At 44.8% G+C, this 72089-nt stretch overlaps 4 protein-coding genes across 6 annotated transcripts; 1 reads left to right on the forward strand and 3 right to left on the reverse strand.

Moving 5' to 3' along the window:
* Window positions 1-18461: 18461 nt before the first annotated feature.
* Window positions 18462-19882, reverse strand: LOC124649362 (BTB/POZ and MATH domain-containing protein 1-like). The gene has a single exon (XM_047189008.1). The coding sequence runs from the start codon at window positions 19759-19761 to the stop codon at window positions 18712-18714; it is 1050 nt and encodes a 349-aa protein (XP_047044964.1). The 5' UTR covers window positions 19762-19882; the 3' UTR covers window positions 18462-18711.
* Window positions 19883-22818: 2936 nt separating this feature from the next.
* Window positions 22819-24680, reverse strand: LOC124646438 (pentatricopeptide repeat-containing protein At1g11900-like). The gene has a single exon (XM_047186550.1). The coding sequence runs from the start codon at window positions 24678-24680 to the stop codon at window positions 23619-23621; it is 1062 nt and encodes a 353-aa protein (XP_047042506.1). The 3' UTR covers window positions 22819-23618.
* A 4646-nt stretch (window positions 24681-29326) lies between these two features.
* On the forward strand, window positions 29327-31018 carry LOC124708915. Its single transcript, XM_047240552.1, has 2 exons — window positions 29327-30491; window positions 30673-31018. The coding sequence occupies exon 1, from the start codon at window positions 29327-29329 to the stop codon at window positions 30482-30484; it is 1158 nt and encodes a 385-aa protein (XP_047096508.1). The 3' UTR covers window positions 30485-30491; window positions 30673-31018.
* A 5972-nt stretch (window positions 31019-36990) lies between these two features.
* Window positions 36991-37976, reverse strand: LOC124706169. Of its 3 annotated transcripts, none has more exons than XM_047237823.1 (2): window positions 37924-37976; window positions 36991-37664 (listed from the first exon to the last, which is right to left on the reverse strand). In XM_047237823.1, exon 2 carries the CDS (start codon window positions 37611-37613, stop codon window positions 37098-37100), a length of 516 nt encoding a protein of 171 aa, XP_047093779.1. In that variant the 5' UTR covers window positions 37614-37664; window positions 37924-37976; the 3' UTR covers window positions 36991-37097. The 3 variants fall into 3 exon arrangements, with proteins under 3 accessions (XP_047093779.1, XP_047093781.1, XP_047093778.1); XM_047237825.1 differs by lacking the exon at window positions 37924-37976 and adding an exon at window positions 37864-37920; XM_047237822.1 differs by having other exon boundaries at window positions 36991-37965.
* Between the last annotated feature and the right edge of the window lie 34113 nt (window positions 37977-72089).

Here is a 72089-nt window from a genome sequence, read left to right on the forward strand (position 1 = left end):
GTCCGGCGCCCCGAGCCCGTCCCCATCCCACAGGGGACGCTCCGGGCACGCCGGACACAACGAAAAGCGAGGCGAACCGACGCGGGCCCGACGCGTCAGCGACTCGGAAGCTCAGCCGCCGCCTACGTAGCGATGGTGCAGTTGCCGGGAAGCGGAACCGTCGCATTGGCAACCGCCGAAATGGAGTCGGGACTCCTCGGAAGAGCAACCGCTGGTCTTTTCGACTTCTGCGCCGCCGTTCATCCGCGCTCAATAAGACCCGTACGTCGGCGCTTTTGGATCTTCATCGGCCGCATCCGACACCTCCAGCGACGATGAGCTACATCTCCGAGCTCCCGTCCGACACCTCCAGCGAGTGAAAGCCTGCTGGATGGCGCCATTGGTGGGAGAAAGCTCCGACGCCCAGCAGCGACGACGATTCCCTCCCGCCACTTGACAGCGCGGAGGAATGGCTGGGCGTGGAGGAGGACGCGGAGGAAGAAGGGTCAGAGGAGGCGGCGGTGGCCCGTGCGAAGGCGGAGGTGGACGCGAAGGCCAATACCGCCAGGGCCAAGGCGCAGCCGGCGAGCACCGGCGACAACGAGGAGGACTCCGACGCGTCGGCCGACACCGCCTCTTCGGAAGAGGTGACGAGCAGGAAGCGCCACCGTGACGACGATGACGAGGCGGGGCCATCATCGAAGAAGAAGAAGAAGTAGTTAAAATAATTTATATGTAATTTAATTATGTTTTTTCGAAGTTTTATATGTATTTTGTTTATGTTGAACCGATTTGAATATTAGTAAAAAGTTGTATTCTATATATTTAAATTATTTTTAATGTTTGGGGGGGGGGGGGGACGTTTGGGGGACGCGACTGGGGAGCGACGTCCCCCAAAGGCGACACGAACAAAACACGTCCCCCAAACGCCCAATCCGGCGCGGTTTAGAGATGCTTTAGGGAACGCGGCTGGAGATGCTCTAAAGCCTTATGTTCAAAGTGGAACCAGGAAGCGATGGAAACTGAGACGTCCTATCTGAACTCCAAATGTTGGATTGAACACAGAGAAGGGAAAAAAAAAATAGAAGGCCCACACATGAGTTACCTGGCAAATTTGTGAATCGGTCGCGTGACGGCCCTATCGCGGGTGGGTTCCGCTGATATAATCTTCCGTTGATCACGTGGCATACAATTTTCTTTTCCTTTTTCCAAATCATTTGGAAAAGTACAAGGTAAGGTTTAGACTGTCACTACTACACTTCTACTCGGTGGGTAAAAAAGGTACTCCCTCCGTTCCAAATAAGATTTATATTTTATTAAAAATAAGCTAAATATATTTTGATTAAACTTTTAGAAAAAAACTAGGTAGTATTGTAATATTATGTACATATCATATAAAAATACATTTCAAACGACATTGGTTTTATATTATACATATTAATATTTTATATAAAAAACTAGTCAAACTTTACATATTATGACTTTTCAAAAATAAATTATTCGTACAAGCTGACGAAATCGAAAGAGGTGGGCCGGGTCAACTATGAGCGGCCGCTGGTCGTTGGCTTGGCACGGTGGAATTGACCAGCAAGTGGGTCGGCGCGCGGTCCGGACGTTGCTTCTACGGAGGTGCAGAATCCGATTCCGTCTCCGGTTAGACCCTGCTCCTCCTGCCTATATAGCAGCACCTCATCGGCTCCGGGTTACATATGCGATCTGCAATCGCTGGAAGATCGCGTGCCGTGGTGATTAGCTCTCGATCGATCCGCACGAGCACGGACGATCGAACCGCGGCGCGCGATGGCGGCGGTGGCGCAGCGGAAGACGAAGGGTTCATCGGCAGCGAGCGCCGGCGGTGCCAAGACGAAGAGGAGGAGGAAGACGAAGGTGCTCCCGCCGCTGCTGTCGCCGGGGACGGCCGTGGAGGTGCTCCGCAACGGGAAGTGGGTGGGCGGCGGCACGGTGACGATCCGGAACGACCGCACCTACATGGTCAGCCTCCCTGAAGGCATGACCGTGCTCATGACACGGGGGAGGGTCCGGCCTACCGCCGGATACGGCACGCTTTATTCGTAGGGATCCATCGGAGCACGGCGGCGACGCCGGAGCGGAAGGGTTTCTTTGCTTCCACACTACAGGTGGCGGAGGAGGAGGAGTGTGTGAGGGCTCTCTCTCTTCTCACTCACTTACTAGGACTAGAAACTCACTTACTAGGACTAGAACAGCCCACCTTATATACCACTCCAACTCCCTCCCAACTAGCAATGTGGGACTAAACTTCAGCTCCCACTAGTGCTGCCACTGATTATTGGAATGGGCCATGTGAGTTTCAGAATTTGATAATGGGCCATGTGCCAAAGGCCAAATGCCCAAAATTCCAGCAATTCGCGTGCACCATCGCCGTGGGTGCGGTGTTCGCGCGGGAGAAGTGGGTGTGTGCACCGTGCAACGGTGCGCGGAGCGACTTCGCGTGCGTTCCGAGCTTCCCTTCCCTGTGACGCGGTGCTCGTGCCGCGGCACGACGAGAGCGTGCGGGAGCCACCCCGCCACGGTGTACGACAGCGGCAGATGGCTCGACGTCGTGCTGACCCATTTAATATTTTAGAATTTGATTAAATCTTGAGGCCAACTTATATGGCAGATTGGCAGTCCACGTGAGTTTAGCTTATGTTGGTGGCAGCTAACAAGTGAGAAAGAGGTGGACGCATGAAAAGTTAAAAGGAAGTTGCTCCACCACTTGGTAAGAGAGTGAGAAGAGAAATGGTACGCGCACTTCTCCTCCTCCACTGCCGATCGCTTGTCTCGTCGTCTACTCTATCCCATCGGATGACACGGCAACGCCGACTAGCTAGTCGGTAACTGACAAAATGGTGTAGATGGATGAAGGCTTTGTTCCCAAGTGGTGTTTCTTACTATACTTTCTTATTTTAGGTGCATTGCCTGTAAGCTTGAACTTTCAGCATCTAAAGCCATACTAGGAATCCGTCTAGGGTTCCAAGAACCCAAGAGTAACAACCTTCTTGCTTTCACCTCCACGAATCACCGTGGAGAACTCAAACCGATGCACCAAATGCAATGGCAAGAACACCATAAAGATGCTCAAGTCCTTCTCTCTCAAATTCCAACAAAGCTACAAAAGCTATTGGGGGAATAAGAGAGGAAGAACAAATGAATTCACAAAGAACACCAAGATCAAGATCTATAGAGTTCCACTCACAAAGAGATGGATTTGATTGGTAGAAATGTAGATCTAGATCTCCTCTCTCTTTTCCCTCAAGAATATGCAAGAATCATGGGAGGAATCAAGAACTAGGGCAAGCTTTGAAGTACAACAATGGAGGGAGAGAGAGAAAGTGAACCAACCAGCCCAAGGAGGAAGAAGGGGGTCTTATATACCCCCTCCCAACGAAATATGACCGTTTGGGACCTCCCGGGCCGGAAAATCCGCCCCGGGCCGGATTATCCGCCCCCGAAATCGCCCCTGGCTCGGGCCGGATATTTGGCCGGATATTGTCCCGAGTTTTGGTCATTCGGGCCGGATTATCCGCCCCCAGAAAACTGCGAAACACCAAAACTAAAACGGGCATAACTTTAGCATCCGGACTCCGATTTTGATGATCTTGGGCTTGTTTTGAAGCTAGGAACAAGCTCTACAAGATCATGCAGGAAACCATCATAGTCCAACAAGGGAGGATAGAAACAAATGATGAAAGGTTTGACCTATCTAAAAAAGACATACCGGTAAAACCTCCAATCTCGAAAATGCAACAAGTTGCCCATGCAAAAACCATTCTCAATGAACTAGAGCTTGTCATGAGAATAATCACAAGCTCTAAAACATCACATGGATAAGATCCAAATAAAACCAAGAAAGATGATGAACCAAACTCGAAAACGCAACAAGTGATCTATGCGAAATCCGTTTTCGATGAACTAGAGCTTGTCATGAGAATAAGCACAATCTCTAAAACATCACATGGATAAGGTCCAAATAACAACCAAGAAAGATGATGCAAGGATGCAAAGGTTTGAGCTCTCTCCGAACGATACGATCGAGTTACTCACTCGAGAGCCCTCTTGATAGTACGACAACTAAACTATAAACCGGTCTCCAACTACACTATGAGACCGGTGAGAAACAAACCCTATCAAGAGCAAACCTTATACTTGCGCATTCCACTTGAGCTCGATGACGACGATCTTGACCTCAACAAGATGGAACGCCTTTCCTGCTTGTGCTTGCTTGACGGAGTCTTGTGGATTGCTCCCCCATAATCCACCATGGGAGAGCTTCTTCTTCGGCGCATCTTCACATAACCATGACCACCATGTGGATTGCTCCCCCATAATCCACCATGGGAGAGCTTCTTCTTCGGCGCATCTTCACATATCCATGATCACCATATGGATGGCAAGACTCAAGCAAAGGATCTCTTCGAGATGGCTCATCTTGAACTTGCACTTTATTTCTTCATTCTTCATCATGTTGATGTCTTGAAGTAACTTGAGGGCTCACTTCATCTTCATCTTCAAGACATACTTGACACTTGATATCCTTCATCAATTTCTTCTTATTGCAACCTTGAAGCCAACATATGGTTCAAGAATTGCCTATGTACAACTCCTACAAATATAACTCAATGCAAACATTAGTCCATAGGGATTGTCATTAATTACCAAAACCACACATGGGGGCTCCATGCACTTTCAATCTCCCCCATTTTGGTAATTGATGACAATCTCTTTGAGAGGGTTTATATAAGGAATTGAAGTAACAAATAAGTTGAATATATAGGGCAAACTCCCCCATAATATATGCATGTGTGAATGATCTTGACTTTCATTGCATATATTGGCATTCAAAGCCTAGTGGAGTTTCCTCTAAATATTCAACTATGCAAAGCAACAAGATGCAATGCAATAAAGGCACATGCTTAAGCACAAAGCAAAGACATAACCAAATTCCCTTAAACCCTCCAAACTTCTCCCCCATTGGCACCAATTTCCGAAATGGGTGAAAAATTTAGAAGGCCAATATAGTGAGATTTTCTCCATAGCGTGTGCATTTCTCATAATTTGAGTGGAATCAAATGCACATATCCAATGACGAATATTCGGAAGGAATCACACTATAGATAGGATCAAAGATTGCAAAAAGATAACAAAGTCAAGAAGCTTCAACAAATGAAGCAAGCAACCAAATGAACCACAAGGAAGATAACAAAAGAAAGATAGATATTATGATAAGATCAAGAAGATTGCTCTAAATAATATGAGGAAGCTCCCCAAGGTTTGTACACAAAACTAGACAATTTGCATTGGAGTATAAAGTGCACAAACATGGAATCATCACTCCCTTAATATCATTCAAAAACAAAAGATACCAAGTGAATCAAACTCTAATGATCACCACAAGATAGTGTTCTAAATCAAACGAGGAAGCTCCCCAAGGTACATGCATAAAATAAAATGTTGCATTTGAATACAATATGCATAACATGGAATCCTCACTCCCTCATTTAAAACACAAACATTTGTGATAGATCATAGATAGAAAAGTAAGCTAAACACTTGCAACAAACAAATAGTTGAGCAACAAGTAAGAGGCACCATAATAAAAAGGCTCAACCAAGAGGATATGTGAAAGGCATGATAAAGCATATTATAAGACTATTACAAGGATGAGCAAAAAACATCATCATAGTCTTCAATGAATTATATTGCTTAGCATGACCAATCAACACGCAATAAATAAATAAGATATCAAAAGGAGATGTATAATCTCTTATGTGTACAAGTTTCTCTAAGTGGGCAATATCACAAAGATATTTATCCACAAAGAAACATGCACACACAAAATAGATACGCAAGAAAAATAGTATGATATCCAAGACGAAGTCATGCAATATACCAATAAGAATTTTTGCTTAATAGCATGGCCAAAGGCTCAATTTTATCTCATTGTACATTCATGAACTTCAACCACAAACAACTAAAATACATCACAAATATCAACAAGGGATAGAAGATAGTTGGGATGCATTTGAGAAAGGCAACAAGTATCACAAACGGGGATACCAAAAGAAGTAACTAAATTTGCACTTTCATCTATATTGCACATGTGAGATCCTTGAGGAATTGATATGCAATAAAATTGCTAGATAGGCATCGTTGGGATGGATGAATCATGAGCATGATTTAAAATACTTCCCAACAAATGCACTCATCTCAAATTACTCACATTCACAATAAAGAGGTTTCATTAAGACTTTTGCAAGAAGCACAACATTTGCAAATCAAGAGATTCATGCCAAGATGCAACCATAAGGTTGGATACAAGAAAAGTGTGCATGAGAAGATACTTGTTACCAAGATAGCATTGGTGTGGATGTAGTAGATATGTGTTCGTTGACCATCCTAGCTTGCCTCAAGTTACCATTGAGTCACCACTTCTTTCCATATTGTGAGACAAGCATCCAATGCATATCTATTGTACCTAACACAAAGGTAAGTACAAAATGGTCCCCAAACTAATTGGGTCCGAAGTAGTTAGACACACTACAACATATAGGACAAACTCCACAATTCTATGTGCATATAGATATGAAATTGAATTTCATGCACATCTTAGCCAAATTAGGATTTGATGGAGTTTACCCTATATATTGGATCAATGAAAGTGACACATGCCATAAGATATACATATATTAAATATGCATGCACAATACTTTCAAGAACCAAAGGAAGATACAATTTGGACAAAACACAAAATAAATCAAGAGACAATGGTTGCCCAAGTTATATCAAAGAATCAATATCATCACAAGATTGACTCCAAAGACTTATCTCATTATAAGAAGCTAATTAAGCCTAAGCACAAAGGAATGAGATAACCAACTCCCAAGAGAGCAAGGTTCCAACAAATAAACCAAACCCTCAACACTTTTTATGATGGCACAAAGTACCAAAAAGAAAATTTATATCTCCCAAAACCAAATTTTTGATAAAGATCAAGAGAAGTTTATATAACAAATATAGGAGAGCTCCCCCAAGATTAGTGCATCATCTAGGATTTAGAATATGGATACAAAATGCACAGAACTAGGATCATCACACTACCTATATCTACTAAAAAATGCTAAGAAAGTTTGAATATAAAAAATTAGATCCATAAGATGCAAGGAAGACACATGGGAGTCAAAGCACAACAAATTCATGGCAATAAATAAGGCAATTTAAACACAAGAGCCAATGTAGATATGATCAATAAATATCTACCTCATAATTGATTACCAATTGTCCTAGGACAAGAGGTATTAGGAAATATTTCCCGGTGGTAGTTTGTAAGTATACATAAGATCATATTTACAACGAACAAAGCATATGGTAAAAGATAAGAGTTAACCATCATGCAAAGATAGTTTCTTGATAGCTTCATTTAGTCATACCAACATGCAAGGCAATTAATAGTATTCATACCAACATGCAAAGCAATTAATAGTATTCATACCAACATGCAAAGCAATTAATAGTATGACTTGAAGCACATGGTTTTCCAAAAATGTATTGAGGGACACGTTGTGAAAAACCATGCCAAGAAAAACTTTCACAAATAAGATCCACAAAGATATTACCAATGAAGCCATTTAAGCAAATTGGAGCTTGTTTGAGCAAACATGCCACATAGGAGAGAGATAAATTACGGTATCAATTCTATGTGACACAACCTCAAATGTTCACATTTTCTAGGCTTGTAATATGCACAAAGCTTATTACTCCCCCATAATGTGATAAGGAATTTATTTTCACAAGAGGCAAGTAAGATCCAACTAGAGATATTAATGGATATTAGAATTTGAATTTCTTATGAAGATGACATACCACATAGAGACTAGATAATCTTGCAATATCAATTCTAAGTGATATTCCTCATGTACACACATTGTTAGGATCATGAAATTCCCAAAGAAATATCACTCCCCCAAAATGGGATAGTCCATTAATCGCTCATAAGAGCCATATAAGATACAACAAGATGCAAAGTGGCTCATACACAAACACAAATACATGGTGTGCAACCCAACATGCATAGACTTGATTTCTCAAGAAAATCAAATAGGAAACACAACATATACAAACACATGTTAGGAACAAAAACTAACACATGCAAAGGGGCGAGTAACTTTCAATATAAATGAGTTGAGCACATGTTACCGCAAGGAGGAACATTGGATATATGATAGAAGCAAGATAACCAAGACTTGGCTTGAGATAATATAAATGATGAAGATCCCTTAATTCTTCATGATGTAGCCAAGTCACCAATGCCCTCCAACAAGCACCTATTGATCAAGTTTTGGATTGTTGGTCCCCAACTAAGTTGGGTCCTAAGAGGTTAGTCACAATAGGCTTGGCAACCCAAATGGTTCTTTTCTTGACACCACTTTGAGCACCAACATATTTGGCAAACACATTGCCACCCTCATCCTTACGAAGAGAATAAACATCATCAATGGAGATAGAATTGGATGAGGTACCAATAGTGCAAAAAGAGGAGATGTGGCCCTTCTCACGGCATATGTAGCAAGTTCTTTTCCTCTCCTTCTTCTCACTAGATTTCTCCACAATGGGAGCATTGGCTTGATTCTTCTTGGGAAGTGGAATTTCTTCAACTTGAGGTTGAATATGAGTTTGAGCTTGAGGCCGCTTCCCTTTTTGCTTCTTCTTCAAAGGGCAAGATCTAACATGGTGCCCTTCAATTTTGCACTTGAAGCAAACAATCTTGGCCGGGTCTTTGACTTGTAATTGGCCCTTCTTAATCTTGTTATTCTTGGACTTGTTCTTGTTGTTGGAGTTGAATCCAAGTCCACTCTTGTCATTGGGGGATTGTTGCACACTTAACATCGTGTCAAGTTTGCATTTCCCTTCTTGACTCTTTACCAAGTCGGTCTTCAAAGAAGTGACTTGGGCCTTGAGCTCTTTGATTTCCTCTACATGGTTAGTAACAACACAAGTACTAGAGGAAGTAGAACCTTCATTGTTAGAGCAACAAGGCAAGGAAGATAATTCATCACAAGATTTAGCAATACTATGAGTGGATGAATTACTAGGACTAGCACATGGCAATATAGCATTTTGGGTAGTAGTGCTAGTATCCACATGAGGCTCACAAGGTGTTTCCTTTGATATGATAGCCTCATGAGCTAACTTTAGCCTATCATGAGAAGCTAGAAGATCCTCATGGGATCTAGAAAGCTTTCCATGATTTTCTTCCAATTTCCCATAATTTCTAGTTAGCAACTCAAGTTGAGCCCTTAGCTCAACATTCTCCTTCAAGATAGATGCTTCACAAGAAGTAGAGTTAGTAGCACAAGCATCATCATAAGAAATATTAAGAAGAGAGGGTAACATAGCATGCTCTTTTAAATATGAAGCTTGTAGTTGCTCATAGGACTTGGTGAGGATAGAGTGTTCGCTCTCCAAGGCCTTGTGGGCCTTGTCTAGATCATCTAGATCCTTAACAAGTTTATCATGACCAACACCAACTTTGGACTTTTCATTTTTAAGCAATTTTAATTTAGCTTTAGCATGGTCTCTTTCTTTAGTGAGTTTAGCAAATATTTCATTTTGAGACACCTCAAGGGTTTCAAGTTGCTCCTCAAGAGAGGCTACGGTCTCTTGTTCTTCTTCAAGGTCATTCTTTAAAGATGCTACATCATCGGCATACTCTCGTTCAAGAGCACCCTTTTATCAATGGTGTTCTCATGCATCCAAATAAGTTTTTGGCTCTCAATAGCGGTAGTCAAGATTTCAAAGAAGTGAGAGCTAGCAATTTTATCTTTGTAAAGAACCTTGAATACACTCTCACCTTTATCGCGTAGAGAGACAACCCAATCCTCTTCTTCATATTCATCCTCATCCTTATCACCACGAGAAATATTAGGTTCCATGGTAGGAGGTACCGTGGAACCCTTGGCCATGAGGCATATATGAGGACCGTGAGATAAATATGAGGAGTTACTTGAGGCTCCTTTCAAGATCTTGTCTTGACCAATAGAATCTTTGGTTTCCTCTACATTGTTAGACACACAACAACTAGAGGAAATAGAAGCATTTTTATCATGGCCACAAGACAAATCAAGCATATCATCATGAGATTTATTTAAGCAACTTACACATGATATGCAAGGACTATCAACACAAGCATGTAAATCATTTCTAGTGCTAGATGTGTTTAAGTCCAAAGATGAAGCATTGCAATGAGATAGAGATGAAAAATCATCAATAGTAAGCTCAATATCAACATTGCAATTTTCATCACCACTCACCATATCATTACCTTGTGTCTTACCACACTTTGGTGAAGTGGATGAAGATGAGAACTCATCACGGCCGGAAGTGGAAGCAAAACAATCATCCTCAATGATATTGGACACATCATATTTATCTTGAAGCTTTGTCCATAATTCATGAGCGCTCCCAAAAGGCATGATTGAAGAAGTAACTACATTGCTCACAACAATGGAAAACACATGAGAAGCAAGAGCATCGAGGCAAGAGTTTTTCTCCTCCTCAAGAGATAAATTTTGAGGATCCTTAGGAGAAGAAAAACCCATGCCAAGAAATCGCTCCATGTCCGGGGACATACGCTGTAAAATATTAAGCACATAAATTTTCCATAGATCATAATTTGTGCCATCAAATATAAACAAGTTATTGTGCACTAATCCCCTAACCGACATCTTTACTCTCAAGGCGGTTAAGCCTAAGAATGAGAGACCTTGCTCGATACCAATTGAAAGGACACGAGATGTCGCCTAGAGGGGGGGTGAATAGGCGATTTAAAACTTTTACGAGATGGGCTTAACAAATGCGGAATAAAACTAGCGTTTACTTTGTCAAGCCCAAAGCCTATATACTATGGTTCACCTATGTGCACCAACAACTTATTCTAAGCAAGAGTTCACCTATGTGCACCAACAACTTATGCTAAGCAATACAAGCAAGTATGTGATAGCAAGATATATATAACTTCAAGCACGATGGCTATCACAAGGTAAAGTGCATAAGTAAAGAGCTCGGGTATAGAGATAACCGAGGCACGCGGGAGACGATGATTTATCCCGGAGTTCCCACTCTTGCGAGTGCTAATCTCCGGTGGAGAGGTGCGGTTGCTTAGTGCTCCCGAACGCCACAAGAGGCTCACCTTGAGGTGTGGTTGCTCGATGCACACCAACGCCACAAAGGCCTCACCCCAAGATGCGGTACTCACACCACACACCGAACGCCACGAAGGCGCCTCACCTAGATCTCCGGTGACCCTCGCCACAAAGGCCTAGGTCACGGTTCCACTAAGGGATTTCCTTCGAGGCGGAAACCGGGCCTTACACAAAGATTGGGGCACACATCCACAACTTAATTGGAGGCTCCCAACAAATCGCCACAAAGGTCTAGAATCCGTCTAGGGTTCCAAGAACCCAAGAGTAACAACCTTCTTGCTTTCACCTCCACGAATCACCGTGGAGAACTCAAACCGATGCACCAAATGCAATGGCAAGAACACCATAAAGATGCTCAAGTCCTTCTCTCTCAAATTCCAACAAAGCTACAAAAGCTATTGGGGGAATAAGAGAGGAAGAACAAATGAATTCACAAAGAACACCAAGATCAAGATCTATAGAGTTCCACTCACAAAGAGATGGATTTGATTGGTAGAAATGTAGATCTAGATCTCCTCTCTCTTTTCCCTCAAGAATATGCAAGAATCATGGGAGGAATCAAGAACTAGGGCAAGCTTTGAAGTACAACAATGGAGGGGAGAGAGAGAAAGTGAACCAACCAGCCCAAGGAGGAAGAAGGGGGTCTTATATACCCCTCCCAACGAAATATGACCGTTTGGGACCTCCCGAGCCGGAAAATCCGCCCCGGGCCGGATTATCCGCCCCGAAATCGCCCCTGGCTCGGGCCGGATATTTGGCCGGATATTGTCCCAGTTTTGGTCATTCGGGCCGGATTATCCGCCCCCCGAAAACTGCAGAAACACCAAAACTAAAACGGGCATAACTTTAGCATCCGGACTCCGATTTTGATGATCTTGGGCTTGTTTTGAAGCTAGGAACAAGCTCTACAAGATCATGCAGGAAACCATCATAGTCCAACAAGGGAGGATAGAAACAAATGATGAAAGGTTTGACCTATCTAAAAAAGACATACCGGTAAAACCTCCAATCTCGAAAATGCAACAAGTTGCCCATGCAAAAACCATTCTCAATGAACTAGAGCTTGTCATGAGAATAATCACAAGCTCTAAAACATCACATGGATAAGATCCAAATAAAACCAAGAAAGATGATGAACCAAACTCGAAAACGCAACAAGTGATCTATGCGAAATCCGTTTTCGATGAACTAGAGCTTGTCATGAGAATAAGCACAATCTCTAAAACATCACATGGATAAGGTCCAAATAACAACCAAGAAAGATGATGCAAGGATGCAAAGGTTTGAGCTCTCTCCGAACGATACGATCGAGTTACTCACTCGAGAGCCCTCTTGATAGTACGACAACTAAACTATAAACCGGTCTCCAACTACACTATGAGACCGGTGAGAAACAAACCCTATCAAGAGCAAACCTTATACTTGCGCATTCCACTTGAGCTCGATGACGACGATCTTGACCTCAACAAGATGGAACGCCTTTCCTGCTTGTGCTTGCTTGACGGAGTCTTGTGGATTGCTCCCCCATAATCCACCATGGGAGAGCTTCTTCTTCGGCGCATCTTCACATAACCATGACCACCATGTGGATTGCTCCCCCATAATCCACCATGGGAGAGCTTCTTCTTCGGCGCATCTTCACATATCCATGATCACCATATGGATGGCAAGACTCAAGCAAAGGATCTCTTCGAGATGGCTCATCTTGAACTTGCACTTTATTTCTTCATTCTTCATCATGTTGATGTCTTGAAGTAACTTGAGGGCTCACTTCATCTTCATCTTCAAGACATACTTGACACTTGATATCCTTCATCAATTTCTTCTTATTGCAACCTTGAAGCCAACATATGGTTCAAGAATTGCCTATGTACAACTCCTACAAATATAACTCAATGCAAACATTAGTCCATAGGGATTGTCATTAATTACCAAAACCACACATGGGGGCTCCATGCACTTTCACCTATCGCGGGTGTGTTCCGCTGATATAATCTTCCGGTGATCATGGTGGCGTACAATTTTCTTTTTCTATTTCCAAATCATTTGAAAAAAGTACAAGGTAAGATTTGGACTGTCACTACTATGTGCTCAACTCGGTGGGTAAAAAGCTATTCCATGCATTCCAAATAAGGCTTACATTTTTATTAAACATAAGGTAAATACATTTTGACTAAACTTTTAGGAAAAAGCTAGTATTAAGTATTAACAACTGTAATATTATGTACGTATCATATAAAAATACATTTCAACGACATTGATTTTATATTATACATATTAATATTTTATATAAAAAAAACTAGTCAAACTTTACATATTATGACTTTTCAAAAAAAAAATCGTACAAGCTGACGAAATTGAAAGAGGTGGGCCGGGTCAACTTTGAGCGGCCGCTGGTCGTTGGCTTGGCACGGTGGAATTGACCAGCAAGTGGGTCGGCGCGCGGTCCGGACGTTGCTTCTACGGAGGTGCAGAATCCGATTCCGTCTCCGGCTTCGATTCAGACCCTGCTCCTCCAGCCTATATAGCAGCACCTCATCGGCTCCGGGTTACATATGCGATCTGCAATCGCTGGTGATTAGCTCTCGATCGATCCTCGGTCGCCTGCACGCGCGCACGAGCACGGACGATCGAACCGCGGCGCGCGATGGCGGCGGTGGCGCAGCGGAAGACGAAGGGATCATCGGCGGCGAGCGCCGGCGGCGCCAAGACGAAGAGGAGGAGGAAGACGAAGGTGCTCCCGCCGCTGCTGTCGCCGGGGACGGCCGTGGAGGTGCTCCGCAACGGGAAGTGGGTGGGCGGCGGCACGGTGACGATCCGGAACGACCGCACCTACATGGTCAGCCTCCCCGAAGGCATGACTGTGCTCATGACACGGGGGAGGGTCCGGCCCACCGCCGGATACGGCACGCTTTATTCGTAGGGATCGCCTCAAGGCACGGCGGCGAGTCGGCGACGCCGGAGCGGAAGGGTCTGCTCGTCGGCGACTGCGGGGTTTCTTTGCTTCCACGTCTGGCCCTTAGATTCTTTTCTTCCATTTACATAGATTCTTTTCTTCCATTTACAAGAATAGAGAGAGGAAGATCTGACAGGTAGTGTCTCGGAATCAAGGATTGTTTCAGGTTCCATCTCACTGTATTTCTTTTGTGTATTTGTACTCATGTAATGTGATTACATTGGATATTACTTGGTGCAATTTGTTAAGATCTTGTGCGAACGAAAATTTGAGCGAAATCAGTCAAATTCCCAGCCTTGCATGCTGCAACATAATCTCTGCGGCAACGACCGTGATTTTGCCAGGTCTCAGTCTACTGTTTGGTCGGTGCTACATCGAAGATAATTAAAATTATATAATACCATCTATTATCATGAGAAAAGATGATGTGTGCGTTTCAAGTAGCTGCACAAATAAACCAGTCTTCAGACCAGGGGAAACAAACTCATTCCGAGATCAGTAGCAAGACGAATCTTGATTGACCTACTACCTCCGTTTCAAGGAATAAGGCGCACGCGTATTACAAGACGAACTTTGACCATAAAAATTGAGCAACAAATTCTTGATTATATTATATGTATATAGTATCATTGGATTCGTATTGAAAAACACTTTTTAATGATATTAATTTCATACAAACAATCTTTATCTATTTAGAATAATTCTTGGTCAAACAAAAAGCTCGTAAAACGAGGACGCCTTATTCCTTGAAACGGAGGTAGTAATACATAGTGTAGCTTTGCAGTAAGCATAGTATTTCAGCAGTAACTAGACCGGTGCTCAATTTACTGTTTGGTCAGTGGTACTATACACCAGGGGAAAAAACTAAACCTATATTCCAAGTACCAGCATAAGTAAACCCAGACTTCAGACGAGACGAAACAAACTCATTGCGAGATCAGTAGCAAATTGAGTCTTGATTGACCTAACACAGAGTGTAGCTTGCCAGCAAGCAGGGTTTTCCAGCATTAACCAGTAAAATGAAACAGCAGCGAAGCAACTACTTGGTTCTCTTGACCGCACGCCTTCCCTGGCCCTTCTTTGGCGGACCCTTCCCGCGACGCTTGAGCATTTCAAGCTTGGTAAGACGCCTGCACAGTGCACAGAGAATGATGTGAGTTGTTAAGACAGAGAATTTTGCACAGGACAACTTCAGCCTATGAAAACAGGACAACTTCAGGGAATTTTGCACGAAATTTGGTTAGCTCAAATATTGCCCATATAATATCATGTTTATTACAACTAAAGTTCTTAAAGTTGACTACCAATATATCCATTCTAAAGGGAGCAATAGAGAGTAAGCAAGCAACCAGTATGCCCACAGTATTTTGGTAAATACAGAAAATAAGGACTAATATATAGGGCACGGCGCAGAATTGTTGTGGTGGCCCAATGAAGAAATGCCAGACAGCGCGTGACATCAGCAACACGAAAATCTGCAGTCCGCCCCGAGATCACACGGTTGGTATCGCATCACACCGTATGTCAAGAGCTGTCACGTTTGCCCAATATTTCTCCAAAATAATGCTGGGCCTTTCAGTGGCCAAGCCAGCAATAGGAAAGGATTTGATAGATCACACATTTTTACTTGTTAGCGAGCAAGGAAATACAAAGGTGGTCATTCAAATGCCAAATGTAAAGAAATACAGGCAACCTATCAAACGAAATCAATGCATCTGGTAAGACTTGCTTTTACATGATTATAATCAGCACTCCAGTTACCTCTGACTAACTGATCACAAGAACTGGCCTGATTGAAGCAAATGTATAAAGTACGCATGGGCTAAATGTAACAGATTTACCTAACATCCTCTAGCATATGCATATGCATATGCATATCCACACAGCCAAAAAGATGCTATTACATATGTTGGTATTTTGCATAACAGTTCGTCATACACGTAAGATATATTTCCATGGTATACAGAAACCAAGAGCACTTAAAATATTAGAGCCACTGTCAATAACACTGAAGCAAGTTAGCATCTAAATCTGTCACATTATGCCATAAGTACATGACTATGACCATGAAAAAAAAGATCTAGTGCGTGTGCAGTTTAGCTTGTCAACAAGTGAAGTTCACATTAAGCTAATGTTTTATCAGTTTGTCTCTACAGTGAATTCAAATGTTTCGGCCTCCAACAATAACCATCGAGGAACAAAGAATGAACAAGATATTCATTATGTATAAGATGCAATGTGCTGATCTACTTTAGAGTATAGTTGGAACAAAGGTTACCCCAAATTACCACACTAATTATGCAGCTCAATAACTTGTTGCTAACACAATGTTGCTATTTGCTAATGTTTCTTCACAGCTGACTATGGATATGGCCGTACTAATACATTTTAGTAATATTAGAATTCCTAATAACTAGCTGAAACTAAAAGAACACACAACAAGAAAATATCTAAAGAGATCTAAGCTCCCAGTATTGGGAGCCTCTCTAAGTGTTCAGCGCCGTCATTGTCGCTGAACCTACCTGATGGGCCCATGGTGAAACTGACCGATAAATCTATACCACTATAAAACAACCTACAGGGGGCAGATCCGCAATGTTTGATCAATTAAAGCAGGTCTAAAGAAATTTAAAATTTGGCGTGATCAGCATGTGATAGTGTTAATGACCAACTACTAATTCATCAATTGGTAATTGAGCATGTAATTGCACAGTTGGATAAAAAAAGGCTCAGGGTTTACTGGAAAGTGAACCTAAATGCTTCAATTTTCATTGCCTCCACCAGAAATACTCCCTCCGATCCATAAAAAGTGTCAGAGCTTTAGTTCAAATTAACTAAACCTCTGACACTTTTTATCGATTGGAGGGAGTATCTGATATTACACAAATTGTTGTCAAGATATTTATACTGTAAAAGGTATGGTGTGCTAAAAATATGGCACAATGGCAACAACAAAATTTAACACAAATTTTATTGCTCATCAACGTACTAATACAATGTTCCCCGCAAATTTTTTTGCAGATATAATGCTGATATTTGCTTATTTGAATATTCATATTGAAAGTAGCCACCCTAGCAACCTAGCAGTAGTCACTGAATTACTGGGTAATTAGTCAGCTTTGAGAAATTAAAAGAACACATAAATGGAGAAGTTATAACAGTAAACAAACAATTTAGTCAGAAGAACAAACCATCTTAGAAAATAGTAGCAACCTAGCCCAGATTTTATACAGATGCGCCTGAGATAAAAATACATAAGTAAGATGTTACATCATCACATAGAGAGATCATCATTTGCAAGAGCCTGATCTTCTACAGTTTGACAAGTACAGGCAACCTAAGCTAGTAGCCTTCAAGTGGTGATCTAACATTCATTGTTACAAATCCGCAACATTTGATCAATTAAAGCAGGCCTAAACAAATTTTAATTTAGCTTGACCAGCATGTGAATTTAATGTTAATGACCAACTACTGGTTCATCAACTGGTATTCTGGTAATTGAGTGTTTGATTGCACAGTTGGTTAAAAATGGTTCAGGGTTTACTGCAAAGTGAATCCAAATGCTTCAAAGTTTTCATTGCCTCAAGAAGAATTATCTGATAGTATTACACAAAATGTGGACACGGTATTTATACTGTAGAAGATATGGTGTGCTAAACAAAAATAGAGTATAACTGGCAAAATGGCAACAATAGAATTTAACACAAATTTTGTTGCTCATCAACCTGATAATGCAATGTTCTCAAGAAAAAAAAAGAACTGAAGATATAATATTGATATTTTCTTATTTGACAATGCCACCCTAGCATCCTAACGCTATTCAATAAATTGGGTAATTAGTCGCTTCTTAGAGAAATTAAAAGAATAGTAGCAACCTAGCCAAGGTTTTGTTTATATATAAGATGCGGCATTACATACAAGACATAATTAAGAGGTTGCATCATCACATAAAGAGATCATTTGCAAGAGCCTGATCTTCTCAAATTAAAAGATCACTAGAAGGGAGTATCTGAGTTGACACAAATTTTTGTAAGACATTTATACTGTAGAAGATATGGTGTGCTAAAGAAAATAGAGTATGACTGGCACAATGGCAACAACAAAATTTAACACAAATTCTATTGCTCATCGCCGTGCTAATAAAATGTTGCCCGCAAAACAAGAAGAAACTGCAGACATAACGTTGATATTTGCTTATTTGACAATTCACAATGAAAGCAGCCAGTCTAGCAACCTAGCACATGATTTACTGGGACATTAGTCACTGCTTTGAGAAATTTAAAGAGCGCAAAAAACGGAAAAGTTAAAACAGTATACAACCTTTTTAGTCAGAAGAACAAACCATTTTAGAGAATAGTAGCAAGCTATCCCAGATTTTATTCAGATGCGGCATTAGATAAAATACATAATAAAGATGCTGCATCATCATCACATAGAGAGATCATCATTTGCAAGAGCCTGAGATTCTCAAACGACAAGATCACTAGAATTAATAGCTGAATGATAAAACGAATTTCATGATCTATATACAGCTAATAATAACCAAGGATGAGGATACTAGATTTTGCGAGACTTGGTTGCCCTCTCGAAGATATCTGCTACGACAGCAGGGCAAGATCTTTTGAGGCAAGCATAGCCTTCGCTTGCCACCACAGCATCCGTTCTGTCCGGAGAAGCGATAAAGTCAAGGCAAGCATCTTTGAGGCGGCTGCACTGGTGCTGGTCGGCTAGAGCTAGAGTAGTGGTGACGTTCCGGACACTAAGAGTCCTGCAAAGGATGCTCTCGCACAGCACCTTCATCCTTTCCATGGCGTACCTGTCCGCAGCCACTAGCAGGTGCTTCACCATTTCCTCAGCATCGTCTCCAACGAGATGCTCCATGGAAGGCAGCGAATCCGTGTAGATGAAGTGGAGCAGCGCGCCGAAGACAGCGGGCTGCATATCCTCTACGGGTATGGTCTTCCTTGTCCTGTCGCCCATCGGGCCGAAGAGGTCGGCTTTGAAGACCCGCGACCGCATCGCGAGCACGAGCTTGTGCGCGGGGAACACCTCCCCTCGGACCTCGAAGGTGACGTCTGTTTCCTCCCCCGTCTCCAGCAGTTCTTTGAGGTTGTCCGACAAGTCCGAGGGGGGCACTTTGATGTCGAAGGTAGTCGCGATCAGCGCGAGCTCGGGTTCTTTGATGACTGTGATGTCGCACTCGACCACAAGGCTGTCGTCGCCGTGCAGGTAGGGCAATGGCTGCAGGAAGTCCTCGCTCATGTATGTGGGCGGGTTGGAGCGGAACAGCAGGGGCTTGTACCGGGCGAGCACGACGGAGGGTGGCAGCTTGCCGGCCTGGTCGAGCAGCCTGACCTCGAAGGTGGCCCTGGCCTGGGCGTGGGCGGTGACGAGCTCGAGGGAGACGGAGGCGTAGTCCCCGTTCTTCATCTCCATCTCGGCGTCGGGGTAGTACTCGATGCGCCAGAGGTAGCCGCCGACGTCGAAGGCGGCGGAGCGCACGTACCTGCCGGCGCCGAGGCCCCTGTGGAGGCTGTAGCGGGCGATCTTGAAGGTGTGCGTGCCCCGGACCGTGCGCGGGCTGCACATCGACGCCGTCGCCTTCATTCTGGACCTCTAGGGCTCCGGCGGATGGGGAGGTACTCCGGTAAAATTGGAGCTCGCGCGGAGAAATTGGGTCTTCGGATGGAGAAAAGTGACCTCAAGCCATCAGGTTGGGCTAGAGGAGACGCCGGCGCGGCGGCGCGGCGGCGCTGCTAGGGCGGGGGGAGTGGAGATGTGGGGCGGCGGCGAGAGTGGGGAACGGAGCTAGGTCTAGCGTCTCGATTTGGGGAGTACAGTGGTTACTGTTGGAGCGGAGCACGGCCAAATTTCAAAAGTTTCCACGAGAGCTGATGAAAGTCTTCAAATTTTGCCAGGATTTTGTTTTATGGCAGAAGAGATTTCGTTCCATCAGACAGGGCTAAGGCCGGTACCAATGCATCACCCCACTATAGCCTCGCCATGTCAGTTTTTACCTCACTCTCAAAGTCTCACCCCACGGTGCCAGTGCACGGGCTATAGTGCCAGCTCTCACTTCTCTCTCCTCCCTACCGCCTCCCTACCGCCTCCCTACCGCCCCCACTAGCACCGCTATCGCCTCCCTCTCGCCCCGCTCTCGCCTCCAACGCAGGCTATAGGCGGGCAGTACCGCCCCCTACCGCCGGGCGGTGGATCCACCGCCCGCCGCTAGCGTCTCGCCCGCCTCTCGCCTCCCTCTCGCCCCGACGCGGGCGGTACCGCCCCGCCTCCAGCCCGCGTTGGCACCAGCCTAAGGGCATCTCCAACACAGCCATCTAAACATGACACATCACCTTTTGTTTCTATTTGGTCGATTTGGATGGCCGTGCGGACAAAAAAGGACATGCCGATGTCCGGCGGACCATTTGGATCGCACGTTGCATCTAACGAAGCCATCCAAATCCATCCATTTGGGTAGTGCGGCATAGATATTTTGTGCCAACGGGTGACCCGTCACGTGGCGAACTAGGTAAGCGCAGCCATGTGGTCGAAGGCGGCAACGCTGCTAGGGGAAAGTGGAGATATAGGGGCAGCGGCAAGGATGGGGAACGGAGCTAGGTCAAGTGTCTCGATTTGGGCAGTACACACAGACACAATGGTTACTATTCGAGTGGAGCACGGGCAAATTTCAAAAGTTTCGACCAGACTTGGTGAAAGTCTTCAAATTTTGCCACAATTTGTATCTTGATAGAAGAGATTTCGTTCCATCAGAAGGGGCATCAAACGGCGCGGTCATCCAAATAGGGAACCTTTTTGTCCTATTTCGTCAGTTTAGGTGGTTGTAAGGACATATAGGAGGACACATGCTAGCATCCAGCTGACCGTTTGGTCGCACGCTGCACCCAAGACGGCCACCTATTTGAGCAGCGTGGATGCATGGTCTAGGTATTTTTTGGCAATCTTGACCGACCTATCCCGTGGCGAGTAGGAGAACCGAGTTGTCGCCATGTGCAGATGTGCTCGAAGGAGGCGGGCGCATACCCGGGCGTGTACACACACGATGGCACATCTTTTGAGGCATCGGGGTGATCATGAACAACCCTGAGCTCAGCGTCGAAGCACCGTCAGCGCCCATCATGGCAATTTGCGTGAGCGCATTCCGGTTGATAATCAAGAAGGCCTGCTGCTTGACCAAGGTCGCGAGGGCATCCGCGCTAGCCTTGAACTGCAGGGCTTGTAGATGCTCTGCCTTCCTCCTTCGTGCCTCGGCGGCGGCTTCAAGCCTCCACATCACCGCGACCTTCCTCTGGTCTGCCGCTTCTTACTCTCGTTGGCCCTTTGCTCTGCCGTCAGCTTGACCTTCGGCTTCTTGATCGTCGTCGTGGTGGCGGGAGGTGTTGCGACACCTACTAGAGGGGCCTCGACGGCGGGAGGTGCTTCAGCCGCGACGATGGAAGTGGTGGGTTATGCGTCGGTCATCTAGCCCTAGGTCTCTCGGAGTTGAGTGGGGATGTGGTGGATTGGATTTGAGAGACCAACTGGCGGTATTGTTGCCTATTTGATGGTACCCCAAGGGACGGAGGGGTCGGATCCTCACGAAGGGGGAAAAAGTAAGGGCCAATGGGCGGAGAGCTACCGGGTCAGGAGTACGCGATTTACCCAGCTTCGGAACACATGCTCAAGGACAGACCTGATCATCTTTGATTTCCAAAAAAATTTCATTTTTTTAACTTTTTTTATTTTATGTTTTCAAGTATGGAGTTGTGTGGCACCCGAGAGCTAATCTGTACTTCTCGCTAATCTAGCTTGTTTAAACATCTTATATTACCAAATGGAGGGAGTAGAATAACTCCCACTAAAAAACATATTCCCCTTGTAGTGGGACACACGTGACGTCAAATCTGAAGTTTGATAATGGTAGACCCCTTCCGAACTAACCTTATTCTGAAGTACTAGTCAAACAAAAATCAACACGACTAACTTAACTTTAGGACTATTTGATTCCAGATACAGAACTTATAGGAGTTTTATTTATGAGCTATATACCATTTCTAGGTTTTTTTTTACCACACTGCGGTTCTCAAATTCGCTAAACTATTATTTTCAAAGCTAGACCAGTATCATTTACTATGTATGAAGTTGCAATTGATAACCTAACAGGGTAGGTGTTCAAGGATCAATGATTTAAACTACGAAGTTTGAATATTCCTCTAAAAAAATCTTTTAGTTGGTTTTATGGAAGTGAAGAAGAAACGGCTTACTAAAACCCTAAGCCCTAAGCCTATCATCTGCCCATGTTTTGTGTTACTGATGGTTGTAATTTATGTGATAGATATGAGGAGTAATTGTTGCCCTGACATATGTTCTGGTTAGGGATTATTCTTGAGTCTAGTTGAAAGCAATGCTTGAGAACAATAATCTCAGACTTGAGATGCAGGTATTTGTTGGGGCCAAAGGTTGGGTGGGACAAAGACATGCCCCACGCAAATTGCGGGTTAGTGGTCAATGTTGGTCCTATATCTCTGCACACATATGAACAAGCACTGATTATTTGATACAGATAGCTGATTATGGCATCTGTTGCATATGCTTAAATTGTTCAGAAGTACTAGTCGGCATCCCAACAGTGTCAAGATGATCAAGTAGCCAAGGAAATTTGGATACAATCAACTTAAACAAGTACAATTTTCATTCTTCTGTTGGTAATTTGGTTCCTGTTATACCTAGTGATTACGAGAAAAGCCTACAGAAGACCAGATCCCAAGTTTCCACTATTCTCCTGGGCATTGGAGATGAATGAAAAATGCTAAAATTGTACACCTAGACGTTCAGAGCAAAACAACACTCTTATCAATAAACAGCCATGATCCACGTGATGATCCAGCAGTGTATCACATATTTCTCAACCGGGAATCATCCCAGTGGCTGCTGACCTGGGCTTGTGCATCTTTTCAAACACACTTCAGCAACGGCCTGCAATTATGACATTTAGCACTCTGATCATTGTTGTGGCTTCACAACCATCATGCAGTTGTAATTAATCTGAGCCTTGCTGTTCTCTGTTTCTTCTTGGCTACATACTGTGAAGATGTCAACCAACACTACCGGCGTCCACTGGTAGACTGAAACTGTGTACCAGCACCTGGTGCATGTGAAGGAGTCATGGAGTCCTGGAAGATTTACCAGTGGCTGCTGAATTGAGTTCCTTCATCTCTTGGAACACGCATCAGCAATGGAGTTAAGATATTTCATTCAGTTCTATAGCACTGTGATCATTGCTGTGCCTTTGCAACCATAACGCTACTGCAATCTGAGCTTTGTGGTTGTCTGTTTCTTTCCTGGGATGCATCTTCTGAAGACGCTAACCGGTAATCCGATATCCATTGGGAGTATGGAAGTATGTACCAGCACCTGGCGCATGTGTAGGAATCATACAAACCTGGTAGATGTAACTCATCTGCTTCTCACCTGCCTTTTTTCCCCTTGAACTTCTTCTTGAAATCTTGAGGGCCTAACAGATCAGAAGCACTTGAATCCATCTCTTCAGAGAGCTTTTGTGCCAATTCAAACCGTCCAGCTTTCTTCAGGTCACTGATCAGTGCACGGTAGACATAAACCGAAGGCCGATGTGACTTCTTCATTTGCTCAAAAGCTTCGAGGGCATCGGTAATACGGCCTGCCCGCCCGAAACCATCAATGAGCGCGCTATACGTTCTCAAATCCGGACCGATGCCCCTCCCAACCATCTCTGTTGCAAAGCTTTTGCACATATCCAACCTTCCGAGCCTGCGCAGGCAGTTTATGACCGTATTATATGTCACGACGTCAGGAGAGATGCCGAGCTCCTCCATCCGCTTCACCTCTCGGAGCATCGGGTCAACCTGGCCAGCTTTCCCAAGCATGTCCAGAATGGTGTTGAACGTGACGACATCCAAGCACTCCTTATCTTTCTTCAGCTCCTCGAATATGATCAAGCTTTTATCGATGTGGCCATATTTACCTGCGGCGAAAACAATGCGGTTCACCACCGTGGGATCCCTACCCTGCGTGATCTCCAATACCTCTCTAACAAACCTGAGCATCGGTTCAGGGTCATCTAAATCCCCAATGGCCCTGGCGACATGCATGTAAGAGGTCAAGTCGGGAGCGGCTTTGGAGAGCAGAAGGTATCTGAATACCTTGGCGAAGAGCGCGAAGTCCTCTGCTTCGCACGCTCGCTTCAGCAGCAGATTGTAGGTGCCCAAGCCCAAACGGGTCTGCTCGTCGTGCAGACGCCGGAGAATCCCGGCCACCTCTGCCGGATCCGCTCGGGACAGCGTGGAACCCCAGTCGCGATCGAGGGGCTCCGACTCGCACCCCTGATCGGCTGCTGGATCCTCTGCAGGCGGCGAACCCGCCGCGAGACGGGAGGGGGGCACCGCGGGTGTCGTGGAATTCGTCGTTGCGGGTCGACCGTGTGGGTGCCGGAGTGCGCGGGCGGCTAGGCGGGAAGGAACGGCGGTGAGGCGGCGGATTTGGGGGAGCATGGGGGCGGCGGGAGAAGGTTCCGCCGGCGAGTTAGGGCGAAGAGGAGACGAGCTATGGAGACAAACCATGGGCCCGCCTGCGGGGAAGTGCTTGGGAAGCTCGGTAACACGAAATGGGTAGCTGCGGAAGGCCCAACATCGTCTACCACTTCGCGAGGCCCTTCATGGGCACGCGCTATAGACCTTTTCTTTTTACACCCTCTAGAATGGGAGCCCCTATTCTACGCTTTAAGCGATGCCATTAACCAAAATCGCTCAAGGGAAGACAACTTGGGCTGGGCCCATTTACGTCAAGGTCACACAATGTGCCCTTGTTCGTTCAATCGCTGGACTCTAACGATGTATGTTTTGTTGTTGTTTTTTATTTTGAATAAATGATCAAATCTGAAAAATTGGCAGTTGCTTCAATGCTCAAATTCGAAATTTTTTGAATCTAAAAAATGTTCGAATTTTAAAATGTTCAAATATGAAAAATGTTCAAATTTTAAAAATGTTCAAATCTAAAAAATATTCGAACAGAAAAAATTTGAAACTGAAAAATATTCGAATTCAAAAAATGTTCAAATCTAAAAATTGTTCTAAATAAAAAATGTTCAAATTTCAAAAATGTTCAAAATTCGAAAATGTTCAAAAATTGGAAAATGTTCGGATTTTAAAACTTCAAAAAGTTGTAAAATTCAAATTTGAAAAAAGTTTTAAAAACTGACAAAAATCCAAAAACCAACGAAAACCGAAGAAACACCACAGAGAAACCAGAGAAACTCACCTAAATAGAACAAAAACCGGAGGAAACGCGCTGCCTTCGCTAAATGGGCCGGCCCAGATAGAACTTTTCCTGTGCGGAGAGCCGGATCCGTCCCCCTATAAGCGGAGAATAGGATTTGCCCTCTAGAACTAGCAAGTGAGCAAGCAATCACACCTCTGTGAACTTTTCTGAACCATAAATTAAATGAAATTTCCTCAAAAAGAATCAGTTACATGAAATTGTATAAATAATAATTATAGTTGCATCGACCAAGAATATCGTTGTATTTACATGTAAAATATGCAAATTTTTTTGAACAAAGGGAGGGGTCTAGAACGAACACTGATGCAACTCCATTACAACCACACGTGGCGGGTACATTTTACATAGAAGCCCTTAGGCATCACTCGAACAAAGGACCTAAAATTTGAAAAAAAAGGGCCTCCAATCTTACAAGAAACACCCTGCCTACAAAGATAAAAACGCAATCAAGGACATGGGCATCTCCGCCACCAATCGCCGGTGACCTCCAGGCGTCGCCGCCGAGGTCTGAGGACAACTTGCTCGTTGGCCCTGCTCTGACAAAGTACCTACACCGCTGGTCACCGCCGCACCATCGGGTACGAACCACTTGAGGGCGAAGCAGTGCCGAGCTCTAGCAGCTGGCAAAAAGAGAAAGCCTCCGCCATGGAGGTTGAATTCGGGCCGCCCTTCCGGCCAAGGATCATGTCGCCGATCTTGGACGCCATGTGTTCCGCACAGGGAGAGCTTGACGAAGCATCTCCATAGCACCCCACAGGCAGAGCTCGAAGAAGAACACAGCAGGCAAGATCGCCACCGTCGTATCCGCTCTCCGTACCACCACGGTAGGCAAGAGCGAGGCGCGACGCAGCAGATCTCCTCCAGGGTCGACCTCGAGCCAGAAGAAGGGATCTCAAGAGCATATTCATGAACCAGGAGCTGTCACTTCCCTCTCCCTCGCCGCCAAGGCCGGCCAAGAGCGAAGTGAAAGCAGGACTCACCAAGACGGGCCAACGCTCCTCCTCGCCTCCATGGCCGGCCAGGAGAACTGCAACATCTTGGGCTTCATGCATCCAGCAGAGATCCACCGCCGCATTTTTATTGAAGGAGATGGTGCTGGTCAATCTCCTGATTTGCTCCGACCAGAGGAGCACCATCAGCATCATCACCAGCCCTAGAGCGCCGGAGATCTGGCGGCGCCGACCTCCAACTCCACCTTCACTACGGGAGAACCCCCAAACGGCGGCATCTAGCCGCAAAACTATCAAAGAAACGACGTAAAACGAAGCCTAGACTACTCCGGCGCCTCACCACGATCAACTCCGGCCAGCTGGCCTGGCGGAGCGGCCGGCGGCGGCCCGGTCAGAGGATGGAGACTCTCAAGACTACTGTAGCGAGCTGAGAGCGGTGGAGGGGGAAAGTGACCTATATTAATTTCCGCTTATCTCTCGTAAAATATGCAATTGAGTGACGACAACAACAACAATAACAACAACAAAAACGTGAAAGTGCAATTGCATGAAAACAACCAATTCTTCTCAACTTTTCTCATAAAACTGCAATTGCATGGAAGATTTTACATTGATTATTATTTGTAATGACTAAAATTTATTCTGGATCAAAGTTTTGGGTTCCCAAGTTACGGCATCATGCCAACCAAGCCTTCGTCCTTGTCTTTGTCATCCAGTATTGTTTGTTTAGTTAGTAAAATCTATATAGCCGTGTACATTAAAATTCATCTCCAAGTCTCTCTGCATAATTCTAAACCTAAATCTGTCACTCGGTTTCTAGATATACGATTTATGAAATCAATTGAATTGATCATTTCAATTAAATATTATTTATTTCAGTTGAATCATTAAAATTTGCGCAATATTTACTTAGCAATCATGAAATCACGACACTAGAAAAAATGAAAGTGAATCCACTATACAAACTTTATCATGTACCCACATAGAATGAAAAATATAGAAAATATACACTCGAACTATTTTATACTAGAAATAACATGTTTAGCACGAACATGCGCACAATTTTTTTTTTGTCTCAATCCTTATAATTTTGAATGTAAATGGATTGCAGCCTGACATGGGTATACCCTTCGGGTACTCATTATTAGTATACCTGGCTTGGTTCGGCCCAATATGGAGAAGGCCCAAGAAGGCAACCCGAAGAAGTAGTCGACTAAGACTCTTGTAAAACCTTAGGCTAGTTGCATATATAAAACTAGCCAGGACACCCGAGAGAGAGGGGGAAGATAGAGACAACATAGCCCCGCTACGGCGGCATCCTGTAAAGATACTTATGATCATATAGTGGATTGCTAGCAGCACGTAGGGATCCTCCACCGAGGGGACCCGAAGCTGGGTACGTCGTGTGCCTAATCTCGCTCCCGGAATCTTCATCGTCGCTCTATCCCGAAACCTAAGTCTACAATACGTAGGCATTGGCGAGGTGATCCCTCGTCACAGCCATATAGCATATATAATTTCTGAAATCTTAAGGCTCATCAACAGTGGCGACTTTGTGAACTAAGTTTTGTCTCATATTGCTAGCTAAGAGGTAGCTTGTGTGATATATATGATGAGCTCTTTTACTCTTGCAAAGTGAGTGACAAGTGAAGGAGTTTACACGCACTCTTCCTACTCCACTGCCCGCATCGACATGCATGTGCATCGCGTTAGTCGAGTTCAAAACTAGTTTCATACCTAGTTTCCAGCTTCCATAGTCTTCCTCCCCCATTTGTCGGTTCAATTGGCCAGGCACCTACATGTTTCAGGCTATATTGAGGGGAGAGAGAACATATTGGTACGCCTGACCACTTCATGTCTCTTTCTCTTTCTCTCTCGCTGTGAGTTCCTTTTACTGCACTGCCCTCTTGTCTTCCCATCCCGCCGGCTACATACATAGCCATCCCGGTGAGCAGACCGCGGAAGCCCCACCCGCTAAGATCCTGCACCTGGACATGGGTGATAAGTTTGTTGTAGAACGTCTCGGTGCGACTGCTCGCATTTGTTTTTCTGCTTCCTTGCAGGCTTACATGTGAGCATTTTTCATGACTTTTTTGAACTTAGAACACACATTCACATATACTAAAACATATATTATCATCCAAAATATGGTCCAAAATATTCTATTGCATTATATCTCATCATATCACATTGTGTTCTAAGTCATGTTTAAGTCCATAAACCATATATGCATCAAGATAGAAATACAAGTTCCAAAGTTTAAGGAGAGTGATGGGTCTGTTCGAGGCGACGGGTAGATTTCCAGACAAACGACGGGTTGGTATGGAAATCACCGTAATGCACAATGTCCTTTGGATGGAATTGTCAAATAAAACGATGCTACAATTCCATGACAGCTAGACAACATATCACTGAAGTTACCAAATGAATTCGGCGATTTGGATGTAAATTCCTGGATAGCAAACGAGTTCAATGCAAAATCCCAAGCACAAGGTTTTGGCAGAATAATCGTGGTCTCAGACTGCCTTTCGTTGATCCAGTGGGGGAACTCTTCCACCATGGATCGTAGCAGTGTTGGAGTTGTGGTGGAGGATATCAAAGTCATTTCGAAGTTTCGTCTTTCACTCATGTTTATCGTCAGTTTAATGAGTCAACACACATTTTAGCTCGTTCTGCGGAACGCTTTGTTTTTTCTATTTTCAGAAACTTTGCTTCGAATTGCATCGATTTGTTATGATTAATAAAGTGTTGTATTCCCTAAAAAAAGCAAGGCCGTAATTAAACTTGAGCGGTTATTACTACACGATTGTCACTGAAGCCGAAACTACCGCTACCGCACCGGAGTGGGGGAAATATCCCTTTCCACTTTCCCCTTCCTCGTCCAAGTGCCCCACTCCGTCTTCCGCCACATGGCTCCGCCCGCCGCCACCGTCGCCGTCCTCGGCGACGACCTCCTGCGGGAGGTCTTCATCCTCCTCCCCACCTCCACCGACCTCCTCCGCGCCGCGCTCGCCTGCAAGCCCTTCCTCCGCGCCGCCCGCAGCGCCCCCTTCCTCCGCCGCTTCCGCCGCCGCCACCCCTTCACCTGCCCGCTCCTCCTCGGCTGCCTCCTCCACGGCCCCACCGACCGCCGCCGCAGCACCGCCCCCCACCTGCTCCCGGCCCACCCCGACGCCGCCACTCGCCGCGTCATCGACGGCGCCGACTTCGCCTTCTCCTTCCTCCCCCGCCGCGGCTGGCCCGAAGCCGCCGGCAGCCCGTGGCAGCTCCTCGACTGCCGCAACGGCCGCGCCCTCCTGCTCAGCCGGGCTTCCAGGGCACTCGCCGTCGCCGATCCGCTGACCCGGCGCTCGGTCCCGCTCCCCGCGATCCGCGGCCTAGGGTACGCCCTCGTCGCCGACGACGGCGACTCTTCGCTGTTCAAGGCGGTCTGCATTTCCCGACGCGTCGGGGGCCCAGGGCTGCGCGCCTTTCTCCTCTCCTCCGCCGACCTCCGCTGGGCCGAAGTCGCTGTCGCCGGCCTCGACGATGTGCAGCCCGATCTCGCCGGCTCCCGGGCGATGCAAGCCAACGGATCTCTCTACTGGAAGCTAGTGGGCGGGGAGCGCATGGTGGCGCTTAACACGGACACCATGGAGTTCGCCGTGCTGGAGCTCCCGCCTTTCTTGAAGGAGATCAGTTTCGACATCATTGAGAAGGGGGAGGACGGCGCGGCTGGGCTCTACCTGCTCACCATGCGCGGATTCTGCATTGAGGTTTGGGTCGGTGTGAAGGACGGCGCCAACGGCGGGCTCACCTGGACGCTGGTGGAGAAGTCTGTCATGTTCCACAGGGCGATGGCCGAGATGGTTGGTTCCGAATTCTTTTACCAGAACAGGCTGGATGTCATCGGGGTGGTTGCCGGTGTTGTGTTCTTGCGCAATGGTGAATGTCTGTTCTCCATTGATCTCCAGACCATGAAGATGACGAGGGTGTCTCCCAAGGAGAATTGCCTATCCCATCTGATATATCCTTGCACCACAGCGTGGCCGCCTTCTTTCCTCAACCCTACTGAACAAGGTGCTTGATAAGATGGTAAGCTGTTACTACATGCTGAATGCCTCCTGCAAGTTTCATCAGCATGTGCTTATACAAACCCATTGCTTTTACATAGAGATAAATAACCTCATGCTAGTTTTCTACCCCAAAACTTTCTTATTATTCTCTTCTTTTGTAAATTCTTCTGATACCACTGAATACTCTGAATTTGCTGCAGGGATGTGATGTTACATTTCAGCTTAAGATGATAAGGTTGTGTGGCAGATGTGAGAGTTTATGAGGAAGACATTTGATCCATATGAATTTTGAGGGATGATTGCTGCGAACCTGCTCTAGTTGTGGTTAACTGTTTGGGCCTCGTATCGTGTAATTACTTATGTTTGTAGTCTTAGTTGGTGTTATGTACTGTTTAATTATGTTTATGGCCAGTCTTTTACCTGAGATTATAATCTGAGGGATATGGTATTTAGCATGCTTTTGCGCATTCTCTGCAGGAGCTTCATGTTGCTTATATCATTATATGGTGTCAATTTCTATGTCACTTCACCTGGCTCCTCACTTTTGGTGCTTATCTTACCGTTGCCGTGATGCATTTTTTGTTTGGGGTTTGGAGTGTGGCTCTGCTGATACTGATGCATGAATGCTGCATATTCTTACTTTGCTTCCAAAAACATGCACAATGAAGAAACTGAAACTAGAGAACTTTGCCTATTGTTACTACTGATGTTATTAAGGCAAAGTTTGATGATTTTTCTATCAGTTGGTATTAGTGCTTTATTTACTTTTAAATTTGCACATGAGTAATTTTGAAACGTGTCATGATGACTGAAGAACTCAGTTAATATGAGTTGAAGGTTTTGTAGGCAAAGATGCACTAAGAGACAGGTTATCATTGTGTTTCTATCATGTTCGCATAACTACAGTCAGAACTGGGGTTTGAAGTGTAGTTCTTCTGGTACAGCTGCATGCAAGTGTTACTGTGCATTCAAATTCCAAAGTCATGCGCAGGGAAGAAACTAAAAGATGAAGAACTAACTTGGCCTATGCCAGCGAGTTCTGATAATATCGCCAAAGTCTGATCATTTGGTCTATCAATTGGTGGCAGTTGCTTTTTATCCATTGTCTTACGATTTTTTCAGAGGCTCCCTGGATGGAGATAGTAGAATTAGGTTCTGGGGTTGTTTCTTCAGTTTCTCCGGGTTGGAGCCTTGGAGGTTCATTGGCCCATCATTCTGCACCTTATGGGCATTTTGTGTGTGCACCTTTCAATCAGCCAAGCCAGTGTTATGTTCTGTCAAATTATGTCTATGTCCAGTCTGTTACTGGAGATTATAACTTGGGGCATTTGGTATTTAGCATGCTTCTGCGAATGGTATGCAGGAGTTTCATGTTGATCTGTATATCGTGTCAATTTCTATGTCAGTTGATCTGTCTCATTACTTTTGGTTTTGGTACTTATATTACGGTTGCCGTGATACAGTGTTGGTGTTTGGACTGGCTCAGCTGATACTGATCCATGAATGCTGGATATTCTTAGTACTTTGCTTCCGGAAACATGCACACTGAAGAACTTTGCCTAATGTCATTAAGTGCTGTTATTACGGCGAAGTTCAATAATTGTATAATCAGTTGTTCTTAGTGCCTTTTTCTCATCTGTTGACTGGAGAAATTTTGAGGTGCCTCAGGTTCTGGGTCTGTTTAAAATGCACTGATATCTAAGAGATAGGTAATCCCTGTATTTCTAATGTGTTGGGATAACTACAGTTGCGATTGGAGTTTCACGTGTGGTTCCTCTTATACAATTGCATCTAAGTCTTAGTACGTGTCCAGATTCCCAAGTCATGCTGGCACAGGGATGAATCTGAACATGAAGAACTACCTTGGCCTAAGCACAGGGATGAACTGCCTTGGTTGGTGTTAGTTTTTCCTTTTTATCCCTTCTCTTGGGAAATTTTGGGGCATGCCGTGGGCTGCCTGCCTAAACCGGAACCCAGAAACTAAATCACGCCACTTAAACTCTAATTAATCGAACGGAACCGAAGCATTCATCCATCCAGCACGTTATCAGTAGGAGCATGAGGAAGCCGCCGGCTGGCGTGGAGTCCATCAGGCCGAACGCGGCAGAGGAACAAAAGGTGCGAATTCCTGTCGGATACCAGTTCATTACCTCCGAATCCAACTTCTTCTTTCTTTACATACTACTACTCCTACCTTTGTTTCCATCTTATCGTTGCAGAGCAGCAGTCCGATTCCGGAACGAAAAGGGTTGTACTCTCCGACTCGAGTTGGCTATCGCAGTCATGAAGCCTATATAAGGCGAGCTGGGCACGCACTGCATCAAGCACAAGTCGTCTCAATCAGGGAAGAACAATACGACTAGACACAATCGCTGCTTCGTGATCGGGAACAAGCTTCAGAAACTATCATCTCCTATTTGTGGATCGACCATAGAGGCGACGATGGAGTCTGTGCAGCAACCAGGCGCGTCGCCGTTGCCGGTGCTTGTGCACGATCTTGGAACCCAGACCGATGATGAACCGCTGACGCAATACAGCATCTCCAGCAAAGCTCTGAGCCCGGTAGCCTTCGACGAGCTGCGACGCTACCGCTGCTTCGTGACCCCACAGAGCTGGGTGCTCGCTCTCGACCCAGCCTCCTGCCAGACGTTCCTATGGCGGCCTCAGGACGGCGAGAGGATCCAGCTGCCACCCAAAGAGCAGGGGTTCCCGGAAAGCTGCAAGTGCTTGCTCTCCGACATGCCAGGTGCGGCTTCAGGCTCTTCTGTTGTGGTCTTTGATCTCGACGACAATGAGATGTGGGTGTGCAAGATTGGGGCAACCAACTGGGACAGCCACCGCTATGAACCCAGCATGTTCGTCAAAGGCAGGATTCCCCAGCTGACCAACATAGCCATGTGCCACGGCATTGCAGCTGTCGGTGGCAGGATTTACTTTGAGTTAACAGCCCGTGAGATGGGGGTCATTGAGTTTAATGGAAAAGAGGGACTGAAACTTGACACCATAGAGGTTGACATGGCTCTGCCGCTAAGCATCCGGATGGCTTCAATGTACTTGGTTGAGTCTAGAGGTGAGCTCTTCCTCGTCGTCATCTTCTTCGATGGCGAAAATGTGCACAAGATGGCCAATCACGCGGTCTACAAGATGGATTTCTCAGAGCCAAAATGGTGCGAGGTGGACGAGATTGGTGCCGACAGGGTCTTCCTTCTTGGTGGGGATAGTCTTGGGATCTCTTGTTTTGGGGCCTCGTGCTCGGCTGGTGATCATGGTCTGAGAGGCAACTGCATATACTTTTTGAACCACGTGCCCACCACCACCAAGAGTTTTCTCCATGTCATCGACCTCAAGACTGGGACGGAAGAAGCGCGGCGGCCTTTTATTAAGCACAATGGCTATCATATGATGCCAGTGCGGTCGCCGTTCTGGCTACTACCTACAGAATCAACCTTGCAGGCACAAGGGTCATCTATTCTCCCCTCTAGTCCGATGCCTCCTACAAGAAGAAGCCTAGTCACTCTTTTCCGTATCATCTTCTTTGTGTTTCTTTTCCTAGCTATGTACTAATCCAGGTGCCATTTATGGCCAATTTATGTGTTTTCTTATAGTTGTACTTTGATCCCCTGCATACAATGAAGTAAACGTCTTGTCGATCTCTTCTGTCGTTCTGCCCCCAAACAAATACCACTTTTTTATGCATGTTCTTGGGTAATCATGGGCCACGTTATGAACATGTTTTATTTCGAAAATGTATAGATTTGGGCTTATAGATAGTCATACATCAGTCAGTTGTGACTTGTGTGCACCACGCCGGGTAAGCCATCCCGAGGACCAAATCCTTCCGCGAGTTGGAGCTGCCGGTGAAACGGCGCTCGCTCTCCTTGTACTACCTGCATATATATATATATATATATATATATATATATATAGACATTATCTGCATCCAGCCCATGTTATTGTTCGGCTGTGTTCCTCGTGTTGATGCTCCGCACAGGCAAACTTTTTTGACAAATTTCAGCAAACACCTAAGCTGCTGTTGAAAGAGACAACTTATGTGCATTTGGTGTGTACCCCTCTCAATCAGCCTAGCTAGTGTGGCGGGTTAATTATTTGAAATGTGCCATTACTGCTTACCAACTTATTCCCAAATCTCCGAAGATGTGCTTATTGCTGTCAGATGTTGTTGATGTCGGTTATTGTTGTTGTAGTGTTGGTGTGTGTTGTGTTGCCGCGCGTATTGCTACTGATGTCTTTACCTTGCTAGGTGTTGTGTTGTGTTGTGTTGCCGTGCCTTGGCGTGTGCTGTGATTGTCTTAGCTTTGCTGGGGTAGCACGGCTTTCAAGCTCTGTTTCCCTCATAAACCGAACCAATCTTTTTTTATTGATCAATAAAATGCAGCGTCATCTACCATTGTGTTAAAGGAAATGTGGTTAACGAGCAAAATCTCCTTTTCCGACGTAAGCCTTCGAGATGCCAAATCTTCTGATATAGAGATAATTTGATTTATACGATGTCCTCCAGCGAGCTCCGCTGGGCCGACGTCGCTGGCATCGCGCTCGCACACCAGTCTGATCTCGCCGACTCCCGGCGATGCAAGCGAACCGATCGCTCTACTGGGGTCTCAAGGGCTGGGAGCGCATGGTGGAGCTCAACACGGTGACCATGGAGTTCTCAGTGCTGGAGCTCCCGCCTTTCACCCGGCAGTTCAGCTTCGACGTCATTGAGAAGCATAGACAAAACGGCGCCGGTCGGCTCTACCTTCTCGCCATGCGCGGCTCATGCATCGAGGTTTGGGGCGGTTGGGAGGATGGCAGCGGCGGCGGTCTGACGTGGACCCTTGTGGAGAAGTCTGTGAGGTTCCAAAGGGCGATGGCGGCGATGATCGGTTCGGAGCATTTTTACCGGTGTGGGCTGGATGTCATTGGGGTCGTTGCCGGCGTCCTATTCTTGCGCAATGGGGATCGACTACTCTCCATTGATCTGGAAACTATGAAGCTGTCGATGGTGTCGCATAATGATAAATGCCCGTTGGCGCTGATTTTCCCTTACACGATAGCGTGTCCGCCTTCGTTCTTGAACCCTAGTGAAGAAAGTGCCTGGTAATTAAGATGGTAACCCATGATGCTTTATACTGCAAAACTTTCTTCTTTTGCTTCTGGAGTGAAATCTTCTGATATGCTGAACACCCTGCAGAATTGTGAGGCTACACTTCAGTTTATGATGATGAGATTCTGTGACAGAGGTAACGGAAAGGAAGAAATTCGATTGTCCATATGAATTCCGGGAGGATGATCGGAGCGCAACTAGTCCAGCTGTGCTTACATATTTGAGCCTCGTATGACGCAGTTGTTCAGTCTTCAGTTCTTAGTTGTTGTTATGCTCAGCCAATCTGAAAGACCAGAAAGACAAGTGATATGAACTGGTTTTGTATCCGCCCACTTTCCTTTGTTATCTTCAACTCTTTCTCGATGTGTATGGTCACTCTCTTATTCAACTGCATACTCTGGTAAATGTAGCATTTAGCATCTATGTCTTTACCCCTGCTCATCTATGTCCGTGACCATTCTACAATTTCTTTGTTATCTTCAATTTCTGATTTCTTTACCCCTGCTCATCTATGTCTTCGCATTAGTTGCTTAACATGCAGTTGGTGTGATACAGTTCTGGTTGGCATGAACAATGGGTGCTGTGATTGTGTCAAAGGTTGGTAATAGTTTATCAGTTGATATTAGCGCCATTTTTTATCTAACTTCTAAAGAAATTTTGAGATGAACCACGGATGGAAACTGCAGCCTCGGGTTTTGGGGCTTTTTCTTCAGTTTATTTGGGTGAAAGGTTTTGCATAAACTCCGATTTACAGAGACATGATATCCTTGTCTTTAAGTCATGTTGTATATGGACTTGAAGAGGGTGACAACAATAACATGTCTAAAAGTCTGATGTTCATATGTGCCCACCCATTCTATTCTAGTGTTAAGAAATCTAGTTGTGTGTCCATGAATCGACTGGGCTGGCATTCTGCATTATCTGACTCAACAGATGAGCCATGTTTGCAATTATGCATATTTTTAAAATTATGAATCCACCCAATACAACCTCCATGGGAAACAAGTATACATTGCAGTGGAAACACCTAGACTAGGAGTTGAGGAAGATCACATACCTACTCATGCAAAATTTTACTTGTCTACCCAAAACCCAAGTAAGCAGACATACGAAGCCACCAACAACAAAGGGCTTCCCATTCGCAGACCGTGCTTCGTACCCTGCAAACAATGTGGTACTGAACTGCACCAAATAAAATGATAGGATATTTCTCTGTTCGGTTTCTAGCAAAATGGAAATTGCACAGCCTTGAAGACATCGATTTCAATGTGAATGCAGCAAGGAACAACTGCAACTGAAACAAACCGAAGAAAAATCTCCAAACAAGCTCAGAGTTCACAAAATCCAGAGTAGAAGATAAACAAGATCAGAGACCTGTATGAAGAAGAAAAAAAACTAGGAAATGAGCAACGCACCCAATGTCTGTTGTACACAACTAGAAGAGCATCAACTCTGACCAAGTAGGTATATGAACTAAGCTGCGTTCCTGACGATAATATTTGCTCGTAAACTCAAATAAATTCACAATGATGATGGCGGTGGTGGTGCTGTTGACGACTTTGTTGCCTCATTGACTTGCTGGTGACCTTTTCCAGCAGCCTTCTCATCCAAGACACCCTTCAGCCCTTCTTGATAGGTCTCCACGTAGTTCTTCACCGCACTCGTGTATGCCGAGGCACGGCCCATGTATATGCGATGCAGCGCAGGCTTCAGGGCCTCTGCCCCACCCCTCGCTGCCACCACAAGATCCTCAAGCATGGTAGGCTCACTTGCAGTCTTCCCCTCCTCGGTGATGTTGGGGTCAGGTTCCTCTTTGAGCTTGTAATCATTTGGCCTGAGCTCAGGACCGATGTCCCTGACCCAGGAAGCGACATAGAGCCTGGTTGCCTCCTTGAGGATGCACCATTTCTCATTCAGTGAGAGCTTAGGACGCCTCTTGGTGCCCGGAGGGTCTGGCAGAGAAGACGGGAACGCAATCTCTCTGAGATCATACCGCACGTAATCGTACAGCTTCCTGCATACGCCTCTGAACTTCATCCTGATTGGTACTAGGACAGCCTCTTTATGTTGTTTCGATGATGGATTAACCTGCGTCATGGTAAAAGTAAAGTCAGAAGTGCCCTTCATATACTGCTTTCACAATTTTATTCCAAATTCCTAACACAAGGCGGGTTTAAAAAATACAGGACGAATGTATGAAATGTAATCTTGATTCAGAATGTACTTGTGAGCGCAACAAGTGTGGTAGCAAATCATTTTTAGAGCTGAACAGGCAAGGAGAACAAACTGCAAATACTCGAACCACCCAGGGCGCATATGCTCATCTCAGAAGCATTTAAGCAAACACCTTGCCTGCAGAAGGAAACAAGGATGCTGCTGCAGCTCACGCGGCCTGTCACCTCTCTGTGGCTCGCCGTCGGACTTCAGCCGCTCCGGGAAATAGGGGCGGATACGCGGTAACGTGAGCAGGGGCGGTGCGACAAGCGGCGGCTGACTGCCGAGTTCCGTGTCTTCGCTGGGATATTTTGTACACTCAGTTGACACCGCGGGAGATGAGGAGTGTATCAAACAGATAGAACACACGAGTGAACGTTCGCTAGCTAGTCGCTACACACGATATGGCAGTGGCAGGCACCACAATGCGAGCGTGGATCCAATTTAATAGTAGATTATGTTGAAAGCATCTCCACCGACCACCGGTAGCCCTCAAATAGGCGCCGGTAGGAGCGCCGTCACTGCCATATGAGGTGCCGGCATAACATCTTCTATTTGGGAATGCTGCTTCCACACCGGCGCCCCCCATACGCTAGCCCCGATAGAAATTTAAAATGATAATTAAAAACAGAAATTCATACGGAATTTATACAAAAGTAACTCAATTTAAACATAACTAAAACTTAAACTTAATCCCGATCTACTGGCCGTCGGTTGGGGCGCTCGATGGCCCTGCCTCGTCGTCATTCTTTGCCTTTGCCGTCTGCGTCCGTGCCCGCTTCTCGTCCCTTGCTTCGCGCACCTGGCGGTGGAGCAGGTTGGTCGGCGTCGCAGGAGCTTGCCGGCGGCGCTGTCCCCGCGCTTCTAGCCTTTCCCGAGAGGCTTCGATCTTGGCGCGCCTCGCCTGCTCACGGGCGAACGCCTTGTAGTGGCGATGAGCGTTGAGCTCTGCGAGCTTTTGTCGCTCCGCCTCCATGAGGAGGCGTCCCGCCTCCTCCGTGGCCGCTCGCTGACGCGAGATCTCGAGGGCGTGCTCGAGGTTCGCGTCGTTGATGAACTCCCGCTCCTCCTCCTTCAACCGTTGATAGCGTTGCGCGTTCTGCGATGCGAGGATCGCCGCCTGCTCCGGGTGGGCGGGGGCCTGCGGCGGCTCGCCCCACTGCGCCGCCTCCTCCGTCGCCTCTGCGACGTAGGCCTCATGCCACGTCTACGACGTAGGCCTCATGCCACGCCGCGAACCATGGGTCCTCGTTCTCATCGGAGTTGTACTCCGCGTCGGGTTGCGGCTCCGGCTGCGACTGCGGTGGTGGGGGAGGCAGCGCGCGGTCGTTGAGGCCAAGCATGGAGTAGGTGGTCTTCAGACGGCGTGGCATTTTGAGGTGGAGAGAAGAGAATGGAGCGGCGACGGTGGTGGAGATGAGAGGATAGCACCGCGGTGGTGGACGGCGTACGCACTATATAGTGGTGGCAACTACCTGCATTTACGGCGGCGAAGGCGACTGGACGCCGCGTGGCCAGTCGCTGCCCACGTGGCCACCTCGGTTTCCGCGCGGGAGACCATTAAACGCCGATGACCAACCTTCTCGCGTCGCGGCCGATGCGAACCGTCGCGTCCTCTCACTGACAAGGCGCCCCCACCCGCGAAAACCGTCGTGCCGCGAGGCGCCGGCGGGCCCGATTCGCGCCCTACGCGAAGGGGGTGGCACGGGAATGCCGGCGATTCTATTGGGCTCGAAAACTAGCACGCGCCGTTTGGAGCGCACCGGTGCGAGCCCAAAAACGACGTCGGCTTCTAAATCGCTATCGGGGCCGCTATCAGGGCCGCCGGTGGAGATGCTCTAACTAGGTTGAGCAGGCCCGGCGGCACGCGCACCGAGGAAGTACTAGTAAGCTGAATAGAGACGTATCTATTTTAAATTATGCCAACAACATGCAGGTGTGGTAGGATCCAAGAAATAAACAACATAAAAAAGGTTTAGAAGTGTCAACACCCGGATTTTTAATTCTAGATGTCTGTTATGCCATACATCGCAATCCCAGGAATATTGTTTTTGCGAGACATAACAGTTGATATCACAGAACATCATTCATTACAAAGCATAATCGTCTTACAATAAGGGATCACATGATCCAGTCTTACAACAAGGGTTGATCTAATGATCAATTACAAAACATATAGCGGAAGAAACGTAGTAGCGGTCCATCTGTTCCACAGGCAACACTTGACGTCAGGACGTAGTCCTAGTTATCATAAACGTCCTGCTATCCATCTTCCTGATACTGGTGCTCTTCTTCATAGTCTGGCCATTTGAATAACCAGGGATACAACCATGAGTACTTTAAAGTACTCGCAAATCAATACTAATGTAAGTACCGGTAGCTCTAATCAGGGTTCTAAGCTCTAGGTTTATTTGCATAAAGCCAGTTTTATTTTATAAGCACTTAGTAATAAAAGACTCTGTATTTGTCTAACTAAACTCAAGTGGGAACATTAGTGTCATTCCCACAACTCTGTTGTGATCAAGTCAAATTCACCTTTCAAGTCACCATTTATTTTTAGAAAACATATGACAACGGAACAGTATGGCCATCCAACCGTCCATGACCGCGGACACGGCTATTTGAATAGGTTTACACTCTGCAGAGGTTGTACACTTGTGCCACAACTTTTGATTACATCCGTCAGGGATAGCCCTGAATAATCATACTCAGTATGCGTATCATCAACCATTAACTTTTCACTTACATACCCTAGTATAGGCACCTCCCCTATGAGCTTGGTCTCCCAGTGATAGCAATCTGCCATCCTAAGAACTGCACAGGGCTTGGGTAAGACATTCACCTCACGTCATTTCACCTTTCACGGAGGCAGCCTCGGCATAACCCCTATGACGCTTGTTAGAGGGAACCCATACTAAAGTGCATAAATTTCCAGTTAAGCCCTACCCATAATCAGGTATTGTGGGGGTACTTTAAAATTGGAATGGTACCGCATCCGAACCCAATCATCAGTTTTTGGTCAAAATCACCATGTCATTCAATGTCACCTTCACCTTCAAAACTTTCAATAGAATGACTCATCATTCTAAGGTTTTCAAAGTCATTTCATTCACCTGTTCCCATCTAGAGTAGTCAATTTTAGTTTTAGCACTAGCAACTAATCAGGAGGGGTGCTAGCTAACTTGCAGCTATCTAGGCTAAGTTTGATGCTCTAGTAGCACTCCATATTCAGACCAAAGTTAACTATAAAAGTAAGCCTTGATAACCAAAGTAAAAGCTTTGCAAGATAAAAACTTGGGCTTAGAAAGTAAAATCCTTAAACACAAAATAATATTGCAATGGTGCCTTGCTCAAGTAGAGCTTGCATTAGGGTAGCTTGCAAGAGTATAGCTTGCCTTGATTGGTACAGTGATCAAAGTTTTCCTCCTCTTCTTCGTAGAAGACCTCCTCCTCCTCGTAGCCTTCGGTACTAGCGTCTATAAATGGATACGAGGTATACAATCACCAAACAAGACTTAAGTACCAAACAATCAAGTGGCTCACACAAGCTAATCTATCAACACACCATTTTTAATATTGTAGTTGGCTTTTTTTTTCTTTTTAAGAAAAATAATTTCCTCTCATTGAAATATTTACTAGGGTTTCTATTTATTTCCTTTGAAGAATAATTTCCTCTCATTGAACATTACTAAGATTTAATATCCTCAAATAATAAATATGAGATCATGTTGACCAAAGTCACCACTTCATATTTATCCATTTGGGAAAGTGATTTAAATGAGATACTACATCCCATGCAAGTTAAACACTACTATGGAAATAATTTAATATAACTTAAGTAAGCAAATATGAGGTTCTATAGACTAAGGTCATTACCTCATATTGAATTACTTGGGACATTGATTTAAATGAGAGGATACCTCTCATAATATTCAATTAATAAATTGGGGTAATTTAAATGGACTAGAAATGGCCACATAGCCATTATTCTACTCTAGCCCATGATCATATGAAACAACCATGTCATCTTTTTACATATTCAGATAGATAATATGAAATGTGATTTTTGAGAGTTGGAATCAACTCAAAATAATTTATGGTTGATTTTTGATAAATGTTTGAATTTTGAAAAGGTACTGCCTTGTTATTTTTATTGCAAGTGATCTATTTTGATAGATGGGGTTGGCTAGATCTTTTCATAAGCTTTCCAGAGATATTTAATACATCAATTTTGGCTCAGTAGATATTTTTCTATTTAATTTTAAAGTGGGCAGCTGTATTGAATTTAGTTTAAAAGAATTAAATCGAGTTTGAATTAAACGGGCGCGCGGGAAACTAAACGGGCCATAGGGGGGGGGGGTTAGCAGGCCGGCCCATCAGTGCGTCTCGCGCAGCAGGCCGCCTGACAGCGGGTCCCGCCTATCAGCAACTAATAAACACCGAAACGGTATGGATCAAAGGGTGCCGTAGGATTAGACGAAGATCTAACGGCTGACGCTTGTCGTCGTCGATGACGAGCACAACCCTACTGGCGGCGAGCACTAGAGGGTGGGTCGGCTCACCGGAGGTCCGACGATGGTCGGCGAGGCTTGCAGAGGTCGTGGAAGACGACGGCGATGCTCCTGGTACAAGCGGCGGCTCCAGGGGTGGCTCCTAGCTTCGGCTTCGTCTGCGACAGCTCCGCGGCACTCTGGCGAGCAATTGGTGGGCTACGGGCAAAATTTAGGCGGGGAATGCTCGAGGAGGGGTTGTGAGAGGAGAGGAGGCGATTGGTGTGGAGAATGAGGTGATGGGGTTCGTAGCATAGAAAACAAAAATTTTCCTACCGCAAGACGAATAAAACCAATAGATCTAATCTATGGAACACCCAAGATCTAATCTACAAGATCGAAGCAACGAGATGGAGATGAGACTAACCCTCGAAGATTCCAAAGCCTACGAGATTAATCTCGTTGTTGATGTAGACGATCGTCCCCGGTGCTGCAATCCGGCGGCACTTCCGTACTCGGTCGCGCGTACGGTGTCGATGAAGCTCCTTCCTCTCCCGTTCCAGCGGGCAGCGGAGGTGTGGTAGATCTCCTCCAAAGTCCAAGCAGCACGACGGCGTGGTGGTGGAGGTGGAGGAAGAAAACTGCAGGGCTTCGCCTAAGCCGGAGCAGCGTATGGTGGAGGGAGAGGCGGCCAGAGGAGGAGGTAATGGATGGGGGGTGTGGCCGGCCACCCCCTCCCCTCTTTATATAGGTGGGGGGTCGGCCTAGGGTTTCCCCTAGGGCCCACCTACCGCCTTTGGCCGGCCACATGGGGGGGCAAACTCCCCCCAAGTTTTCCCCTTTATCTCCTAATTTAAACCATTTATTTTAGGAGATAGATCTTATCTCTAGATTTAAACCATTTAAACTAGAGATAGATCTTATCTCTAAGGGGGGGCCGGCCTAGGCCCACATGTCATGGTGGGTAGGACCCACTATGCCATGTGGCGCCTATGTGGCCTCTCCCGGGGTGGTGGGCCCACTGGTGGCCCTCTAGAACCTTCTAGAAGCTCCGGTCAAAATACCGGACTTTTTCCCGAACCCCGGAAATTGACTTCCCATATATGAATCTTATTCTCCGGACAATTCCGGACGTCCTCGTGATGTCCTGGATCCCATCCGAGACTCCGAACTAACTTCGTCTCCATACCATATTCAAATCTACTTATGCGACATCGAACCTTAAGCGCGTCACCCTACGGTTCGCGAACTATGCAGACATGGTCGAGACTCCTCTCCGAGCAATAACCAACAGCGGGATCTGGAGATCCATATTGGCTCCCACATATTCAACGATGACTTAGTGATCGATTGAACCATTTACATACGATGCCAATTCCCTTTGTCACACGATATTCTACTTGTCCGAGGTTTGATCATCGGTATCATCATACCTTGTTCAACCTCGTTACCGACAAGTACTCTTTACTCGTACCACGGTATGTCATCTCTCATGATCCAATCATGTGCTTGCAAGCTATTCAGACGACATTCCACCGAGAGGGCCCAGAGTATATCTATCCGTCATCGGGATGGACAAATCCCACTATTGATCCATATGCCTCAACTCACACTTTCCAAATACTTAATCCCATCTTTATAACCACCCATTTACGCAATGGCGTTTGATGTAATCAAAGTACCCTTCCGGTGTAAGTGATTTACATGATCTCATGGTAGAAGGACTAAGGCAACTATGTATTGAAAACTTATAGCAAAATGAACTTAATGACTTGATCTTATGCTACGCTCATTTGGGTGTGTGTCCATTATATCATTCAACTAATGACATAACCTTGTTATTAATAACATCCAATGTTCATGATCACGAAACCATGATCATCCATTAATCAACAAGCTAGTTATACAAGAGGCTTACTAGGGACTCCTTGTTGTTTACATAACACACATGTATCAATGTTTCGGTTAATACAATTATAGCATGGTATGCAAACATTTATCATAAACACAAAGATATTATAATAACCATTTTATTATTGCCTCTTGGGCATATCTCCAACATGAGGGCCGGGGTGTGCTCTATTTATAGCGGCGACGAGGTGCCGAGGCGCACGGGCAGATCGACCATGGCGATGATGCTACAGGGGCGGAGAGGCGTGGGCGATGATGCAGCGTTGTTCTCTACGTCACGGCGATCACGACGCGCTTGATTGCACAGTAAATGGTGGTCCGACGAGATGGGGAGCGTGACGGGAGCTGGCGGTACCGTGGCGGAAGTCGTCGACGTTGGCGACATCGATAGGGCAGGGGAGCGAGAGAGGAGGTATCTGGCGGCTAGTTGGTGTCGTGGCGATGCTACTGGCGAGCGCTGAAGGCGAGGTGAGCGCGGAGTCAACGGGGCGTCGACGTGCTCTGGCGCGCTCTGGCGTGCACACGTCGGCGTCCTGGCACGCTCTAGCCGTCACGGGCATGTCCTGTCCTGGCCAGTGCCGCGCTCTCCTTGGCCAATGGCGTGCATGAGCATGACCAGGGGAGTGAGGGGAGTGTCTAGTGTTGGAGATATGCCCAAGAGGCAATAATAAAATGGTTATTATAATATATCTTTGTGTTTATGATAATGTTTACATACCATGCTATAATTGTATTAACCGAAACATTGATACATGTGTGTTATGTGAACAACAAGGAGTCCCTAGTAAGCCTCTTGTATAACTAGCTTGTTGATTAATAGATGATCATGGTTTCGTGATCATGAACATTGGATGTTATTAATAACAAGGTTATGTCATTATATGAATGATGTAATGGACACACCCAATTAAGCGTAGCATAAGATCACGTCATTTAGTTATTTGCTATAAGCTTTCGATACATAGTTACCTAATCTTTTCGACCATGAGATCATGTAAATCACTTATGCCAGAAAGGTACTTTGATTACATCAAACGCCACTGCGTAAATGGAGGTGGGATTAAGTATCCGGAAAGTATGAGTTGAGGCATATGGATCAATGATGCGTGTAGTTGACACGTCCGTTGGGAACCCCAAGAGGAAGGTGTGATGCGCACAGCGGCAAGTTTCCCTCAGTTAGAAACCAAGGTTTAATCGAACCAGTAGGAGTCAAGAAGCACGTTGAAGGTTGATGGCGGCGGGATGTAGTGCGGCGCAACACCGGAGATTCCGGCGCCAACGTGGAACCTGCACAACACAACCAAAGTACTTTGCCCCAACGAAACAGAGTGAGGTTGTCAATCTCACCGGCTTGCTGTAACAAAGGATTAACCGTATTGTGTGGAAGATGATTGTTTGCGAGAAAACGAGTAAAACAAGTATTGCAGCAGATTTGTATTTCGAGTATTAAAAGAATGGACCGGGGTCCACAGTTCACTAGAGGTGTCTCTCCCATAAGATAAAAGCATGTTGGGTGAACAAATTACAGTCGGGCAATTGACAAATAGAGAGGGCATAACAATGCACATACATGACATGATAAGTATAGTGAGATTTAATTGGGCATTACGACAAAGTACATAGACCGCCATCCAACTGCATCTATGCCTAAAAAGTCCACCTTCGAGGTTATCATCCGAACCCCTCCAGGTATTAAGTTGCAAAGCAACGAGACAATTGCATTAAGTATGGTGCGTAATATAATCGACAACTACATCCTCGGACATAGCGCCAATGTTTTATCCCTAGTGGCAACAGCACAACACAACCTTAGAACTTTCGTCACTCGTCCCGGTGTCAATGCGGGCATGAACCCACTATCGAGCATAAGTACTCCCTCTTGGAGTTAAAAGTAAAAACTTGGCCGAGCCTCTACTAGAAACGGAGAGCATGCAAGATCATAAACAACACATGTATAATAACTTGATAATTAACATGACATGGTATTCTCTATCCATCGGATCCCGACAAACACAACATATAGAATTACATATAGATGATCTTGATCATGTTAGGCAGCTCACAAGATCTAACAATGAAGCACAATGAGGAGAAGACAACCATCTAGCTACTGCTATGGACCCATAGTCCGGGGGTGAACTACTCACTCATCACTCCGGAGGCGACCATGGCGGTGTAGAGTCCTCCGGGAGATGAATCCCCTCTCCGGCAGGGTGCCGGAGGAGATCTCCAGGATCCCCCGAGATGGGATCGGCGGCGGCGGCATCTCAGTAAGGTTTTCCGTATCGTGGTTTTTTTCCTCAGGGGTTTCGCGACGGAGGCTTTAAGTAGGCGGAAGGGCAGAGTCGGGGGCCAGACGAGGGGCCCACACCACAGGGCGGCGCGGGCCCCCCCTTGGCCGCGCCGCCATGTGGTTTGGCCACCTCGTGGCCCCACTTCGTATGTTCTTCGGTCTTCCGGAAGCTCCGTGGAAAAATAGGCCCCCGGGTCTTTGTTTCGTCCAATTCGAGAATATTTCGTTACTAGGATTTCTGAAACCAAAAACAGCAGAAAACGAGAACCGGCACTTCGGCATCTTGTTAATAGGTTAGTTCCGGAAAATGCACGAATATGACATAAAGTGTGCATAAAACATGTAGGTATCATCAATAATATGGCATAGAACATAAGAAATTATCGATACGTCGGAGACGTATCAAGCATCCCCAAGCTTAGTTCGCTCGTCCCGAGCAGGTAAAACGATAACAAAGATAATTTCGAAGTGATATGCCATCATAACCTTGATCATACTATTTGTAAACATATGTAGTGGATGCAGCGATCAAAACAATGGTGATGACATGAGTAAACAAGTGAATCATATAGCAAAGTCTTTTCATGAATAGTACTTCAAGACAAGTATTAATAAGTCTTGCATAAGAGTTAACTCATAAAGCAATAAATCAAAGTAAAGGCATTGAAGCAACACAAAGGAAGATTAAGTTTCAGCGGTTGCTTTCAACTTGTAACATGTATATCTCATGGATATTAGTCAACATAGAGTAATATAACAAGTACAATATGCAAGTATGTAGGAATCAATGCAGTGTTCACACAAGTGTTTGCTTCTTGAGGTGGAGAGAAATAGGTGAACTGACTCAACATAAAAGTAAAGAGAATGGTCCTTCAAAGAGGAAAGCATCGATTGCTATATTTGTGCTAGAGCTTTTATTTTGAAAACATGAAACAATTTTGTCAACGGTAGTAATAAAGCATATGAGTTATGTACATTATATCTTACAAGTTGCAAGTCTCATGCATAGTATACTAATAGTGCCCGCACCTTGTCCTAATTAACTTGGACTACCGGATCTTTGCAATGCACATGTTTTGACCAAGTGTCACAATGGGGTACCTCCATGCCGCCTCGTACAAAGGTCTAAGGAGAAAGCTCGCATTTTGGATTTCTCGCTTTTGATTATTCTCAACTTAGACATCCATACCGGGACAACATGGACAACAGATAATGGACTCCTCTTTAATGCATAAGCATGTGTCAACAATTATTATTCTCATATGAGATTGAGGATATATGTCCAAACTGAAACTTCCACGATGAATCATGGCTTTAGTTAGCGGCCCAAAGTTCTTCTCTAACAATATGCATGCTCCAACCATGAAGGTGGTAGATCTCTCTTGCTTCAGACAAGACGGACATGCATAGCAACTCACATGATATCCAACAAAGAATAGTTGATGGCGTCCCAGAAACATGGTTATCGCTCAACAAGCAACTTAATAAGAGATAAAGTGCATAGGTACATATTCAATACCACAATAGTTTTTAAGCTATTTGTCCCATGAGCTATATATTGCAAAGGTGAATGATGGAATTTTAAAGGTAGCACTCAAGCAATTTACTTTGGAATGGCGGATAAATACCATGTAGTAGGTAGGTATGGTGGACACAAATGGCATAGTGGTTGGCTCAAGTATTTTGGATGCATGAGAAGTATTCCCTCTCGATACAAGGTTTAGGCTAGCAAGGTTATTTGAAACAAACACAAGGATGAACGGTACAGCAAAACTCACATAAAAGACATATGGTAAACATTATAAGACTCCATACCGTCTTCCTTTTTGTTCAAAACTCAATACTAGATGTTATCTAGACTCTAGAGAAACCAAATATGCAAACCAAATTAGCAAGCTCTAAGTATTTCTTCATTAATGGGTGCAAAGTATATGATGCAAGAGCTTAAACATGAGCACAACAATTGCCAAGTATCAAATTATCCAAGACATTTTAGAGTTACTACATGTATCATTTTCCAATTCCAACCATATAACAATTTAACGAAGAAGAACTTCGCCATGAATACTATGAGTAGAGCCTAAGGACATATTTGTCCATATGCAACAGCGGAGCGTGTCTCTCTCCCATAAAGTGAATGCTAGGATCCATTTTATTCAAACAAAACAAAAAAAACAAAAAAAAACCGACGCTCCAAGCAAAGTACATAAGATGTGGCGGAATAAAAATATAGTTTCAGGGGAGGAACCTGATAATGTTGTCGATGAAGAAGGGGATGCCTTGGGAATCCCCAAGCTTAGACGCTTGAGTCTTCTTAGAATATGCAGGGGTGAACCACCGGGGCATCCCCAAGCTTAGAGCTTTCACTCTCCTTGATCATATTGCATCATACTCCTCTCTTGATCCTTGAAAACTTCCTCCACACCAAACTCGAAACAACTCATTAGAGGGTTAGTGCATAATAAAAATTCACATGTTCAGAGGTGACACAATCATTTTTAACACTTCTGGACATTGCATAAAGCTACTGGACATTAGTGGATCAAAGAAATTCATCCAACATAGCAAAAGAGGCAATGCGAAATAAAAGACAGAATCTGTCAAAACAGAACAGTCCGTAAAGATGGATTTTATTAGGCCACCAGAATTGCTCAAACGAAAATGCTCAAATTGAATGAAAGTTGCGTACATATCCGAGGATCATGCTCGTAAATTGGCGTAATTTTCTGAGCTACCTACAGGGAGATAGACCCAGATTCGTGACAGCAAAGAAATCTGGAACTGCGCAGTAATCCAAATCTAGTACTTACTTTTCTATCAAAGACTTTAGTTGGCACAACAAAACATAAAACTAAGATAAGGAGAGGTTGCTACAGTAGTAAACAACTTCCAAGACACAAATATAAAACAAAAATACTGGAGTAAAAACATGGGTTGTCTCCCATAAGCGCTTTTCTTTAACGCCTTTCGCCTAGGCGCAGAAAGTGTAACTCAAGTAACATCGAAGGGTGGTGCACCTACAGCGGGGTTTGGAGTTTTCTCAACCATGCATAGTATATTAGATACATAAGTTTCAGTGTCTCCCTTTTCATTAGTCTTGGGCTTGCTACTCTCATCAAACAAATTTTCGAGAACAAGCCAAGCATAGTTATGTTCTAGTGCATCATTCATAGCTAGGAGTTTACATGGTATTGGTGCTTTGATCTCCCCACCATCATTAGCATTATTAGTGTACCTTATCCTATCCATATCCATTTTTTCAAGGAGGCTAACAAAATTAGTATGAGAACCAAGCATATTAAATTTAGCAAAAACCTTTCTAGCTTCTCTTGCTAGACCACCAAATTCTCTAAGAAGGGTTTCTAAAACAAAATATTTCTTTTCCCTTCTTCCATATCACCAAGTGTAAGAAACATGTGTTGGATTATAGGATTGAGATTAACAAATTTAGTTTCCAACAAGCGAACTAAAGCAGCAGCAGCAATTTCATAAGTGGGAGCAAGGTCTACCAAGTGTCTATCTTCAAAATCTTCAACGGTACTAACATGGGTGAAAAATTCTTCTATATTGTTTCTCCCAATGATAGACCCTTGTCCTACCGGTATGTTCTTTGTAGTAAAATTAAAAGGAAACATGATGAAATAAGTAAAGTAAATGCAAGTAACTAATTTTTTTGTGTTTTTTAATATAGCAAACAAGATAGCAAATAAAGTAAAGCTAGCAACTAATTTTTTTGTGTTTTGATATAAGTGCAGCAAACAAAGTAGTAAATAAAATAGAGCAAGACAAAAACAAAGTAAAGAGATTGAGAAGTGAGACTCCCCTTGTAGCGTGTCTTGATCTCCCCGGCAACGGCGCCAGAAATTTGCTTGATGCGTGTAGTTGATACGTCCGTTGGGAACCCCAAGAGGAAGGTGTGATGCGCACAGCGGCAAGTTTCCCTCAGTTAGAAACCAAGGTTTAATCGAACCAGAGAGGAGTCAAGAAGCACGTTGAAGGTTGATGGCGGCGGGATGTAGTGCGGCGCAACACCGTAGATTCCGGCGCCAACGTGGAACCCGCACAACACAACCAAAGTACTTTGCCCCAACGAAACAGAGTGAGGTTGTCAATCTCACCGGCTTGCTGTAACAAAGGATTAACCGTATTGTGTGGAAGATGATTGTTTGCAGAGAAAACAAGAAAACAAGTATTGCGACGATTTGTATTTCAAGATTAAAAGAATGGACCGGGGTCCACAGCTTCACTAGAGGTGTCTCTCCCATAATATAAAAGCATGTTGGGTGAACAAATTACAGTCGGGCAATTGACAAATAGAGAGGGCATAACAATGCACATACATGACATGATAAGTATAGTGAGATTTAATTGGGCATTACGACAAAGTACATAGACCGCCATCCAACCGCATCTATGCCTAAAAAGTCCACCTTCAGAGTTATCATCCGAACCCCTCCAAGTATTAAGTTGCAAAGCAACAGACAATTGCATTAAGTATGGTGCGTAATGTAATCGACAACTACATCCTCGGACATAGCGCCAATGTTTTATCCCTAGTGGCAACAAAGACAACACAACCTTAGAACTTTCTGTCACTCGTCCCGGTGTCAATGCGAGCATGAACCCACTATCGAGCATAAGTACTCCCTCTTGGAGTTAAAAGTAAAAACTTGGCCGAGCCTCTACTAGAAACGGAGAGCATGCAAGATCATAAACAACACATGTATAATAACTTGATAATTAACATGACATGGTATTCTCTATCCATCGGATCCCGACAAACACAACATATAGAATTACATATAGATGATCTTGATCATGTTAGGCAGCTCACAAGATCTAACAATGAAGCACAATGAGGAGAAGACAACCATCTAGCTACTGCTATGGACCCATAGTCCGTGGGTGAACTACTCACTCATCACTCCGGAGGCGACCATGGCGGTGTAGAGTCCTCCGGGAGATGAATCCCCTCTCCGGCGAGGTGCCGGAGGAGATCTCCGGATCCCCCGAGATGGGATCGGCGGCGGCGGCGTCTCGCAAGGTTTTCCGTATCGTGGTTTTTTTCCTCGTGGGTTTCGCGACGGAGGCTTTAAGTAGGCGGAAGGGCGCAGTCGGGGGCCGGACGAGGGGCCCACACCACAGGCGGCGCGGCCCCCTTGGCCGCGCCGCCATGTGGTTTGGCCACCTCGTGGCCCCACTTCGTATGTTCTTCGGTCTTCCGGAAGCTCCGTGGAAAAATAGGCCCCGGGTCTTTGTTTCGTCCAATTCCGAGAATATTTCGTTACTAGGATTTCGAAACCAAAAACAGCAGAAACATGGAACCGGCACTTCGGCATCTTGTTAATAGGTTAGTTCCAGAAAATGCACGAATATGACATAAAGTGTGCATAAAACATGTAGGTATCATCAATAATATGGCATAGAACATAAGAAATTATCGATACGTCGGAGACGTATCAATCAACAGTGGGATTTGTCCATCCCGATGACGGATAGATATACTCTGGGCCCTCTCGGTGGAATGTCGTCTAATAGCTTGCAAGCATATGAATGGTTCATAAGAGACCACATACCACGGTACGAGTAAAGAGTACTTGTCATGAGAAGAGGTTGAACAAGGTATAGAGATACCGATGATCAAACCTCGGACAAGTAAAATATCGCGTGACAAAGGAATCGGTATCGTATGTAAATGGTTCAGTCGATCACTAAAGTCATCGTTGAATATGTGGGAGCCATTATGGATCTCCAGATCCCGCTATTGATTATTGGTCGGAGAGAGGTCTCAACCATGTCTACATAGTTCGCGAACCGTAGGGTGACACACTTAAGGTTTGATGTCGTTTAAGTAGATATGGAATATGGAATGGAATTCGAAGTTTTGTTCGGAGTCTCGGATGGGATCCAGGACATCACGAGGAGGTCCGGAATGGTCCGGAGAATAAGATTCATATATAGGAAGTAATATTTCATGTTTGGAAATGATCCGGTGCATTTATGGCAAGTTCTAGAAAAGTCCGGAAGAAATCACCATGGAAAGTGGAGTCCCGGAGGGACTCCACCTTGCATGGCCAGCCAAACCCTAAAGGGTGGAGTCCCAGGTGGACTCCACCATAGGTGGCCGGCCACCCTACCCAAAGGAAAGGTGGGAGTCCCACCTTGGGTAGGACTCCCTCCTTGAGTAGGTTTCCCACCTATGGGAGGTTTTGTTGTTGGATCTTATTCGAAGACTTGGACTACAACTCTTGGGGATTTCCACCTATATAATGAGGAGAAGAGGGAGGGGGGCAGCCACTGTTGGCCGCACCACCTAGGGCTTCCCATGGTCGGCGCCCTAGCCACCCCCTCTCCCCAAACCCTAGCCTCTCCTCCTCCACATAATACTCCCGCAGCGCATAGGCGAAGCCCTGCCGGATTTCTCCACCACCACCGCCACCACGCCGTCGTGCTGCCGGGATTCCGAGGAGGATCTACTACTTCCGCTGCCCGCCGGAACGGGGAGAAGGACGTCGTCATCAACACCGAACGTGTGACCGAGTACGGAGGTGCTGCCCGATTGTGGCACCGTCAAGATCTTCTACGCGCTTTTGAAAGCGGCAAGTGATCGTCTACCGCAGCAACGAGAGCCTCCTCTTGTAGGCTTTGGAAATCTTCAAGGGTTAGTCTCGTTCATCCCCTCGTTGCTACCGTCTTCTAGATTGCATCTTGGCTTGGATTGCGTTCTCGCGGTGACAAGGGATTAACTTGTCAATGCCTATGGATTGTAGGCTAGGGTTTAGTTAGAAGTAGAGGGCAAGTAGATCTCGAAGGTTTCAGCCGAAAAGTACTCGACGAATATAAAAACTAGGGTTTGCGAGTACAATGATTCGATGATCTTCTCGTCCCTCGACCCCCCCTTTATATAGGTGGAGCCGAGGGATTCGTGCTATACAAGGATTACAGAGTCCGGGATGGTTTCTAACTCATCCCGCCACATTACAAATAACACTTCCTATTACAACTCTATCTTTTCCTTAACTACATCTTGGGCTCTCGAGTCTTCTTATTCTTCGGGTAGTGGGCCTTCAATAAACCCCGGTACTATATTAGGCAGTGCCCATTTGGGATGCCTATGTCAGTAGCCCCCGAGATTTTGCTTGAATCATAGAGTCAGGGAAAATCTCTACCGTTTATTTTTACTCGAAAGCTCTAACTTTCATACTTTTTCTCATAAAATTCTATATTGTACAGGGATATTGGTAGTTGGGGCTAGTTCATCCGACGGATCGGGTACTAGTTAACCGCTCTAGTGGCAATCCGCAAAACCTACTTCAAAATCACGTCCCTGGACATGATTTCGGATATCGGTGTAAACTTCGACAGGCGCCGCTTAAGGTCTTACCATTCCGTCGAGTCCCGGCTAAATTTATCGAGTACCTAACGCGTCCGTTAGGATTTTTCTTCGTATCCGTTGATACGGATAAAAGTAGCAGCAGCGTGCGCCTTCGGCGATGCCACGCCCAAGCAGAATAGGTCCGGGGTCTTACCTTCGCAATTTTGCGGCATTCGAAATTGATCGCAACTTCGGCGTTCGAGAATATATTGTCGAGTGCTTTTCCGGCTGTTGGAATGGCACATTTTATCGAGTCAAATATGACTTATATTGCTTTCCCGATGGGAGTATATGGAGAGTTAATGATAACTCGAAATATACTCTCTTGCTTGTTCTATTTTTCCTTTGTTAATTTCATCGGGCACGCGAACAGCGTTCCCGATGGGAGTAGCCCCCGAGGCTACAGCCAAGAACTTGTGCTTGGTTGTAGGCTCAACATTTTAGTCCACTTTGTAACTATATTGTCATTACCTTTCAATATGAACTCTTTTCTCTTCTTCTTCTCTCTCTCTCTTTTTTTTTTATATCTTTCGGGTGCGCGAACAGCGCTCTCAATGGGAGTAGCCCCCGAGCTTTTACTGAGTACTATTTTGCATTTTTATTGACTCACGAGGTATTTGAATACCAAGGCAAGGTTTTTCCCTTCTTTTATCGATGAACTATATTGAAATTCGTCGGAACGATGACTTTGGTCACGTTGATAAAGAAAAAGGTGATATAGCCACTATCTTTATTATATTGCAGCACCGCGAGCCCGCCTCATTAAAAACCTTCTCCGGCCCCACTCGGTGCCCCGAAAAAGGAAAAGAGTGCGTCTAAAAACTCGCGGGCGTTTCAGTACATTGAAGTTTTACAAGGACTATATTTCGACTCTAGGCGTAGAACCGCCTGAGTTGTGCCACGTTCCAGGGGTTTGGCTCCTCCACCCCTGTCTTTTTGTCCTTTATCCTGTATGCTCCTCCTCCGATTACTTCCGTGACGATATAAGGGCCGAGCCATGGTGACTCGAGTTTTTCATGACTTTTTTGCGTGAGCCGAAGAACTAGGTCGCCCACCTCGAAAAGATCTTGGCCGCAATCGTCGACTATGGTAATTCTTCAAGTCCTGTTGATATTTGGTTACTCGAGACAATACTTCATCTCGAGCTTCATCAAGTGCGTCCACATCATCTTCTAGCGCTTTTCTCGACGTTTCTTCGTCATACTCCGCGACACGCGGAGAGTTGTGCTCTATCTCGATTGGCAATACTGTCGCTCCATGTACCGTAAAAAATGGAGTTTCCTGTGTCGCTGTATTTGGAGTTGTTCGGATGCTCCATAACACACTTGGTAGTTCTTCAAGCCAGGTATGTCGAGCTTTTTCTAGTGGTCCTAACAAGCGCTTCTTGATGCCATTGCAGATGATGCCATTGGCTTTCTCGACTTGCCCATTGGTTTGAGGATGTGCAACTGATGCAAAGTTCAGCTTGATACCCACCTCTTCGCAATAGTCTTTGAATTCATTGGACGTGAAGTTGCTCGCCGTTGTACCGTGACGATGTCGTGGGGCACCCCAAATCCGAAGACGAGGTCTTTTATGAATTTTATCTGCAGATGCTCCGTCCGGTGAATTTATCGGCTTCGCTTCTATCCACTTTGTGAATTTGTCGACGACTACTAGCATGTATTCCTTTCCTCCTCGGCGACGATTTGTGTAACTTGCCTACCATGTCGAGTCCCCATTGTGCAAAGGGCCATGGCAAAGGTATTGGTGCTAGCTCTGTCGCCGGAGAGTGAGGTTTTGCGGCAAACCTTTGACACGCGTCGCAAGTTCGTACTATGTCCTTAGCGTCCTCTATTGCCGTCAACCCGCAGAATCCTGCCCGAAAAACCTTGGCCGCGATAGCTCGACTACTTGCGTGGTGGCCACATATTCCTTCATGTACGTCCTTTAGAATTATTCTTCCTTCTTCGGTGTAACGCACCTTTGCAAGACGCCCGAAATACTTCGCTTATATAATTCTCCCTTAACCACCGTGAAAGCTTTGGAGCGTCGAATTATTCGCCTTGCCTCAACCGGGATCATCGGGTATTTCTTTCTCGAGGATATATGATATGTATGGCTGCATCCATGGTATCTCGTATTACTAGGACCAGGTCTTGCTCTTCTTCTTCTTCCTCTTGCTTCTCCTTGATAGCCCCCGAGGGTTTCTTCTCCTTCTTTTTTGATTTTGTCGTCTCGTTGGATCTCTCCGTTATCTCTTCCCAAAATACACCTGGTGGGACCGCAAGGCACTCGCGACCCGATGTTTGCAAGAACGTCGGCTTCGTCGTTGCTCAATCTGCTAATATGATTTACTTCGCATCCATCGAACAATTTCTCGAGCTCATTGTACACCTCCTTGTATGCCATCATGCTATCATTGACCGCGTCACATTGGTTCATAACTTGCCGAGCTACCAACCGTGAGTCGCCAAAGATTTTTAGTCGAGTTGCTCCGCAGTGCTTTCGCCATCTTCATCCCGTGTATGAGAGCCTCATATTCCGCTTCATTGTTAGATGCGTTAGGGAACGTCATCCGAAGGATGTACTTCAACTTGTCGCCTTCAGGTGATATGAGTACTACTCCTGCGCCGACCCCTTCAAGCCTCTTGGACCCATCGAAGTTCATAGTCCAGGTTCTCGATAAATCGGGGGTCCTGTATTTTGCAACTCCATCCACTCTGCGATGAAGTCTGGTAGTATTTGCGACTTTATTGCTTTCCTTTTTTCGTACGTGATGTCCCGAGGGGAAAGTTCTATTCCCCAAAGGGGGACACGACCCGTGGCTTCTGGGTTGTTCAGTATGTTTGACAAAGGAGCTTCATTGACCACTATGATCGGGTGTGCCGAAAAATAGTGACGTAATTTTCGTGCTGTCGTGAACACTCCATATGCTAGCTTTTGGTACCGAGGGTACCTTTGTTTTGAGGGCGACAAGACTTCGCTCACGAAGTATACTGGTCGCTGCACTCCATGGATTTTCCCTTCTTCTTCTCTTTCGACAACTAACACCGTGCTAACCACTTGGGGTGTAGCTGCAATATACAGCAGGAGAGGTTCCTTTTCTTTTGGAGCTACCAGGATTGGTGGTGTTGAGATTTTTCGCTTCAAATCCTCGAAAGCTCTATCGGCTTCTTCGTTCCACTCGGAATTTATCTCCTTGTTTTATCGGCGCATAAAATGGTAACGCTTTTCTCCTAACCTCGGCGACGAATCCGCTCAAAGCCGCGACTCGCCCGGTTAGCTCGTCGTATTTCTTTCAACTTTGTTGGCTTCCTCATTGTTACTATGGCTTGTATTTTGTCGGGATTTGCTTCAATCCCTCTTGCTGAAACTAGAAACCCCGTAAGTTCTCCCGCCGGGACGCCAAAAGAACACTTCGTCGGTTCGGCTTGAGGCAGAATTTGTCGAGGTTGTCAAAAGTTTCTTTGAGATCCTCGATCAGCCGTTGTTCCCTTTTTTGATGTTATGACGACATCATCGATGTATACTTGCACGTTTTTCCCAATCCGTGTTGCTAAACACTTCGCATCATCCTCTCGATATGTTGCACCCGCATTTTTTAGACCGAAGGGCATTGTCTTGTAGCAAAACACGCCGTAAGGTGTAATAAATGCCGTTTTGGCTTCATCATCTTCTTTTAATCTGATCTGGTTATAACCAGTAGTATGCATCCAAAAAGGAAAGACGTTCACAACCTGCCGTGGAGTCGATAATTTGATCGATCCTTGGGAGGGGAAAGTGATCCTTAGGGCAATGTTTGTTGAGACACGTAAAGTCGACGCACATGCGAAGGACTCGTCGTGTTTTTCTTCGGCACCATCACCGGGTTAGCTACCCATGTGGCTTCAGTAGATATCTCTCTCGATAAAACCAGCTTCCTCTAGTCGATTTATTTCTCGATAGCATGGCTTTGCGGTTTGGTTCCGAAAAACGCCGCAAAGGTTGTTTGATTGGTTTCGCTGTTGGATCCAAATTTAGGTGGTGCTCGGCAAGTTCCCCGGGTACTCCCGGCATGTCACCTGGACACCATGCGAAGATTTTCCAGTTCTCACTGGAGGAACTCGACGAGCGCGCTTTCCTATGCGATATCCATGTTGTTTGCAATGGATGTCGTCTTTTTGGATCCGTCGGGTGAATCCGCACCTCCTTAGAATTTTTCTCTCGTGTTGAAAGTTGATTCTTTATTTGGCCTTCCGACGTCCGGGCAATACGTCGTAATCAGTCATGCTCTTCGACGCCAAGTATTCCGCTTGCATCCCGAAGGTTTCGATAACCGATGGAAATCCTTGTCGCACTTATCGCCTAAGGCAAAACTCCCTTTGACCGTGATTGGTCCCTTGGGTCCAGGCAATCTCCATAACGGTATGTATAGTGTGGTACCGCCATAAATCTAGCGTATGCCGGTCGTCCCAAGCAAAGCGTGGTATTGCGATGGAAAATCCACGACTTCAAACTCCAGCTTCTCGATTCTATAATTTTCTCGGTTCCAAACCGAACGTCGAGGTTGATCTTTCCCAATGGGTAACTTGGTTTCTCCGGTGTGATGCCGTGGAACCTTGTGTCCGTTGGCTTCGAGTTTGCTAAAGATATATTCATCTTCCTCAATGTATCCGCATACATAAGGTTTAAGCTGCTGCCACCATCTATGAATACTCGAGAAACATCAAAGCCTCGCAATAACCGCCGGCGGAATAAGTGCCGACCGCCCCGGTCGAGGAACTTGCTCGCGGATGATCTCGCTATTGTGAAGCCGATATCTTGTCCCGACCAATTAAGGTACTCAACCGTTGGTGGGGGCATTTTCTCCGCCATAAACACCTGTCGTGAGATTACTTTTTGAGCTCTATTAGATGGCCTTCCCTTCGAATCATCGACACTCGCTCCGTTGGAGTTAGGATCAACATAGGGTGGTGGTGCGGGTGCCGCCGCTATTCCGAGCTGGTGTTGATTGCCTTCGTAATCGCGGGAGGTGGCGGTAGATGAACTTCGCTCCTAGGCTCCCGAGGGTTTCTCTCGTGCTGCTCGTGCGTGAGCGTTTTCTCGCACATCCGAACATTGCTTGAAAATTTCGACAGTCTTTCTCGGCAGTGTCCCGACCGTCTTTTCCCATTGCTCGTCGAGGAAGAAGTGCATCCGGCACGGTCCGTTCAGCATTTCTTCGGGAGACATAAAAGGTCGTGGAAACCTTGGCCCACTATTTTGCCTCGTTACGGGAGTCGTCCCTATTGTCGCCTCGCTGCTCACCGCTTCTCCGATAATCATCTCTCGTTGCTTCCTCCCGTATTTGACCGAAATCTCGCCGAAATTTGCCCCGGGGTGTCGTAATTCGGATCATCGCCGAGGAAATCGTCGCCTCGTCTCGATAATTTCGACCACGGTCCTCCTCTCGGCGACCCGTGTCGTTTATTGTGGACAGCGTCTTCTCCGTCCGCCCATCTATTTGCTATCTCCATCAACGCGGATACTGTTTTTGGATTGGTCCTTCCCAAGTCCTCGACAAAATCTCCGCGCCCGATTCCCCGCGACAAACGCATCTATTGCTCTCTCGTCGATATATTTTCTCGCCGAGTTTTTTATGATGTTCCACCTTTGGATGTATTTTCTCATTGACTCATCCGGCTTTTGTCGACACGCCCTCAGCTCTTCCAACGATGCAGGCTTCTTGCACGTGGATCCGAAGTTCTTGACGAAAACGTCCTCGAAACTTTCCCGACTGTCGATGGATCTCGGCGGAAGTTTTTTGATCCAAGATCGTGCGGCTCCACTTAAGTGCACCTGAATACTTTGCATCGCTGTTGCTCTAGTTCCTCCGGCTAGCTTCACCGTCTCGAGGTAATCAACTAGCCGGTCCTCCGGGTCTTGCAGGCCGTCGAACTTTTTGAAGTGATCGGGTAACTTGAATCCCGAGGGGACTCGAGTTTTTCGGACTCTTCTCGTGAAGCACGGTAGACCGCACATATCCTCGTCATTAAGCTCCGGGGACTGCCGATGATCTCTTCTCGCTTTGCCTTGCTCGTCGACCCTTGCTTGTACTCCCGTGTCTCTTGCTCCACTTGGTCCTTCCGGAGCTGCCGCCGTTACCGCTCGCAGGTCGTGGACTATTTTGCCTTGTCTGCTCCTTCGGGAGGCGTTGCTACGAACGCTGTCCCCATAGCTCCAACTCCCGCCAATGCCATGTTGTATAATGTTTCCCTTGGATCTCCCGGGGGTGGCTTGGATGCGAGGATGTAAGCTTGTGTCGCCATATACCCAGCTTCCGGTGTCCTAGGGATAATATTTCCTCTTGTATCTATCGACATAAAAGACATGTCGAGGTTTTGAACCAAGTACTCTCTCGTCCGCTTCGGGTATGTGTTGTAGCCTTGATCTTCCTCTCGTTCCGAGCTTCCCTGTGGCTATCACCCGAAATTCTAGACCGTCCACTTAGATCTGCCCTTCTCCTCGCCGGATGCGAAGCTCGCCGCCTTTCTCCTGTTCAACTCAGCCGTCTCGTTTTTCTATTTCTCGGCGGTTCGTGCGAGCATATATTGATAAGCTTGCAGCTCTTGAGCTGTAGCTGTTGTCGTCATTGGTTCCGAACCATCTATGGCTTTTGCCGCTCTATCCCAGTGCTGCTCGTGGAAGTTGGACTCGACGCGTGGTGTGGGCCCGACATATTTAGTGCCCATACCTCTCCTTAGATCTGAGGGATCGACAAAAGGATTTCCCAATTGGTCGAAAGCCTCCGATGTTTCCTCTTGATCTTCAATAGCATAAATCTGATGATATTTTGTACTCAGATCTATGTTGGGTTTGGTGACATCGTTGTTGGGATTGATGAAGACCTTGCCCACTGTGAGAGATTTGTCGATGAAGTCGTAACTGTCGACATCGCTTGAGCCATCGCTTATATATGAGTCCGCAGATGACTCAAACGATGCGTTGTTGAAGATCTTGGCGAGTTTCTCTCTTGCTCTGATGTTGACGTAGCGTGTTGCCGAAGTTTCTTCTTCTGACTCAGTTGATGATGCATAGCTTGAAAATTCGGAATCGACCGCCGACGATCCCGACGAAATCGGAATTTCGACACGATACGATCCTTCCTTCTCGACGCGAAAGTGGAACCTTCCGAACGTCATCTCCAAGGGCTCCGCCAGATACGCATATGCATCCAAACGGGAGGGTGGGTGAGGAACAAAATCGACAGGACCAGTAGCGATCTGTTTACCTCGATCCATAGTGTTGCTTCCGGTTGACGATGTCGAAGATCTTGAACGTGCCATTCGAGTTATCATTAACTCTCCATATACTCCCATCGGGAAAGCAATATAAGTCATATTTGACTCGATAAAATGTGCCATTCCAACAGCCGGAAAAGCACTCGACAATATATTCTCGTAACGCCGAAGTTGCGATCAATTTCTCGAATGCCGCAAAATTGCGAAGGTAAGACCCCGCACCTATTCTCGCCGGGCGTGGCATCGCCGAAGACTCGCGCTCTGCTACTTTTATCCGTATCAACGGATACGAAGAAAAATCCTAACGGACGCGTTAGGTACTCGATAAATTTAACTCGGGACTCGACAGAATGGTAAGACCTTAAGCGGCGCCCGTCGAAGTTTACACCGATATCCCGAAATCATGTCCAGGGACGTGATTTTGAAGTAGGTTTTTGCGGATTGCCACTAGAGCGCTTAACTAGTACCGATCCGTCGGATGAACTAGCCCCAACTACCAATATCCCCGTACAATATAGAATTTTATGAGAAAAAGTATGAAAGTTAGAGCTTTCGAGTAAAAATAAACAATGAGAGATTTTCCCCGACTCTATGATTCAAGCAAAATCTCGGGGCTACCGACATAGGCATCCCAAATGGGCCTGCCTAATATAGTACCCGGGGTTTATTGAAGGCCCACTACCCGAAGAATAAGAAGACTCGAGAGCCCAAGATGTATTTAAGGAAAAGATAGAGTTGTAATAGGAAGTGTTATTTGTAATCTGGCGGGATGAGTTAGAAACCATCCCGGACTCGTAATCCTTGTATAGCACGAATCCCTCGGCTCCACCTATATAAAGGGGGGTCGAGGGACGAGAAGATCATCGAATCATTGTCTCGCAAACCCTAGTTTTTATATTCGTCGAGTACTTTTCGGCTGAAACCTTCGAGATCTACTTGCCCTCTACTTCTAACTAAACCCTAGCCTACAATCCATAGGCATTGACAAGTTAATCCCTTGTCACGCGGTAGGATTTTTTTTGTTTTCTATGCTACGAATCCCATCAGTGGTATCAGAGCCGTGTCTATGCATAGATGGTTGCATGAGTAGAACACAATTGTTTTGTGGGCGTTCATGCTTATGTTGTCTTTAGTTTGAGTACTTTGCATCTTTGTGGCATAGTGGGATGAAGTGGCTCAGGCTAACTTTACATGACCGCGTTCATGAGATTTGCTCCACGCTCGACATGCAACTTGTGTTGCATAAGTGGCTTTGCGGGTGTCTGTCTCTCCTACTATAGTGAAGATTCAATTTACTCTTCTATTGAAAACACTAGTATCACCGTTGTGGTTCATGTTCGTAGGTAGATTAGATCTCACTCGAAAACCCTAAACCACGTAAAATATGGAAACCAAATTAGAGACGTCTAACTTGTTTTTGCAGTGGTTTGGTGATGTGATATGGCCATAATGTGATGATGAATATGTATGAGATGATCATTATTGTATTGTGGCAACCGGCAGGAGCCTTATGGTTGTCTTTAAATTTCATGTTGAGTAGTTTTTCAAAGTAGTTGTAATAGTTGCTACATAAGGTGAACAACCATGAAGACGGCGCCATGGACCTTGACGCTACGCCGACGATGATGGAGATCATGCCCGTTGATGATGGAGATCATGTCCGTGCTTTGGAGATGAAGATCGAAGGCGCAAAGACTAAAGGGCCATATCATATCACATATGAATTGCATGTGATGTTAATCCTTTATGCATCTTATTTTGCTTAGATCGCGACGGTAGCATTATAAGATGACCCCTCACATTAATATCAAGATAATAAAGTGTTCTCCCCTCGTATGCACTGTTTCCAAAGTTCGTCGTTTCGAAGCATCTCGTGATGATCGGATGTGATAGATTCTACGTTCACAAACAACGGGTGTAAGCCATGTTGCACACGCGGAATACTTGGGTTTGCTTGACGAGCCTAGCATGTACAGACATGGCCTCGGGACAACGGAAACCAAAAGGTTGAACACGAGTCATATGGATGATATGATCAACATGTTGATGTTCACCATTGAAGTTACATCATCTCACGTGATGATCGGTTTTGATGTAGTGGATATGGATCGTGTACCACTTAACAACTATGAGGGATGTTGTATTAAGTGGGAGTTCATTAGTAATTAGATTAAAACATGAACTAATTATCATAAACATAGTCTGAGTAGTATTTTGAATTAATTTTGTAGTATTGGCATCCGTTTTCTACCATGTGCTAGTCTTGTAATTGAGATAGAAATACTGTTAAAGTCTGAAAAGAAACTTTACGGACTGGTACCATATTGTTAAAGAATCAAGAAATGATTAAATATTATTGCAAACTTTTAGTAAACCTCACATTGTTGATTCAAAGAGTTGTGGTTTCAATTAGTACCTAAAGTTATCTTGTCTCCGTGAAACTTGAAGTTCAAATCTGTTTGAAAAGTAAGGAGCTGAAAATTTAGTTTTCAGAAATAATCAAGGTATGAGATATATGTGATATCTAAGACCTTATTGCAAGATGATAGAATATAATTTGGTGAGACTACATAAACTCATAAGTTTTATGGGAATGTACGAAGGTTGAAGACGCAAGGCATCCCAATCCTCCAACTATTGGGGCACTAACGATATTCACATATCCATGAAGTGATTGTCCTTAGTATGCACCATTTCTAAGACTCGTTGTTGATACGTCTCCGACGTATCGATAATTTCTTATGTTCCATGCCACATTATTGATGATATCTACATGTTTTATGCACACTTTATGTCATATTCGTGCATTTTCTGGAACTAACCTATTAACAAGATGCCGAAGGGCCAGTTCCTGTTTTCTGCTGTTTTTGGTTTCAGAAATCCTAGTAACGAAATATTCTCGGAATTGGACGAAATCAACGCCCAGGTTCCTATTTTGCCCGGAAGCATCCAGAACACCCGAGAGTCGCCAGAGGGGGGCCACACAGGCCCCAGATGATAGGCCGGCGCGGCCCAGGCCCTGGCCGCGCCGCCTTATGGTGTCGTCGCCCCGTTGACCCTCCGACTCCGCCTCTTCGCCTATATAAAGGTCCCAGACCTAAAACCTCGATACGAAAAACCACGGTACGAGAAACCTTCCAGAGCCGCCGCCATCGCGAAGCCAAGATCCGGGGGACGGGAGTCTCCGTTCCGGCACGCCGCCGGGACGGGGAAGTGCCCCCGAAGGCTTCTCCATCGACACCACCGCCATCTCCATCAACGCTGCTGTCTCCCATGAGGAGGGAGTAGTTCTCCATCGAGGCTCGGGGCTGTACCGGTAGCTATGTGGTTCATCTCTCTCCTATGTACTTCAATACAATAATCTCATGAGCTGCCTTACATGATTGAGATTCATATGATGATGCTTGTAATCTAGATGTCGATATGCTAGTCAAGTGGGTTTTACTTATGTGATCTCCGGAGACTCCTTATCCCACGTGTGTAAAGGTGACGAGTGTGTGCACCGTGTGGGTCTCTTAGGCTATATTTCACAGAATACTTATTCACCGTTATGAATGGCATAGTGAAGTGCTTATTTATATCTCTTTATGATTGCAATGTGTTTTGTATCACAATTTATCTATGTGCTACTCTAGTGATGTTATTAAAGTAGTTTTATTCCTCCCGCACGGTGTAATGGTGACAAGTGTGTGCATCCGTGTTAGTACTTGGCGTAGGCTATGATTATGATCTCTTGTAGATTATGAAGTTAACTATTGCTATGATGGTATTGATGTGATCTATTCCTCCTACATAGTGTGAAGGTGACGAGTGTGCATGCTGTGTTAGTACTTGGTTTAGTTGTGTTGATCTGTCATGCACTCTAAGGTTATTTAAATATGAACATTGAATATTGTGGAGCTTGTTAACTCCGGCATTGAGGGTTCGTGTAATCCTACGCAATGGTGTTCATCATCCAACAAAAGAGTGTAGAGTATGCATCTATCTATTCTGTTATGTGATCAAAGTTGAGAGTGTCCACTAGTGAAAGTCTAATCCCTAGGCCTTGTTCCTAAATATCGCTATCGCTTGTTTACTCGTTTTCATTGCGTTACTACTACTCGCGTTACTACTGCTTGTTTATCGTCCTGGGCAAAGCACTTTTCCGGTGCTCGTTGCTACTACTTATTTATACCACCTGTATTTCACTATCTCTTCGCCGAACTAGTGCACCTATTAGGTGTGTTGGGGACACAAGAGACTTTTCTTGCTTTGTGGTTGCAGGGTTGCATGAGAGGGATATCTTTGACCTCTTCCTCCCTGAGTTCGATAAACCTTGGGTGATCCACTTAAGGGAAACTTGCTGCTGTTCTACAAACCTCTGCTCTTGGAGGCCCAACACTGTCTACAAGAATAGAAGCTCCCGTAGACATCAGTTGTTTCGAAGCATCACGTGATGATCGGGTGTTATAGATTCTACGTGTGCTTACAACGGGTGCAAGCCAGATTTGCACATGCGAATACTAAGGTTAAACTTTTTGAGCCTAGCATGTACAGACATGGTCTCAGAAAGTCATCATGAATTGATGGATAAAATTATGAGTGAAATTGTTCATCATATTACAAAGTTACTAATAATGAAATCTAGAACACTTGTCATATGATGATCAACTTCAAAGTAAGAACCTCAAGGTTATTGGTATTTGACCAACAAACTTAGACGTTATTGAAGATGAAGTGTTTTTCTGAATAATGAGGAAAGCTAAAAGAGAAACTACAAAAGATTATTGGCAGAAAGAAAGAAAAGACTAGAAAGTCTAGCTCAGGTGTATATAAATGATATACATGTTATGGTTGTATTCCTAGTTAGGTCACACAATGAAATTCTTGGGTATTAGTACCATATTGGTTGGTATGAAGTGTCATACAAAACAACGCAATACAAGAATACAATGGCCTAAGTGACTGATAAGGAATATGGTAATAATGCACGTCTGGAACATAATAAAGTGTTGTTATGTTTATTGTTGGCATTCTACCTAGCCCTTAGAATTTATAATAAAGAACTTAATAATTGTTATTTTGCTCTGGTCAAATGAAAACAATGAGTTGTTCAAATTATGACATTACTCCATGTACGATGGATAAGTTATTATAAATCTTAATGGTGAAACACATATACATAAACACTGACGCTAAAATACCATAAGGCAAATGATTTGAATTCCACTTATTTGTGGAACCGCCATTTAGGTCATGTTAGAGAGGAACGCATGAAGAAACTCCATGCAAATGGATTATTGGAGTAATTTGATTTTTTGAATCATTTGTCACTTGCAAATCTCTTCTAAAAGGAATGACTGAAATACCGTTCATAGGCCAAGATTTGAACGGGCAAACTAACTTAGTGGAAACATACATGATGATGTATATGGTTCACTGGGCATAGTTGTGTGCGGGAGATTCTTCTACTTCATGAAAACTTCCAACAATGAATTGATTATATATATGTGGATATATTCGATAAAGAAGAAGTTTGAAACATTTGAATGAATTCAAATAAAATTCAGCATGAAGTGGAAATCATCGTAATAGAAAAGTAAAATATCTATGATTGGTTCATGGTGGAAATATTTGAATTACGAGTTTTAGCGAACATCTAAGAGAGTTATGAAATTGTTCTACAACTCACGTTTCTTGGAGTATCATAGTGATGATGGAGTATCCGAGAGATGTATCCAAACCTTGTTGGGTCAATGATGAGATAAAATATTAATGCCATTATATTTTTGTGAATTATGCTTTAGAGACTACCGCTTTTACACTAAAATAGAGCATCATCATGATCCGTTGAAATGACACCATACAAGTTATGGCATGGGTATAAACCATAATAGTCCTTTCTTTAAATTTTGGTCTAAGGTTTTACAACCAAAATCGGATGAGTATCTTTGTTGGTTATCCCAAAGAATTGATTGGGAATTCTTTTCACTATGAAGTAAAAGACAAAAGTGTTTGTTAATGTTACTTGCTTATTTCCAAGAAATTGTTTTCTAGCGAAGTATTTGAGTGGGAGGACAATAGAACTTGATAAGGTTTATGAACACTGAGCATAATGATCGTAGTAGCGCAGCATCGGAAATTGATTCCGGAAGCGGCCACGACGATCATGGCTTCCATGACTACAAAGTGTTTTAGTCATGGAGATCGAAGTACTTATTGAACCTTGTAGGTATGGTTTACTTTGTGATCAAATAAATGATTTGTGGACAAAGGATTGATTTTGAACAATGATAAACCAACTACAAACAAAGAAGTTATGATGGGCTCTGACTCCGTTAAAATGGATGTACGCCATGAAATCCAAGATAGATGAATACTTTTTGAAAGTAAATGGATCTATAAAATTGATGGACTTGGATGGAATATCCTTGAAGAAGCTCGACTTGTCGAAAAGTAGTTTACGACAAAGTTCAAAGAATTGACTACGATAAGATTAGATCTTCCGTAGCAATGCTTATAGTCTATGTGGATTATTCTAGTAATCGCTACATATTTCTTTTATGAGATATGATAGTAGGATGGCAAAATACATTACTTAACAGAAGTGTGTATTAAAGGTGTATACAAGATACAACCAAGAGTTTTGCTAGTCCGTGGAATACTAGATAGGTATACGAACTTCAATTGGATGAAGTAAGTATCGCGGAGTTGGAATCTTCACCGGATGAAATGATCAAAGAGTTATGATTTCATCAGAGACAATGAAGAGGCTTGCATTTGCAAGAAATTAAGTGGGAGCGCTGAGACATATTTGTAATACTTTATGTAGATGACATATCGTTGATTATAAATAATGTAATTATATAATTGATTAAAAGGTTTCATTGAGAATTTACTTCAATGAAAGGATATGGACTGAAACAAATTTAGTGTCAAGATCTATGAAGATAGATTGAAACACATAAATAAGTTTAAGTCAAAGTACATAGAATGGATATTGAAGTAGTTCAATATAGAAATATTAAGAAAATATTCTTGTCATGTGAAGGTTTAAACAAGACTTGAGTGTATCTGACACTCAATGAGTAAAAATACATAAGTGATTATAGATCACAAATAATATGTACAAAATCAGATGTCCTATGCTCTAAAAAGTTAGGAGCATATACCAGAATGATTCATGTGATGATCATTGGACAAACAGTAAGAATATCCCTGTGTGCTTTAGAAGAACCAAGGATACATATATATAGTTTTATATGAGGTAATGACAAACAAATCGTTGTAAGTTGTTGCACCGATATTTGTTTGGTCACATATAAAAATAAAATTTCAATCTCAAATTAGACTAAGTGTTGTTTAAAAGGTAGCACAATGAGCTAGAAGTTGTCTATGCTAGATTTAGAAGAGTTCTAAATATTGTGACAGATTCTACAAACGAAGGCAGAGTATGTCATTGTTTTTACAATGACTGAGGATGTTAAGTCAAAAAGTTCTTTGAGAACTTGGTGTAGTTCCGATAGTGTCAGAACTTTGAAGCTATATTGTGTATGACAATATTAGTGACATATTTCAGACCGCGGAATTAAGGTTCCACCAGAAGACCAAACATATTTAATGCCGACTCATTTAGAAAATGAGTGATGCATTGAGACGCAAATGAATTGCAAAATACATACGTTTCCGAGCATGTCGAATCCGTTGACTAAAACTTCTCCCGTGAGCAAAACATGATAAAGCACCGGAAGGCCAAGGTGTTATATCTTTACATATGTAAACTAGATTATTGACTCTAGTGCAAGTGGGAGATCTGTTGGAGATATGCCCAAGAGGCAATAATAAAATGGTTATTACAATATATCTTTGTGTTTATGATAATGTTTACATACCATGCTATAATTGTATTAACCGAAACATTGATACATGTGTGTTATGTGAACAACAAGGAGTCCCTAGTAAGCCTCTTGTATAACTAGCTTGTTGATTAATAGATGATCATGGTTTCGTGATCATGAACATTGGATGTTATTAATAACAAGGTTATGTCATTATATGAATGATGTAATGGACACACCCAATTAAGCGTAGCATAAGATCACGTCATTTAGTTATTTGCTATAAGCTTTCGATACATAGTTACCTAATCCTTTCGACCATGAGATCATGTAAATCACTTATGCCGGAAAGGTACTTTGATTACATCAAACGCCACTGCGTAAATGGGTGGTTATAAAGATGGGATTAAGTATCCGGAAAGTATGAGTTGAGGCATATGGATCAACAGTGGGATTTGTCCATCCCAATGACGGATAGATATACTCGGGGCCCTCTCGGTGGAATGTCGTCTAATAGCTTGCAAGCATATGAATGGTTCATAAGAGACCACATACCACGGTACGAGTAAAGAGTACTTGTCATGAGAAGAGGTTGAACAAGGTATAGAGATACCGATGATCAAACCTCGGACAAGTAAAATATCGCGTGACAAAGGAATCGGTATCGTATGTAAATGGTTCAGTCGATCACTAAAGTCATCGTTGAATATGTGGGAGCCATTATGAATCTCCAGATCCCGCTATTGGTTATTGGTCGGAGAGAGGTCTCAACCATGTCTACATAGTTCGCGAACCGTAGGGTGACACACTTAAGGTTTGATGTCGTTTAAGTAGATATGGAATATGGAATGGAGTTCGCAGTTTTGTTCGGAGTCTCGGATGGGATCCAGGACATCACGAGAAGGTCCGGAATGGTCCGGAGAATAAGATTCATATATAGGAAGTCATATTTCAAGTTTGGAAATGATCTGGTGCATTTATGGCAGGTTCTAGAAAGTTCTAGAAAAGTCCGGAAGAAATCACCATGGAAAGTGGAGTCCCGGAGGGACTCCACCTTGCATGGCCAGCCAAACCCTAAAGGGTGGAGTCCCAGGTGGACTCCACCATAGGTGGCCGGCCACCCCACCCAAAGGAAAGGTGGGAGTCCCACCTTGGGTAGGACTCCCTCCTTGAGTAGGTTTCCCACCTATGGGAGGTTTTGTTGTTGGGGTCTTATTCGAAGACTTGGACTACAACTCTTGGGGATTTCCACCTATATAATGAGGAGAAGAGGGAGGGGGAAGCCACTCTTGGCCGCACCACCTAGGGCTGCCCATGGCCGGCTCCCTAGCCACCCCCTCTCCCCAAACCCTAGCCTCTCCTCCTCCACATAATACTCCCGCAGCACATAGGCGAAGCCCTGCCGGAGTTCTCCACCACCACCGCCACCACGCCGTCGTGCTGCCGGGATTCCGAGGAGGATCTACTACTTCCGCTGCCCGCTGGAACGGGGAGAAGGAAGTCGTCATCAACACCGAACGTGTGACCGAGTACGGAGGTGCTGCCCGATTGTGGCACCGTCAAGATCTTCTACGCGCTTTTGAAAGTGGCAAGTGATCGTCTACCGCAACAACGAGAGCCTCCTCTTGTAGGCTTTGGAAATCTTCAAGGGTTAGTCTCGTTCATCCCCTCGTTGCTACCGTCTTCTAGATTGCATCTTGGCTTGGATTGCGTTCTCGCGGTAGGAAACTTTTTGTTTTCTATGCTACGAATCCCATCATCTAGGACATGGTGAGGTGAGCCAGAAGTGAGAGGAGAGGGGGTTGACATGGTGAGTGGCAAGGTACACGGCATGGAGGTGGTTTGGTCAAATCTCTCCTGTGATCATTGAAGCGAAGGCATGGTTTGGTCCAGGGGATGCAAGGGAGAGTAAGTGGTGACATAGGCATGGATGGTTTAGTCTAAAATCCAAAGGATAATAGAGTGTTTGCAAATCTCTGATTCTTGCCAGCAGGTGTTCGACACAATGGCCGCAAGAACTTTTATTTTGAATTTTGCCAAACTTTTTCTTGGGTGTGATTCAAATAATATTTGGCACCTCTTGATGGCCTTGGTTTGAAATTTTGAAGTGGTTTGGTGAAATTCAAATTTGGTATGATCTTGTTTCTGTTTCAAAGTTGCTACTTTGCATTCTTATAATAAGCAATTGATAAATAATTTGTATGGATGGTCAACACCAAATGTGATCACCTTGATGTGCTCTTGTATGAGGAGCAAAGAGTTGATAAAGTTTAGTTTAGAAATTGTTTAATACAGGGGCTCAAAGTAGGTACCCTGATATAATTGTCACTTTTGACCATTATCATATGTGACTTGGTTTTGATTTTTCTTTTGATTTGTTTTGCATTTCTTCGATTCAAATGTTATTATTTTGAGTTTAGTAATGTTTTCAAACCATTTACACAAAGTAAAATGGCCTAGGTTAAGATTTTACAAAAGTGGCCATAGGCTCATATGTGATGTTATTTTGATTTTCTTTTCTTTTTCTTTGTACCTCTTTGATTCCATTTGGCATGGTTTAGGGTTTAGAACATTGTTAAACAACTTCAAACAACCATCATAGCAAGATCACAACATTTATGCATGAGCACTATGCACACCATATATCTCAATTTTAGTTTTTGTTGGTTCCAATTTTTGAATAATGGAAATTGATTCTCTTTATTGAGATTTGAAATTTTTGGGATGTTACAAGAAGTGAATAGATTTTTTTTTGCAGGGGAGAAGTGAATAGATTATGACCAGAAAAATATCATCGTTGAATTGCACGCTTGCTGTGTATCTGGTTCTATTCTTTGGTCGTAAGCCGGCCTCATTGCCTCTAGATCAGTGCGCAGTACATGTTGGGTGCCTCCAGATGCCCTGTGGCTGTTAGCCGACTCCGTCGGTTCCTCCTCCCCTGGGTGGAGGAAGCCAAGACCGCCTTTTTTTTCATGAAGAGCCAAGATCAACTGAGGATGAACTGTCTTGATTTGGCGAGCAGTTGACAGTGGGTGGCTGCTCATCTAGTACACACCAGCAGTTATCTTGCGCAATGTACTAACATTTTAATTTCATTAACGAACCAATGTCAAGACACTGAACAGAGCATACACACTTCATACTTAACTTATGTGGCACTCTCAAGGAATGA

The sequence above is a fragment of the Lolium rigidum genome, chromosome 4 (assembly GCF_022539505.1).
Source record: "Lolium rigidum isolate FL_2022 chromosome 4, APGP_CSIRO_Lrig_0.1, whole genome shotgun sequence".
NCBI lineage: Eukaryota > Viridiplantae > Streptophyta > Magnoliopsida > Poales > Poaceae > Lolium > Lolium rigidum.

Excerpts from the sequence above, each read along its gene's own strand:
- LOC124649362 (XM_047189008.1), bottom strand. The coding sequence starts at position 19,761 with ATGAAGGCGACGGCGTCGATGTGCAGCCCGCGCACGGTCCGGGGCACG.
- LOC124646438 (XM_047186550.1), bottom strand. The coding sequence starts at position 24,680 with ATGCTCCCCCAAATCCGCCGCCTCACCGCCGTTCCTTCCCGCCTAGCC.
- LOC124708915 (XM_047240552.1), top strand. The coding sequence starts at position 29,327 with ATGGCTCCGCCCGCCGCCACCGTCGCCGTCCTCGGCGACGACCTCCTG.
- LOC124706169 (XM_047237822.1), bottom strand. The coding sequence starts at position 37,703 with ATGAAGGGCACTTCTGACTTTACTTTTACCATGACGCAGGTTAATCCA.